The sequence below is a fragment of the Lepisma saccharinum genome, chromosome 6, assembly GCF_977018435.1.
Source record: "Lepisma saccharinum chromosome 6, izLepSacc3.1, whole genome shotgun sequence".
Taxonomy (NCBI): Eukaryota; Metazoa; Arthropoda; class Insecta; order Zygentoma; family Lepismatidae; genus Lepisma; species Lepisma saccharinum.
The window spans coordinates 40,587,968-40,660,056 of record NC_139234.1 but is presented as its reverse complement, the minus strand read 5'-3'; the positions used below and the strand labels follow the sequence as shown (position 1 = coordinate 40,660,056).

Here is a 72,089-nt window from a genome sequence, read left to right as displayed (position 1 = left end):
GTGCTTTTAACTTCCTAAAATAGGCTCTAAAAATCCGAAGATAGGTTCTAAAAACTTAAAATAGGTTCTAAAAACCTTAAATTATGTTCTAAAAACCTTTAATTTAGTACAAAATTCCCGAAAAATACTGATTAGATACAATCGTTAAAAATTTCACAAGAACTGTTATAACCAAATTTTAATTTTCTAAACAAATTTTCATTTGAAGAGGTTTTCTCGGGAAATCAATCAGGTGATTTCCGGAAAGGCTTCCGAGCTTTCGAGAGCTAACGTCACTCTCATCCTCATTTCTTTATATCATTTTCAAAATTATCTACAAATGATTATAATACTGCACTTGTGCTGTTAGAAAAAGTTACTTGTTGATATGAAAAATGAATTACGTAAGTATAATTTGTTGCACAATATCAGGGTGGTTACTAACTTGGAATTCCTTCAATTCCAGGAATTACACGTGAATTATTCGCACCGGAAATTATGCGTGAATTATTGGGTTTGGAAATATTCATGAATTAAGGTACAAGCGGATGTTTTCTCTATTCCATTTTCTTCTCCGTAGACTTGGAAAATTGCAACTCTTATTAATCCGTTTCCCATTAACTTTATACATGTTTATAAATGCCCTGAGACAAGTTTCTCTCAGTTTAGCTTTAATTTCATTCATTTTTTTGAGGATGAAAAAGAAAGCTACACAGAAAATAAAACAAAATTTTCTCAACCCGTTTACTTTGTTAGTGTATTTTACAGAACAATATATCTGACAAACGGAAGGTTATTGCAAAATAATATACCTTGAAGTTGATTAGGTAAATTTTTTGTTACATTGGAATCATACAAACCCTTTTATATTGTTATATTTTTGTGTATGGAAGGGAGGGTGAGAGTCGGTAATACGTAAGGTTGGAATAGAGAAAACATCTGCTTGTATCCTTGAATTTTCGGAAAGTTCACCTTGAAAACCAGGAATTATACTTGAATTTTATCATGGTCCTAGTGACCACCATGAATCTTTTTCCTTATCCACACTCAAACTCCACCTTTGTCTGTGAGGATCAATTTCATGAGCTGAAAATTCTCTTTCAACAGAAACATAGTCTGTAGTGCTAATTTGAATGCTGAAATATTACTTCGCAAGACGTGAATGCCAAAAAGGACCAAACCGACGTGAAAATGAGCAAGGCCACACAGATCAGAAGTTTGCACTTGGGAATGTGCAGGCAGTAGAGACGATTGGGTGCCAAAACTGAGAATTTGGAGGAGGGGGGGGGGGGCAAGGACAGTTTACTTTTATTTATTTATTTATTTATTAACCAGTCGCCTATAACAGAGCGAATGCTCCAATTACAATAGGCATTACAATTTGCTATATACAATATAATTTACATAAATATGTAATACATGATACAAACACATAGTAATTTTTACACAAACCTTAGATAAATACGAATACAAAAGTTATACAAATACAAAAAATTACATACATATACATATTACAAATTTTAAACAGAGGAGAAAACTAAAGGACGGAAGAAACAAAATATAAACAAGTAACAAACTGAAAAAGCTTGGGAATAATAAAGAAATTATATTAATACCACTATTTAAATAAGAAACAGGAATAATCATTACAAAGCAAAAGTTCAAATTTGAATTCATTTATATGTATACAAAATTTAAAACGCTATAAATTGTATTTGAGACTATAAATATATCACTCTAGAATCTAATCTGTTTTATTTGTATATTATAACTAATATGTTGTTTAAACTATATAGATAGTTTTTAATATTAAAAGCAAAATCCAAATCAATTCCATTCGAGACAATATTATTATGTTTACTTAATAATCTAATGATTGGAGAATTTTGATGGAATTTTGTGTTTGATTTATTGCAGTAAAATGGTTGTCTTACTCTTAATACCTTATAATTGACGTTAAAGTTTATCAACTGTAAAAGATTTTCACACTCAAGTATACCATTGATAAGTTTGTATAGGAATATATGGTCAGCTGTTTCGCGTCTTCGTTGAAGTGTATCATATGAGAATTCATTTAGTAATTTAACATAGGAGATGCGATCTGCATATGAAGATCTCTTGTATTTTTTGTAGTAAATATGTCGTAAAAATTTATTCTGAATTTTTTCAATTTTATTGATATGGCATGAGATATATGGGTTCCATACCGTACTCCCGTATTCTAATTTTGCTCGTACAAGATTATTAAATAAATATACTAAAGAGTTGATATTAAATAAATCTTTGGAGTTTCTTAAAACAAAGCCAAGCATTTTATAAGAGTCGTTAACTACTTTTTCAATATGAGTATCAAAGGTGAGTTTGTTGTTTAACCATATTCCTAAATCCTTGGTAATGCTTTTTCTACTTAAATAATTACTGTTAATTATATATTTGTGAGTGTATCTCATATGTCGTCTAGCAAAAGAAAGTACAAAGCATTTATTGACATTAAAAGAAAGCTTATTTGTTTGTGACCAAACGTAACAATTATTTAAATCGGACTGGAGAGCTAGACAGTCAGTCTCATGATTTACTCTCTTGTATATTTTTACATCATCGGCAAACAATAAGCACTTGGAGTATTTAATTGTTCGTGGTAAGTCATTAATATATAATAGAAAAAATAAGGGGCCCAAATTTGAACCCTGTGGTACTCCAGAGTGCACAATAAACGGAAAAGAGGTTACCTGATTATATGTTACAAATTGGGTTCGATTACTTAAATAGGAAGCTACTAGTTTTAACAAACTTATAGAAAAGCCAAAGTTTGATAATTTCTGAAGCAAAATTGAGTGGTCTAATTTGTCAAAAGCTTTGGCAAAATCAATATATATTACATCTACTGGGGATCCCTCATTAAATGAGTCAAAAACAAATTGGGTTAATGTGATCAAGTTAGTTGTAGTACTTCTGTTCGGGTAAAACCCGTGTTGCTCTGTAGTTATAAATGGTTTGACATGGTTAAATATTTTTTTATAAATAATTTGTTCAAATATCTTAGACGGAGCGGAAATGAGAGATATAGGTCGATAGTTTTTTATATCACAAGCATTACCAGATTTAAAAATGGGGACTACTTTACTAATTTTCCAAATATAGGGAAATATTTGGGTTTTTAATATCTGATTAAATATATGACAAAGTGGTATGCGTAATACGTCAGCACAAGCTTTAAATATATAACTTTATCTTAGTAGGCAAGGCTTAGCATTAAGATTCTATAGTGTAAGGGTAAAAGGTAGGGGGGAACTGTACTCTTTCGCCGCCACTGTCTGCAGGCAACACTGACGCCAGACATTTTTGTTTTTTTAAATCTTTGATCAAGATCATATACTTTGAGGGAGGGAAATCGACAGAGAATATGTTTCAAACACGCCAGTCATTGAATTATTTCTCCACCAAACCTAGTAAATACCTCTGTGAGATATAAAAATCCAGTAAAACCTAAAAAAGAAATATAAAAACCTATAAAAAAAGGTTTAATTTAGGCACATAAACCTAAAATAGGTCCTAACAAGCAAAATAGGTTATTTTAGGCATTATAAAACAGTCAGTTGTTTCGTTTTTTTATGAAACGCCGATATAACATGTTATTTCGTATTTACCTGCAAAGGAAGAAATAGGTTAAAAACCTAAAATCCGAAGTCTAATCATCACTCATACCCATATTCGCAAATTATCCAAAAGTGTCAAAAAAAGCAAAGTAAAATAAAGCAAATCAATCAATCAATCCATCCTACAGATATTGTGGACAAACAGTAGAAAACCCTACAACAAAATTTATTTTCAAGTAGATATACAGTAAGCTGCTTGTAAGTCTGCCAAAAATTAACATACATCATACATTGAAAATAACATTGCTAATGACCTTAAATTGCATTTACTATTAATTTGTTCACGAATTATATTATATTCACAAGCACTTTCATCTAAATTCTTCTATCCTTTATGATAAATTGTCATCAGTATGTTAATTGATATTGATTGGCTTTATGGGAAACAAACATTGTTTTTTTTTTTTTTTACAAAAAGATCTTCCAATAGCGTTTGGATGTATTACATGAATCATAAGATTACAAACAGAAGCAATGTAGTCAAGAGAATGAAGATGTTATGTTCGATTGCATTACCCTTACTACATGCACGTGGTATGTCCTCAATTGTATTGCACAAAGACGTGCCGCAAGTTTCAGAGTACATAACAAAGTGGGGTGATTTCTTACAGTCTGAAACATCAATTTCCTCTCGAACACATTCACGATCTATTTGCATGATTTCTGAAATACAAATAGAGTCGTATTAATGATATTTGTTAAGGATATTATAATTTATAGTGTGATATTATTGAATAAACCTGAATCTTGCATAAGATATTGAATTAAATTCAATTTCTCAGTTTATTGGCTTTTACCACGTGGACCACAAAATAATGCTAAAATTATACTTTGGATCTCTTCAAATCATACATTCACAACGCAAGATTGCAAATCTGACATTTCTGGCAAGTTCCAGATCAGCAGGTTCATTAGAAGTCGGTCATGTAGCTATGGATAAATCTATCACACTTTCTCACAAACATTGCTAATTTGCTTTATCTAAACACTATCCATTGCTTTAAAAAATATTACATGTGGAACTAAAGACATATCAGACATCCTTGTCACCTCTTTATTTTTTTGTGCGGACAGGGAGAGGATCCATATTTCACGGGGTGATATTCGTTCTCCACGGTAAGCACACTCGACATTGTTTCGCACGGAGGGACCATATTTCACGTTCTGAGAATCGTTCGTCCTGTATTATATGGTTATATGGTTATACGGTGTGATATTTTTTCCTCCCTTCTGATGTTGGCTCATATTTCACGGTATATTATTTCCCCCTTTTGCGTTTCCAAATCGCAGTTTATTGTCAATTATTTTAAAGGGGAGTCATATTTTCTGGCGACGGACCAAATTCGTTCCAGCTTGCTGTGAGATTTGATCCGAGTTCTCATATTTCCTGGTTTATCTGTCTCGGCTCGGGAAACCTTACATCCGTGACACCGGGTTAAATAAAATACCACTGCACACACATCAACGAAAACTCCAAAAACAACGAATCGTGTGATGTAACAATTACATTAAGAGCCTATCCGATGGCGCAGCGGTAGCGTCGTTGCCTTGTAATCAAGGGGTCCCGGTGGAGGCACATAGTGGGTCGGATCCTACATTAAACTGTAGGTCCAGTCCCGATTAGTGGACTTAAAACACCAACTCAATCAATCAATAATTACATTAAGAGTAATGAAAAATTATTACTCCAAATCTAAAATATATGTTTCCTTACGGTTTCGAAACAGAATAACGGACGCATTAGGAATAGATAGCTTTAACAAAGGCTGGATGATCAGGAAGATGGAAGTCGTCGGGATAACCTAGTGTTTTACGGTGTCGATGAGGACTCCCCGGGAGAAAACTGGTCACAATCCGATGACATACAGCAAGCTCATAGGATAAACACCAACAGCACGCGAGGCCCACGCCCAATCGTTTGCCGCTTTTTACGGTACAAAAAAGAGGAAGAAATGTTTAGGTGCCGCAACAAACTAAAAGTTACAGAAATATATGTTGAACATGACTTCTGCTATTCCACTCGGAAAGAGCACCAGGAACTCCTAGAACATATGCACATATGCTGGTCATAGAGCCTATATTAGTTACCGCCACCTCGTTGTTGACAATGTCGAGTATTCCTTGAGTGATCTCCAACCTGACTGAGCCACCTTATCTGAGCCCCAAATTGCTGGCGCCAACCCGTCTCGAAGTGAAGGTGCAGTTCAACATCCCCCAGTCCCTATCCACCCTGGAAGTTCAGGAATACAGTACAATCGAGGAAGCAAGTGGTCCCGCGGAAATGGCTTCCGGCATCTCTGAAGATGTTGACGTAGCCACGCCCATTGCAACCTGACAGATAAGAAGGATAATTCCCTTCAGGACCCACTGGTGTATTAGTGAAAACAGCTGACAATCTCGAACCTAGCGGAACGAGTGCAAATGTAACTAGTGCATACTCCGTTTCTGACAAGTCGCCAGAGAATGTTCATTCAGTCAACACCTTTCATGAGAATCAAACAAATCGAGTCCCCTTGAGCATTATTTATCAAAACCTAAGAGGTATACGCACGAAAACGAACCAGTTTCTTCTCAGCATTTTGGCGAATAACTATGATGTGGTCTTGTGCGCTGAAACTTGGCTTAACGTCTCAATATCCAACTCAGAAATATTTTCAGAACGCTATAGTATTTTTAGATCGGACGGCAACCCACGAGAAAATGAGAAAACCCTAGGCGGTGGTGTTCTTATTGGTGTAAAGAAAGAAGATTGCCCTGAATTGGCGGATGTACCGTTAACTGAACAAACCATAGACTGTTTAATTATAAAATTAAAACCGGAACATGCACATACCACCTATATCACTGTAGTATTCATCCAGCCGTCAGCACCCCTACTGCTATATGAAACTTTGTTCTCCCACATAATCACACATTGTCCTCTAGGGACCCCATTGCTCATCGCTGATGACTTTAACATCCTTGACATAACTCATCCTACTAACGACCTCCTCACTTTAGGTTCCCACTGTCGTGAATTGAAGTACTTTATTGATATTTATGATCTAAAAAGCTTGAATACTGTACACAATGCCAACGGTAAAATCCTAGTTTTAGTCCTAACAAATATAGAGAATGTAACGATACTCCGGCAGGATGCACTTGTGCCGGAAGACACTAACCACCCACTCCTAGGAATAAATGTACCACGCCCCAAGCCTAAGCATAAAACTTCAAAGTCGAGTATTAAGCGATACAATTTTAAGAAAGCTGATTTCGTCAGTACGTTTCACAAATTTTAAATCAGCTAACTGGGAACAATTACACAAATACAACGATATCGATCTTGCAGTGGACAAATTTTACGAAATAATTAAGTGTATATTTGATGAATGCATCCCATTCTCCCACTCAACTTATGCTGATCAGTACCCTTGTTGGTTCACGCTAGATATTATCAAAGGTATAAAGGTCAAGTCACACCATCATAAAAAATGGAAACAAAAACAAGGGAATGTAGGGTATCATGAAGCTAACTTTAAAGCCCTAAGAACGAAATTAAAAGCGGATATAAACAAAGCTTACCAAAACTACCTTAACATCTGCGAAGCTAATCTGACTCGCGATCCAAATCTATTTTTGTCTTTAGTTAAGAATCAAAGTAAGAATCCACCAGCCCAAACAACCAAACTCAGTGGTGAACCTATTAGTAACAATAATATCTTTATGCTACATATTTCGAATCTATCTTTTCCGCGAAACCATCCTCTTACGATACCACACATACGAACGCGCTTCCGAAATCCCAAATTAGTCTCTTAAGAATCCCGGAAATTTCCCTAAAAGAAATCGAATAAGCCATCAAAAAACGCAAACCGAAAAGAGCAGCTGGACCGGACCTCATCTCTCCCCCCCCCCCCCCACTACGTTATTGAAGGTTGCTCAGAGGCGCTCATGTTCCCTCTCCACACCCTCTTTATTTTAATCTTGAAAACAGAAAAATTCCCCTCAAGTTGGAAAACGACGGAGATTTGTCCAATCCCCAAAGCAGCTGATAAGACAGACATAAGTAACTACAGACCAATCGCGAAACTGTCAACTCCAGCTAAACTCTTTGAGCAAATAATTTATATTCACATTTATTCGCATGTCAAACCTATCCTTTCTCCACACCAACATGAATTTGTATAAAACCGTTCAACTGTGACTAATCTCGTCGAATTAACAAATTGCGTTTAACTATTGACTATAAAGGACAAGTCGATGTAATATACACGGACTTCTCAAATGCCTTTGACACGGTACACCACGATACTTTAATTCAGAAGCTAGTCTACATTTGCCTCTCTCCGCAATTTATAAAACTACTTGCTTCATATTTATAGAATAGACGAAAATATATCATGCACCAAGGACTAAGGTCCTCCTATTACATAGCCAGCTCCGGTGTCCCACAAGGTTCGAAACTAGGCCCCCTGCTGTACCTGATTTTCATTAACGATTTACCCGACACACTAAAAAACTCCGAAAAGTTAATCTCTGCTGAAGATGTCAACATTTTCAAACACATTATTAAAAGCGATCACGACTGCACGAAATTACAAGACGAACTTATCGAAGTACTTCATTGGCGCAAGAACAACAAGGTTAATCTCAATCTCAAGAAATGCAAAGTAGTATCATTCACACGTAACAAACATCCCATCCAATAACATTTTCGACATATAGAAATCCTAAGAGAGAATACTGTAACTGACCTTGGAGTCACATTTGACAAAGCTTTAAATTTCCACACACACACTGCGCGCATCCTCAGTCAAGCACATAGGTACCTAGGATTTGTGATGAGGAGAGCCCGGAAGTTTGGCAAAATGCCTCTTTTTATCTACTGCATATATTGATATTTTTTTCCGGATATACGTTTTTTATGTTGTTTCGAATGTTTTAGAAGCCTTTTCATTTTGCCTATTTTGCCTATTTGGGACCCCACTGCCTATTTTTAATTATAATGCCTTTTTTTGCCTTTTTCAATGAAATTTGACCATTTTTTTAAAAAAAATGTGTATATAAATTATTTTTATCCCAAAAAACGTTGTTGGCATTTATTTTTGTTCCGTTTATTATGTGAATAATTTTCGCCTTATTTAAGCAATATTGAACTCACGCATGTTTCAACATTGCTGAAGGAGAAAAGTGTGAGACAAAAGTATTTCATGCTGAGTTAAGATATTGCCTTTCGGTTAACATTTCCTTGTGCATGATTGACTGCTGAAAACCTGTTGCAGAACACCTGCACAATTACGTCATCACGTCTAGCGTCCGTGTCAGGAGGTTATTGACAAGAAACAGAACTAATGCCCAAGGACCTTTGCATGGATTCCAAAATCAAGTTCTCTATCTTTAGTTTAGTTCTGCAGTGTAGTTGTCATCATGCCGAAATTTACTGTGCCATTAAGTGGTAAGTTACATGGTTACGTGCGTGAATTTGGTGAAAGCACATTTTCGACAGACTGTACTATTCTTCTCTGCAAGATATGTGAAAAAACAATCAACTATGAGAAAAAAATACTTTACATCTCAGCATGTGTCAACAGCAAGACATAAATCTGCAGCTGCTAAAATGATCGGACAGAAGAAGATATCCCTAATTTCAACAGTGGGCACTTCATCCAACAGGCAATCTCAGTTTTCTCTTGAACTGTGCAAAGCTTTCATGGAAGCAGGAATACCTTTCTGGAAAGTGGAAAACAAGTCACTGAGGAAATTCCTGGAGAAATACACAAAAGAAACGGTGCCGTCGGAATCTAAGCTGCGGAAAACATATTTAAGCGTCTGCTACGAAGAAGCTCTGCAAAGAATTCGTGCTGAAGTTGGTGGAAAGAAGATCTGGATTTCAATATATGAAACTACTGACGCTATGGGACGCTACATAGCCAACGTCATCATAGGAACTATGGAACCAACATGTGGAGAATCCTCGTCATTTCTTCTCACGTCAGAACAACTAGAGAGAGCCAATGGTTTGTTTATAGCTCAGTTATTCTCAAACCCCCTACTTCTGCTCTGGCTAGATGGTGTACATCATGATGACGTGTTATTTTTTATCAGTGATGCAGCTCCCTATATGAAGAAGGCTGCCATAGCATTGAAAATTCTCTTCCCGAACTAGTGTTGCACCCAGAAGTGGACAGGTTGATTTCAAACACAAAGAAGATATTTCTGAAATCTCCCACTCGAACCCGAAATTTTTTAGAAGTTGCGCCTGAGCTTAGTTTACCTCCACAACCAGTCTTGACGAGATGGGGAACCTGGATATCAGCAGCTATATATTATGCTAACAACCTTGAAAGAATCAGTGAGGTGATCGATGCTCTTCCAGAAAATGAAGCGGCTGCAATTCGTGAAGTGAAAAAACTCCTTCTTCAGAACTGAAGAATGAACTGTTGTTTATTTTGGCACATTATGGTGCTTTGCCAGAGACAATCACAAAGCTAGAAAAAAGAGTGACTCTTATTGCAGCCATGAAAATCTTCGAGGAATCTATGCAGCAGATGATGGAAGTGCCAGGAGAAAAGGGGTCAGCTGTTGCAGAAAAGTGCAAACGGGTAGTGAGTGCAAATGGGGACTTGAAACAATTGAAAACAATTGTTGCTGTTACCGAAATGAGTCCAGCTACATTAGCTTGTTTTATGTATGCTCCAATAACTTCTGTCGAAGTAGAAAGATCATTTTGTATTATGAAAAACATTATCTCTGACAAACGACTATCAATGAATGTTGAGAACTTAAAAAAAAAAAAACACCTTGTAGTTATGTGCAATCAAGACGGAGAAAATTTGCTACTTTACTATACGTTTGTCAGATCAAAACTTGAATATGCCTCAGTCGTTTGGGACCAGTTATTTAAAAAGGAAATCGAGAAAATAGAGAAACTCCAAAATAAATTCTTAAGGTATTTAGTATATAAACTAGATGGCATTTATTCAAAATTCACTTCGGGTGACATCTTACGCAACATGCTGAGTGTCCCGTCTCTTGAAGAAAGAAGACAGATGCACCAGTTAACCTTTCTTTCCAAACATGTCAATGGAAAAACAGACTCATCCGCAAAAATAAACTTTTATGTTCCATACTCAAAATTAAGACCGGTATTTCATGCGGTAGAACCAGGATGGCCGAAACGGATTCCATGAGGAGGATGTGCGTGCTGTACAATATAGTCTCTAATAATGCCCCTGATATTGATCTATTTAGACCTGAAAGCAAACATATTATGTGAACCCTGTATAATACTTTGTGATATACCACCCTTGTATTATATATTGTTGTTATGTAACGATTATTCTGTCCCTTCTTATAGTTCTTCTCTTATTGTTTTTGTTTTCTATTTCCAATTCTTATTTACTTTTGTTTTGTCAACATATATGTGAACTTAACTCAGAATTTAACCTCAAAGCATTGTAACTGGGCCTGCCTGTAGTGTTTAATAAATAAATGAATAGTTAGAAAATTAAATATTTTATTTCATCTAACTGTAATTGCAAAGTAAAGTTTACCCTTGCACCTTATTGTTTCATGTGAAAAAAATCATCGTTTAAACCTGCAATACATGTTCTAAATTTATCTTTAAACGCAAATTCGTAGTTTTCCATATTCGTTCTATTCCATATTAATTTTGTTTATGTCCTATCCGATAGAGCTTTGTGAGACATTTGTAGCAAACGAACAGAAAATAAACACTTTATTAACATTCCTAACTATTATTAAGTGGAACATGCTACAAAACTAATGACAACCCTGATTCTGTTGCGAAAATAATCAATGTCCGCTTTATATATTAGGAAATGAAAGCAAGTAGTTATTCAATTCGATCAAATATACATTTTTTGTTCAAAGTTTAAGTCTACTTTACGCACAGAATTGCTAATCGAGACTGGGCTTTCAAACACTGTCAATTTGCTTCCACCCAGGACCTGTACATATTTTGTTAAAATTAAAGATTTGCAGTATGCTTATTCTTTTAAATAGAAAAGTGAGAAGAAATTTTTCATGTTGGGTCATTCCATATCAAATCAATCGATAAAAAATATTTTTGAACCTTTAGGATTCAGATTTTCTGATTTTTTGTTTATACATTGTACCTATTAATAGGACAAAAGCTGCCATATTTCAGATTTTTTCGGATCTTAGTTTTTGAATTATTGACTTTCAAGAAAGCAAATATCCCAAAATTTGACGACATTTTAAAATGTTTAAACAGCTGTACATCAAAAACTATTTGAGTCAGAGAGCTCAAAATTGGTGTTATTCTGTTATGCTTTTAATGAGCTTCAATTTGAATGTCTTCAAAACATAAACTTTTAAAAAAAATGATGTTTTTCAGATTTTCAAAAAAAAAATTTCGAGTTTCTTAAAAATTACAAAATTCAAATACCACAGTCAGATTGCATTTCAAATTAAAACGCACTAATGAATAACACTAATTTGAGCTCTCTAGGTCAAATAGTTTTTGATTTACAGCTGTTTACACATTTCAAAATGTCGTCAAATTTTGGGATATTTGCTTTTTTGAAAGTCAATAACTCAAAAACTAAGAGTCGAAAAAATCTGTAATTCAGCAGTTTTCGTCAACTTTACTGGTACTACCACTCCACGAAAAAATATATATTTCTGAGATGGAATGTTCAGACCCTGGTTGATTTGACAAGCAATGATCCTGTATTAAATTTAATAAATTATATTTACGGTTATAATTAAGTACAGAACTTATTTGAAGAAATTTGTAACACAATTAAGCATTGTTTATATATTAAGTTACGCCAAAGTTGCTGACCAAGACAGTTTATTAAAAGTTAAAAGCTATTAATTTTTAATAAACTGCCTTAGTCAGCAACTTTACTGTGTAGAAACATCATATGTTCTTGAAATACTTAAAACAATATTTATTTGCCCTTATTAATAGAAAATTTACCTTTTTTATATACTCTTACCATTATCTTGTTTACTTTTTGTGAGGGAAATCTTACAGGTTCCCAATGAGCATATGACCTTTTCAGACGTATTTGCTTTTTTACAATTGTAGTCTACTGGATATTTACAAACATAACATTCTACTAAAAGAGAGAAAAACATTAATGAGAGAAACATACTACATGCTTCTGTACTTATTCTCTTTAATATACCCCTAAATTTGTAAAGTAAGTCTAATTTCGTGAAATCTTTGTTACGTATAATACGTGTATATTGCTTCTGTCGACAAATAATCTTAGTGAAGTGAAGTTTCGTTATTTACCCTCTGTTTCACAAATATTAGTAGCTAATTATAATTTACATCACATGGTTTAAGATGGAGTGGTGTTCTATACATATATGATTGATCGTGAAGCATGATGCTCCTGCTTCAACTGATGCATTAAACTAGCGGTCGGCACAGAAATAAATATTCACTTGCATCATGAGATGCACTTTGCCATTACCTTCACAGATGATGTACAAAAATGCATCACACTGTGAAACTGATTCTTTGCAAAGGCAAAATAACACACACGCATTAAATAAATTTGATGTATATGGCTTTCTGAAAATACCTAAACTAACAATGAGATCATTTATCATGAGGTCAGTAAACGACGGTGTTCAATGCGGTGTACAGTGTCTCTCAAAAGTTTTAGGACAACGACATTTTAAACTAGGCAACCCAATTTACACAAGCCGTTGGTGGGTTGCGTGCAGAGTTAGGCTCAATTTCAGGGTTGCCACATGCACAATAGATATTTATAAAACACGCGAAAGAAATATAAACAAGTATTATTGTATAAAATTATTAAAAATATCACTATTATATCGCAAATGACAAAATTCTTTCTGAAAGAAAAAAATAGGTTTTCTAGTATTTCATCGCTGATGAGTCTACAGTAAGGAAAAGAGGTGAGAGGAAACGAAAGGTCACAAAGGAGAGGAGAAAGAGAAAGCGAAAGGAGAAGAGGAAAAGTAGAGGAGAGAAGAAAGATAGGATAGACGAGGAGAGGAGATGTAGTGAGGAGAATGGAAAAAGATTCGAGGAGAGATGAGGAAAAAAGAACAAAGAAGAGAAAAGAGGAGGAAAACGAGAGGAGAGGAGGAGACGAGAAGAGGGAAGTGGAGAGTAGAGTAAAGGAGAGAAAAAGAGAAGAACGAAAAAAGAGAGAATAGTGCAGTGGAGTCGAAAATCTTAGACAGGAAAGGAGATAAGACGAGTGGAGAAGAGTGGGATGGAGATAAGATGCGAGAAAAGTAGGTAAGGCGATATGAGATAAAAGCAGAACGGAAAGAGGGGAGAGAAGAAGGAGAAGGAACTGGAGAGAAGAGGTAGTTGCAGAAAATACCGTCTGAGCGTCAAGAATGGATGCATTGGTCAAATTATCGACATGAAACATTCAATGACATTTTGAAATGTATTGGAGAATATATTAGATCGGTGCGAAATGCCTTTTGGCTGAGTTCAGAGCAAATTAAAATCTTCCATGTAAGATCTTTGATTTTACCTGCGATTACACCACTAAAAAAATGAACGTAATTTTTAATATTTATAAGAATTATTCAATTTTTCTCCACTTCTCGGTTCGTTGAAATGGAGATTTTGTAATTCAATATTTCCCCTCCCCCCATCGTTAATTCCAAACTGAATCATTCCGTTTCACACGGCGTGGACAATGAACACAATGGGATATGTCTAAAACTTACGAAAATTTTCTGCCAGCGGAAGGGTTTGAACCTACGACCATCAGATTGACAATCCTGAACGGTAACCACTACCCTACAACCTTTAGCTCCTTAAACCAGGTAGAAGAACCACTACCCTACGCCTTTACCTTCGAATGAAACAATATTTTTTTTTAAGTATTCTGTCCCTCCAATATTGCAAATGTCGTTTGGTATACGTGTAGTTGAACTTTTACTTTAATTTTGATTTGCTTTCTTGTAGTTTAACCGATATCTTCCAGAAATAATTTTCGAAGTAATTAAAAACGAGAATATTGGTAGGTGTGAAAATGCGAGTTATTTCTTCTAACTTATTATTGTGATTAGGCATTACTAATGGAAAATATCTAGAGGCTTGAATATTACAGGACGATGTTCTTTTCCTGTGATACTCTAACAGACAAAATGCTTGTTTACTGATGCAAGTCTTGTGTCCAGAACAGTCTTATGAAATGTATTTGCTGTTGCGTAAGATAACACGAAATAATTACACCGTTTGCGAACTACCAAATCTGTGCAACGTTATACGTACACAGGCGGAAAATTTTATTCATAAAATCACTTCACATTTGACAGTGTTAGTCAAGAGAGACTCGTGGGACACTGTGTTAAGGTGCTGGACTAAATCCTTCTAATTTTTCTTCCTCGAAGAACAACAATTTCTAAGGAAGAGCAACAGTGATGATCTTTCTTATTTCTTTTAAATGCTTACACTTTCCTTTAATTGGGTTAAAAATAAATAAGAATATTGCTTGCATTTCTGTCATTGACGTAGACCAGAGAGAGAGAGAGACAGACAGACAGACAGATATTACAAAATAGTTCAAATAGTGCGAACGCCATTAAAAAGTCATGATAATTCTATGTTGCGTACTTAGAATTATTCATACAATAAAGAACATGTCTAATTGTGAGTTAACAACAACAAAAAAAAAAAAACAATAATAAAGAGACATTTTTGCATCACGATTGCAGTTCGAAAAAGTCTGGACAGGGATTGAAAGTAACGCACTATCCTGACTAAATCGGTGAATCGGACGTCTGGTAGCCTTGCATCAATGATTATAAAACTAAAACCACCCAATATTGCAGCTTGAAGACTTATGCGCAAGAAACAGATTCATTTATACAAGAGCAAAATTGAAATTTTTACACTTTTCAAAAATCGACGATGTTATTTTTGTATTTATTTATTTATAGGTTCACAGTTAAATATTTTAGGGTTCGAGGGGGAAGCATGGCCTACATGGTCCCTCCCCTGGGTACTGACCTTACGTAGACAGTGGAAGAGAAATTTTGGAGAACCTTTCTATTAAATTTAGTATTTACATTCACCTTATGCTCAGATAGGTTAAACCGTTTATTGACAATCGTGAACTTTTCGTTTAATAGATAATATTTGGTTTTAAACGACGGGAGAACATTGGTCGAATTTCCTTTCTTGCTCTTTTGAGAGAATATATACTTCTACAATAGCAATCGCGTTCGGAAACCGTGAAAAAAAAAATGACTTGGTTTTCAAAGGCAGACAAGCTTGGTAGTCTAGCTTGCTCGCGATCAAAGTGACTCACTCACGCTATTCAAGGCCGCTTCTTATAGCACCCAGCACGTTACATGTGACCAGAGTCGAATTTTAAAGAGAATCTGAAGAATGGTAGATTTCATCAGAGGCGGCTAGGTAGGCACCAGCTCAACATGCAATAGTTTAAGTGATAATTCCTGACAAAAAAAAAAAACGTATTGAATAATTATTGGGATAGTAATACGTGTATCCGCTCTTTTTTAACAGTGTAAGCTCGAAGACAATCTGTATTCCATTTATTTATATTGGCAACTTGGTCAACCGGAGGTTATTTTATCGCCTTCGATAATCGAATTGTCTGATCGATTATTTTTTTGTTTACCCAGGAACATGCCCCATAGGAGATTTCCGAGACCGGGTTACGCTACTCACTCGTAGCTCCCCAATTTCTTCACGATGGTGGGTTGCCACCGGTCCCATACACAGGCCGAGAACCTAGAGAGTGGGCATAGGTGGACTCGAATCCATGCCGTCCTGCAGTCGGAGGTCACGGAGGAGGACTTTTATTTACCAAGCTTGTCTGCCTTTGAAAACCAAGTCATTTTTTTTCACGGTTTCCGAACGCGATTGCTATTGTAGAAGTATATATTCTCTCAAAAGAGCAAGAAAGGAAATTCGACCAATGTTCTCCCGTCGTTTAAAACCAAATATTATCTATTAAACGAAAAGTTCACGATTGTCAATAAACGGTTTAACCTATCTGAGCATAAGGTGAATGTAAATACTAAATTTAATAGAAAGGTTCTCCAAAATTTCTCTTCCACTGTCTACGTAAGGTCAGTACCCAGGGGAGGGGCCATGTGGGCCATGCTTCTCCCTCGAACCCTAAAATATTTAACTGTGAACCTATAAATAAATAAATACGAAAATAACATCGTCGATTTTTGAAATGTGTAAAAATGTCAATTTTGCTCTTGTATAAATGAATCTGTTTCTTGCGCATAAGTCTTCAAGCTGCAATATTGGGTGGTTTTAGTTTTATAATCATTGATGCAAGGCTACCAGACGTCCGATTCACCGATTTAGTCAGGATAGTGCGTTACTTTCAATCCCTGTCCAGACTTTTTCGAACTGCAATCGTGATGCAAAAATGTCTCTTTATTATTGTTTTTTTTTTTTTGTTGTTAACTCACAATTAGACATGTTCTTTATTGTATGAATAATTCTAAGTACGCAACATAGAATTATCATGACTTTTTAATGGCGTTCGCACTATTTGAACTATTTTGTAATATCTGTCTGTCTGTCTGTCTCTCTCTCTCTCTGGTCTACGTCAATGACAGAAATGCAAGCAATATTCTTATTTATTTTTAACCCAATTAAAGGAAAGTGTAAGCATTTAAAAGAAATAAGAAAGATCATCACTGTTGCTCTTCCTTAGAAATTGTTGTTCTTCGAGGAAGAAAAATTAGAAGGATTTAGTCCAGCACCTTAACACAGTGTCCCACGAGTCTCTCTTGACTAACACTGTCAAATGTGAAGTGATTTTATGAATAAAATTTTCCGCCTGTGTACGTATAACGTTGCACAGATTTGGTAGTTCGCAAACGGTGTAATTATTTCGTGTTATCTTACGCAACAGCAAATACATTTCATAAGACTGTTCTGGACACAAGACTTGCATCAGTAAACAAGCATTTTGTCTGTTAGAGTATCACAGGAAAAGAACATCGTCCTGTAATATTCAAGCCTCTACATATTTACCATTAGTAATGCCTAATCACAATAATAAGTTAGAAGAAATAACTCGCATTTTCACACCTACCAATATTCTCGTTTTTAATTACTTCGAAAATTATTTCTGGAAGATATCGGTTAAACTACAAGAAAGCAAATCAAAATTAAAGTAAAAGTTCAACTACACGTATACCAAACGACATTTACAATATTGGAGGGACAGAATACTTAGAAAAAAATATTTTCATTCGAAGGTAAAGGCGTAGGGTAATGGTTCTTCTACCTGGTTTAAGGAGCTAAAGGTTGTAGGGTAGTGGTTACCGTTCAGGATTGTCAATCTAATGGTCGTAGGTTCAAACCCTTCCGCTGGCAGAAAATTTTCGTAAGTTTTAGACATATCCCATTGTATTCATTGTCCACGCCGTGTGAAACGGAATGATTCAGTTTGGAATTAACGATGGGGGGAGGGGAAATATTGAATTACAAAATCTCCATTTCAACGAACCGAGAAGTGGAGAAAAATTGAATAATTCTTATAAATATTAAAAATTACGTTCATTTTTTTAGTGGTGTAATCGCAGGTAAAATCAAAGATCTTACATGGAAGATTTTAATTTGCTCTGAACTCAGCCAAAAGGCATTTCGCACCGATCTAATATATTCTCCAATACATTTCAAAATGTCATTGAATGTTTCATGTCGATAATTTGACCAATGCATCCATTCTTGACGCTCAGACGGTATTTTCTGCAACTACCTCTTCTCTCCAGTTCCTTCTCCTTCTTCTCTCCCCTCTTTCCGTTCTGCTTTTATCTCATATCGCCTTCCCTACTTTTCTCGCATCTTATCTCCTTCCCACTCTTCTCCACTCGTCTTATCTCCTTTCCTGTCTTAGATTTTCGACTCCACTGCACTATTCTCTCTTTTTTCGTTCTTCTCTTTTTCTCTCCTTTACTCTACTCTCCACTTCCCTCTTCTCGTCTCCTCCTCTCCTCTCGTTTTCCTCCTCTTTTCTCTTCTTTGTTCTTTTTTCCTCATCTCTCCTCGAATCTTTTTCCATTCTCCTCACTACATCTCCTCTCCTCGTCTATCCTATCTTTCTTCTCTCCTCTACTTTTCCTCTTCTCCTTTCGCTTTCTCTTTCTCCTCTCCTTTGTGACCTTTCGTTTCCTCTCACCTCTTTTCCTTACTGTAGACTCATCAGCGATGAAATACTAGAAAACCTATTTTTTTCTTTCAGAAAGAATTTTGTCATTTGCGATATAATAGTGATATTTTTAATAATTTTATACAATAATACTTGTTTATATTTCTTTCGCGTGTTTTATAAATATCTATTGTGCATGTGGCAACCCTGAAATTGAGCCTAACTCTGCACGCAACCCACCAACGGCTTGTGTAAATTGGGTTGCCTAGTTTAAAATGTCGTTGTCCTAAAACTTTTGAGAGACACTGTACAATGAATCCCTCATCAGAAGTGGAGTGCATGGTATTCGTTGCGGAGCACTGTCCACACTTTACTGGCAGTTGAAGGTCAATAGCTGTTAGTTGGAGACTAACAACCAGGATCAGTTTTAATTCTTGGGTAGGTATTCGGACCGTTGTGCTAATATTCACGTTCAAGCGTAGTGTACAGAACCTAACCGGGCGCTCTTGATTCGCCAATGTCATGCCGTCCGTTTACAATAGGTATCTACTAAAGAAACAGTGTTGATCTTCATACACTTTTTATATATCATTCCTTAATACTGTTTGCTGGTCGTGGTTCTCTGTGGTAAGACATTCTGAAGTTGATTAGCCTTTTGGAAAACATTGTGTACATAACAAACAACCGCTACTACCAATAGAATCTACTGCTGCATAAGCTCGTATATTTTATACAAAATTAAATTCCTACGTAACTATTGGAATGCTGTGCACTGAAAAAAAAATATTAAGAAAATTAAGTTGATATCGTTCTCGTTTCGTTTCCTAATCCAAGGAAGCATTTCCTGTTCAATAGCTATAATATAATAAAATATAATATATATATATATAAATATTTATATATATATAAAAGGAGATGAAGTTAGCAGGTTTGGAGTTATTTTTTTCTTATTTTTTAATTAATTTTGAATGAATTCTTCCCAATTGTTTTTTAATGGTTTCTATCAGAAAATGATACGTTAATGATATCTAGGAGAGAATACGGCGAATAACATTTCACTTAGAAAACTCTCACCATGTTCAGTAAAGATTTAAGTTTGTTTTCATTATCCGGAGGAAAGGGAGAAAGTAATACCATAATTTTAAACATCAAGTGACTCTAATTTGCTCTTCGTATTAGTGATAAGTTAGGTGATAAGTTTTAGACTTCACTGAGACACAATCACTTAATTTTAGGCACCAAAGGTTCGATTTACTCTTAATTGAGATTTATTTTTAGGCTTAAATATCTCTTGGAATCACTTGGTGATCCCCCTCTTTATCCTCTACCAACACAAACAAGAAAACTAAAGAGGATATTCAGTATAATATTGGATCTACCATTAACAACACTACAGTCAGTGAATTTATTTAAATATATTTTAACACTCATACTTACATGCATTACTCTCCTTCATCAGATGAAACAGAAAGAGAATAACTAAAAACAAAATCACTCTCATTTTTTAGCAGCTTATAGATTAAACAATGCAATAATCCTATCAAAAAATGTTAAATGCACAAGAGTTCCATCCATGAGAAACATGTAGAACAGAAGTTGTTTTATACTAATTAGGCACAGGTTAATGAAATACAGATGGGAACTACTTATGTTAATAATGCTACCCAGTTTCATATTTATTATAGAATACATATTATAAATATGGAAATATATGGTTGATTTCTATTTTAGACGTACGAGATCAGGATGTAATTAATTTTGTCGCGCTGATTCCTGAAATCTGTTAATATTGTGTATGTTATGCACATATTTGAGTGTGTGTATAATATTCTTCAGATACACAGTACTTTAAAATATATTTTTTTGTTTTTCTGGTTGTAAGAGTTGTCTATTGATATGGGAGAAATTGCAAAAAACGGTAATCCCAAATAAATAAATAAATAAATAAATAAACATAAATAAGGATTGTCTGTGGGTAAGGTGTAATACAGAGATGGCCTCGTCAGTTATTTTTTTTCAGAATTTTCATGTGACGTAGGTGAGAGTCGCACAGACTTGTAATTAGGAGAAGAGACGATGGCCTTGTGATTGAAGCTTCTTTTCCTTGCTCGCGCATAGAACGGGGTGATGCAATGATGGCGGAAATGGGCATTCTGAATTGAGTCAGTCCATGGAACGATTGCATTTTTATGCAACTGCAGCCTTATCGATATTCATATTTGTATCTGGAACATTTTAGGGCTGGTTAGGATTCTCTCAAATCTCTAGAGAATATACAGTACGGCAAGATACGTGTACTATACTCAGATCTGTCAACACTTAGTAATCGAGCTAAGTACACAATGCATTCTTATTATGATATTATAAATTTCATAACTTGAGAAATGTGCATTTCATGAATGAAACTTCACAATAATGATATGATCATCTATCTATCTCTATTGAAAGTAACAGTTTCCTATTTACAGTGTACAGAACAAAATATACACAGGTGTTAGTTGTTCGTACGATTGCATACATTATTAGTATTTTTCCCTTTTCACAAAGTAGGTTTAATTTATTCGGAAACGTACAATTATACAAACTTCATTGTCCATATCCCAAGCTTCGTTAATTACCATTGAAAGTAGTAAAACTGTAAATCTTTGTGTAATATTTCTGTTCATATTTCCATTTTCTAGCATGGACAATTGTTAATATATCCAAACGCTAAAATGTTTGGTTTTGCACCTGCATTTTACAAAATAGCCCTTGTATTTTTATAGGATATTTATACATTTAAACTTCTGAAAAGTATGACACAACGCTCAGTATAATATTGAGATATTCCATTTGGATGAAATCAGCCAGACAATTAAAAACGACAAACTTATAATTTGGTATGGTTAATACATGGACGAGGTATTTATGCTTGAAAAGTCCAGAAAACTAATGTGAGAACGCAACTGTGATGAACTGTTAACAAACTGTATTGAGGCAGATTTAAAATATTGTGTTACATAGTATTTTTGGATTATTTAATGGTCTATGGCATATGAAATAAATGAGAAAAAAATGTGTTTGTAGCATAATTCATTCCAACATACGTACAACACTGCATTCGGAAAATAATTTGTTTGATAACCTGAAGTTCAGAATGGAATGGATTTGATTGAATGATTTGCTTTATTTTACTTTGTTTTTGTGCCACTTTTGGCTAATTTGCGAAGATGGGGATGAGTGATGATGTGATTAAATTCATGAACGGACAATCACAAACATCCATGCCCAGGCCGGGATTCGAACTCAGGACCCCTGCCATAGTAGCACGATGTGATAATCACTGTGCTACGGGGACCGGCGAAGTTCAGAATGAAATATTCACTAATAGTATTAACTAAAAATGTTGAATAATATGTAATTTAACGTGTAAATTTGAGTATAATTATGGAGGAAGAAGACAGCAAACCTGATTAATAAAATTAGAAGTCTGTAAAAAGTTAGTTACTGCTTTTTTTCTCTTAGAAGAAATGTTCCGGCACTATTCAAGTTAATATGTTACCGTGTTGTTTGTTAATGTGTTCATCATAACAACTACTCAAAATTGTGTTATGTTCATAAACAATGATGCATCCAAGTACACACACACATGCATATACATTTCTCAGGGAATAGAACCCTGAAAACTGATCACAAAGCAACAGCATTAACTATTACAGCATCCAGGAAGAGTTGAATCAAGCTCTTGGACAAATATTTTAGAACAGAAATATTAAATAACTATTCCCTGGAGCAAGGGTGCGCAAGACATCAGAGAAGGGAAGGAAATAGAGTGGGCAGAGCAAAGCAGTAGCGGTTTTAAGGGCTAGTAACTACAGTCACTTACCACCTCCAGGCAATCCATTTCTCTCTCCCGTGTTCATTGGTGTTCTCACGTTACTACCTGCGCAGAGACTTGTTTTCGTTCGCTTGCTCCAGAGATACTTGGGACAGGGTATAAAGCAATACAAATGGAATGTTACGATAGATTACTACTAGGGGAAAAATGTATTTCATTTTTAAAATATATATTTTTTAAATATAACCTGAAAAAAACCCAATAAAACCCAGTTTTGCCCGGGTTTTATCTGAAAAAAAAACCGAAAAAAACGGGCAAAATGCCAACCCTGGCACAGTGTATTTTATTTTTTAAGCCTAAAAAAGATAAGAATGTTGGATCTCGCGGTATTTTGCGTTGTTAAAGCACATTTTTTTTACATTCGTGAGAAATGCCAATAATTCACATTTTATGCCTAATTTGCGTTATCTCGCTATTTTGAATGGGTGAAAAATGTGTCCAGACATCACTGCACATTCATAAACACTACTTCGCAGCAATTAACATTTTTCACTGTTATCGCGTTTGAGAAAAATCAAGGTCTCTAGTAATTGGAGCTTACTTTCTGGATAAATCAGCAGATGAAATGTGAAAATTTAGCAGGTCTGGCAGAGAAATGATTGGAGTAATATTAAAATATTTATTATTTGTATTTTATTTCATAACATTGGACATTAACTTCACTCAGTGACAGATTAATAACCATCTCTCATGAGTTTAATAAAATTCCAGCAGCATATTTGCAGTGATGGAGCAGACTAATAAGGAGGCTCAGTTTATGCATGCGAAATTTGTTGGATGTTCCATCCCACAAATATAGTAAACGACAAAAAATGTCACACTGGGACAGCCAAGAAACATCTAATTGACAAAAGTCCAATGCATGCCATTTTTGTCGGATTTAGCAGAATGACAAATATCGAACTGCTACGTTTGACAAAAAAACCGCATTCACAAACAAACCCAAAAAGTTTGTTCAATGAAATGTGGTACCATACCAGACAAACTACGATATACAAGGCTCTGTTTATGCATGCGATTTTTGCGAAAACATCCAATAAAAATCAATTCCACAAGACTGTCATGCATGCGATTTTTGTTGCATGGTGTAGTGAGACATTTTGTCGAAGTTCAACATTAATCGGACTACGATATCCGACAAAAATCGTATGCATCAATGGAGACTAAAATGTTCATGCTGTACCACGACATGCTACAAATTACAGGGTTGCATAGCGCCCTTATTTGTTTCCATGTTCCTTCAGAATGTCCGACAAAATGCCGTACTACCTACGACAACCATCGGACGGTGCCTAGAGTCCCTGGATGTATGACTTGACGTCATATACGACATTCTCCTTATGGAGAGCTGAGATTTACCTACAATATGGCGTCGTCTGCAAACAGCTGATTTTTGTAGTGCAAGAAAAGAATTATTGTAAGTTTTCCTTATTTCAAAGTAAGAATAATAATTATCGTCGCAAATTTAAAAGAATTATATCCTCATAAATTAAACATAAATTTGTGCGTTTACTCAATTGCATTCTTCTTCTTCTTCTTTTCTGACCCTATCAACTGTTAGTCGATTTTAGTCATCCTTCTGAGTATTTTGCAAAATATATTTAGTTCACTTATTTTTCACAAGAAAGAAAGAAAGAAAAAAATAAAAGAAACACACACACACACACACACACACACACACACACATATATATATATATATACACTAATGAGGAAGGAGACAGTAAACACTTACCACACGAAGAGAAATTATTCAATATTTCGCGATCTATGTCGCATTTTCAAGTTGAAGAAGAAAGATCGGCGTTACGAAGAGAAGAGGCACAGAATACTGACCGTAGCGTCTCTACGATCAGTGTTGCCAGAAACAGTTGATAGATCACGAGAAGTACTTTCACCAGTGTTTACTGTAAGGTGGGTGGGTAATTTTGGGGAGGAGAGGAAAGGGTTACTGGTTGGCTAGGTTGAGTCCGGGGGGTATAGTGGCGTGCATGCCTGTTATGTAGGCCCTTTCCCAACGCCTGCGGAAAGATGTGTCAAAGCGGGGGGGGGGGGGGGGGGTAAAAGATGGATGATAGCAACACGGAAGCAGTTATTGAAGGTGGTATTATGGCTGTTGGTGTGGATGGCAACAGTGAAATCGGAGTTTTGGGCGGAGAAACGGTGATTATTAATCCTTAGGTTCAAGAGGGTGGAGGTTTCGCCTATGTAGAAATTGCCGCAGATTTGACAGATATATATATATATATATACTGTTTGCTAGATCGTCAAATTACATCTTCTTGCATATCCATAAAGAAGCCATATAGTGGGAGGAATGGGATCCGTGAGCAGGGCAATTAGAGATGTAGGGAATTTAACTCCATGGCACCGCAAACCATTATATAATTTGTCTCGTTCTCTGTCGAAATTAGGACATTGTAAAAAAAGATGTATGGTTAACTTCTCCACATGTGCAGGCTTGTTTTGTTGTAATATGTAATCGTGCTAAATGTTCAGTAGTGCGAACATGACCTGTACGTAGACGTACTATAAAAATAATAATTCATATTGGAAGATTATATGCGCAGTACCAAATTTATCGTAAGGGACAGACAGCTGAAATTTGCTAGTTCATTTCATTTGAATATTCGTACTTACGTATTCTGCATTGAGAAACATTGCTGAAGGTGGCATTTCGCTTATTTCACGAAAATAAGCTCTACTTGCGACATATCGAGTTAGTTTTCTTCGTTTCTTTTTGCCTTCGGTAACACACAAAATGGCGGTCACAGTTTGACTACCGAACTCGGCATGCAGTGTTTCCACCCCACTGCACCCAAAAATACCTACATAGCCCCACACAACATTGACGCATAACTCCACGAACCATTCATACATAGCCCCATGATCCATTTCCGGTAAGGTTAGGTTAGGTAGGGTCACATATAGGTTACAATAGTTAAAAATTGGTTTAAAAAAAATATGCGTAACCTCACACACCATTCTCGCATAGCCCCACGAACCATTGACACATAGCCCCACGAACCATTGACACATAGCCCCACAAACCATTTGCGGAAACGTACCTTCTTCAGTTACAAAAACACATGTTTGGAAACACTGACCGGGATTACGTCATCGCACACAGGCTACATCCACCTGGAAGTAAATGGATGCAAGAGCTTTCGTGCATCGATCACACATTTATATCGAAAAATAGATGATTTACCAGCAAAATTCAATGAACAATGCGAGAAAACACTTCCCCGAACTTCCACAAGTATAAAGAAACTGCATTCGGTAAGCAGTTTCTCCTGTAAATTTGATGAAATCCGTTTGTCCCTTACGAGAAATTTATCGTTCAGGCTGAGTGCAAAGGTACAAAAATATACACAATATATTTGTGAAATAGTCCGAGAATAGAACGAAGTCATAAATTCCATTCATGGATGTCATGTTTATCATCGTGCAAATAACGCTTTTAAACTGGAACATAATATATTCTTGATAACTGAATGTCTGTACGTGACTAAAAAGTAAATACGTGGCCTTTATACCTTGAACTATACAGTTTTCGACTACCTTCACACAATAATATTGACGCACAAATCACGGTCAACATTCTTTCTTGTTAAATGCAGAAATATTATTCGAGTTATAAGTTTAACATATACTGAACATTATCAATATTTCTGTCTAAACAGCAAGATCTCTATGATTATTGCTATGGAATTAAAGAACTAAATAAAAAATATGTATTCGTGTCAAATATCAGCATTTAACATGTCTGGAAATGTAATACGAAATCATAAACCAATTCCTAAAGTGAAAATTTGCTATTTAAATGTCATGAACCCTTGTACAGTCGGTGAATGTGATTGCCATATAATATATTGGCTATATATTAATCTATAACCTGCGTGGAAGTGTAGGAGAGCGGGATATTATCTAAACCTGTTCAAAATGTTACAAGTACAAAGGGAGACTTTAATTATTAACTTACATGTCAATGAATGAAAAGTTATAATATGTATATGGTCAACGACTATCGGTTTAAAAGCTTTCCAAACTCTCAAATTCGTAATGTGGCTCAAGTTTAGATTGCAAGTTTTTATATTATACACACACCGAGTTTACACGTCAGTTAACTAATACGATTTTGATACACACCCTTGTACAGTTAGAATTAAATTGTCGTATTTAGTAATTAATGTAACACACACTGATGTTTAAACTTGGAATACGTGAATTAGTAGGTTAGGTCATTTAAATTTAGAGTTCTTAGCATCTAGGTGTTTCGAGTTAGGTTAATTATGCTTGTTGCATTAGTATTTTTTTCACTTTCACTTCTTTTGCATGTACGTGAGTGCACTAAAAATAACACGAAAAATGTTTTTAAAAATTTGTAGCCTATGCTCACGGTAACTTGTGCAGCCAAATATTTAGCAGATTTCTGCAGAATTATAAATTAATAAAAATTACACACGAGAATTGTGTTTCCAAAGTTTATTGAATACGAAATTCCAGTTCTCAGATCTCTCGGTCTGCGATTTCTTTTTGTGGGGTTATCTCAAGACAAAGGTGTTCGAACATCGACCTGCATCAGTTGAGGAACTGAAGACACGAATCATCAAGGAAATCAACCAGATTCCTGGGGCATCTGTTACGTCGAGCCATGCACGATGTTCCTAGACGGCTTCAGGAATGTTTACGCAAAAACGGTAGTCATCTTGAAGACATGAGACCATCTTGTGACTGTCAGTGAATTAATTTAGTAATGTAATACCCTATATCATAACCATGAATACACTTAGTTCGGAGTTCATCTTCTTCTTTTATTTACCATTTCAAAAATGCCCGTATTTTTTTAGAAACCCTTTATTGTACAACAGTGTAACTGTCAAAACCTTGTCCTGCCAGACACCTCTTCGGCTGAACAAAAAGATGAAAGTCGGTACATGCAAAGCCCGAACTGTGGTCCAAGATCTCTCATGCAAAAGAGCACACATGTTCTCAGTTGTATGGGGTTGTGCACATTGGATTGGCCTTCCTTGAATTGTCTGCACCATCGTCTGACCATACTATCGCTCACGACGTCCGGCCTGTACATCTCACACAATTACTGGTGGCTATATGCTGGATTCTGAGCGTGCAACAATCTGATTACCACATGTACCTCGCAGTCGGTGCGAGACTGTATGAGAGTTGTCATCTTTAACCTAAAATGGTTGAGCTGCGACTCCACCAGATTGCAACCACTTTTTCCTGCCTACATATGCGTGTCGCGGTCCATCCACTAGCGTCGCGTACAGACACCATTGGATTTTTTTTTGGATGCCTCTCATGTTTAAACTTTTGGAAGCTGTTATCAATAGTATGTTCCTGTTTTAATATTTGATTAGCTAAATCAGGCACCTGTACAAGGAGGTAGATTCTCCTTCTATAAATTGCTTGCATTAAATTTTTAATATGTCCCTATATACGCTTTTCGCCAGCAATAATGATATAACTGCATGTAGTCAGTTTCACAGTATTTCACTTGGATATACTGCGAATGTTTGTACTGAAGGAGGCATCCCATTGATAATGAAGGAAATATGACACATTGTTTTGTACGAATCAATTGTTTCACTTATGTGCAAGAGTTAAGTTGTTTGCTTCACAGATAAAAGAAAAGTAGGTATATGCATCAAAAAATAAGTCTGCGCTCATGGTTCTTGCAAGCAGAGGGTTCCCAACCTCAGTGGAAATATCAACATGTACTAACGAGAAAGGCTAAGGAGATTGATAAATTACAAAACTTCTTTTTTCATCAATCACACTTCACTTTAACCTCATTTAGTCGTAACTTTAAAAATAATCAAGTATTTTATTTTAAACTTACTGCGTAAGATAAAATTCCCTAATCCTTCCCTAGCTTGTGAATTATAATAATTTTTAAAATTCGAAATTTGCAGCTTGAATGCAAATCATAGGGAAATGAAGTATATTTCTTGAAAGATAATATGGGTACTTAATGCAATACATACCTGGATCTGTATGACTTTCTTATTTCCATTTGCAAGAACATGGATTTGGTTTATAATTGTCAGATAAAAATGTAAATTTTGTCCTGGAAAATCTGGAAAAGTCAGGGAATTTTATTTCTGCTTGTTTGTAGCCACCCTGAATAATAATCATTTATTTTGTCCTTATACGAACAGAGGTCCACATCAAAAAGTATTTTGTAATATCTATCATTTAGTGTTTTCTTATCTCTGTTGGAAATGCTGTAGACATTTTTCCTTCCTTTCATATTTACTATACATAATAATAAATAAAACACCTCTCTCGCTATAGTTAAGAAAGGTATGTGTTCTTACGGCATTTGTAATTTCTTTTCAATAATTTTGTAACTACATTAACGTTTAACTTAGACAACTAAGATCACATACTTAAATAAAAATAAGTAAACTTCGTCCACACCTCTCACTTTTTGACACCCGGTCTGGTGCAGGTTTAACCCCAGTTTAAGGTTGGTGCAAAGAAACTGTAGCGGTGTTCAAGTTCATAAGATTCAACACATGCCGGTCTGCTGCTTTCAACGTCCATTTGATTGATTAGCACACACCACATGATCATACACCACACTGTACACCTCTCCAGATCGTAAAAAGGTACAGACACCAAATACATTACTCGACACCAAATACATGACTCGAAACCAAATGAACGAAGTAGACGACTCGGTGCTGCAACCAACTAGCCCCTTAGTGGGTGCAAAGAGAGTCAAAAAGTGCGGCGAACTAGATGGGTCAATTGGAACTTGAGGATTGGGCATTAAAGGGTTGATCCTAATATCTCCTCGACTGGCAGTTAGCCCTCCCTCACAAACCAATACATCATAATGAACCCGTGGATCAGTGACAGGCAAGAGGTTCAACTGCACCAAAGCACCATCCAGGTGTAAGATTTCCCGAGTGGGTTTGCAGCGTTCGTTATGGCTTCAGTTTATGAGCCATGCCTCATATCACCTCGCACGTCGAAGTCCCACTCCTCCTTGCAACTCAAACGATCGAGACAGGACCGCAACTGGCATGAGGTCACGGGCTGCTATGAACTGCCCATAAAAGCAAGGACTGCAAAACGAGGCACGATGTATGTTTATGAGCTCCAAAGACGCCATACTTTTGAAGCAGAGTCATGCATGATGAGACAAGTGAAAAAAAAAAAAAGAAAGAAAGAAAGAAAGCTAATGTGCAAAGGTGTGGTCATGTTTGTGCAATGCGTGTTCTCATTAAAACTGTACCGAAATTAATGCAGAGAGGCGTCGTTCGTTCTCCCAACTGCAAGTCGTGTGACTGTTAATGTGGCCGCTTTCCGAACGAAATAAGTGAACGTCTTGAAAAGGCTTTACTGCACAAATATGACCGCTTGCAGGAAAGGAAATGAGGTTCAAATGAACTAAAGTCGGTTTTTCCTATTGGTAGCTAAAGGATTTCCTATATATGCTGATAACTGTACGTACACTATTTGGTTTCGGTATTTACTCCAACAATATGTATTTTATGTTCACATTGCTATAACATCATTCAAATAAGGATTTCTTGTCCATACTTTCAAGAGGAGTAAAAACAAATTACACAAATTCAAAGGTTGCATTAAAAATGTGTCAGAGTTTAGGCTGGGACCTCCACGAGCCAAGTGTTGGAAGATTGATTGATTGATAGATTTTTCCTTTATTTTACATCGCTTTTTGTGCCACTTTTCGGTAATTTGCGAAGATGGGGATGAGTAATGATATGATGAAATTGATGAATGGACACTCACAAACATCCATGCCCAGGCCGCGATTCGAACCCGAAATCCCTGTCATTGTAGCGCGATGTGCTAACCACTCCGACACGAGGACCGGCGAGTGTTGGAAGAGAATGATCCGCTCATTCATATTTGAGTCATTCCATGCCAAATCAACACAGATATGTGCAATTTCCAACCTGACCATCTCAGATTTTCATGAAATTTGGGAAGTTGAAACGATGCATGGAACTTAGTAACTATGAAAATGTTTAGTCTCGTGCGTCTTGTAATTGTTAAATTATTCAAGGTCAAAGTTCGCATAAATTGCCCTTTTTGAGCCCGCTTAGCTATACTAAATGTGCTGTAACTCCGCCACTATTTTACCTAGGAAGCTCAAACAAAGCTTATTGTACAGGGAATTGAACAAGCTTTCCAGTGATATATCACAAGCAGACCTTTCGATTAAAATATAATTTTGTCACGTGACCTTGACCTTCGACCTTGAATATCTCAAAACATGTCATCACCAAAAATCGTGAAAAAAATATATTTGGTCCCTCATTCCATACTATAAAACATATCAAAAACTCATTTTGGGACTGCAATGGGATCAGAAGATACGAAATAATATGTGTAACTATGTGACTGATAAAAGCCTCATTACATGAACTATGATGAGTCAAAAGTCCTTTAACACCCCATACAAAATGTAAAGGAGTTATCCTGGTCATGAAAAAAATAGGTTAGACACAGGGAGATCCCTAGCTGTGTGTGTGTGAAGCGCAGGTCCGGCACATTGTTGACGGTCATATTGAATTCAACGCAAAAATTTCAAAGGAAAGGGGGTGAAGTGATATACAAATCAGGCTAAAACTTCACGAGAAATGAAACGGCGAAGGTTTCTTCAAAGTATTTTTAACCAGCAAAAATTTATTACTGCATGCTTGTAATCATTTTCTTCTTTTCGAGGTGTTAAAAACAAAGTATTAAGAATGCTCCTAACGTGTTAGGAACTCGTCGAGATCATGCTGACATCTTGGGAGAGAAAGAAGTATACGCACCATTGCATATGATTTTAATCAGCAACATTCACCAACCTACTTGAATAGTGGAGAATATTGGTAAAAGTATCTCAAACAATTACGTGACACTTCCTTTGGAATGAAAAGTTCTACAGTGAAGAGGCTAATTTTTATGTTCACGGTAAAGTTAATAAAAATGATAGGCAATACCTGTGATTTGATAATATACAGTAGACAGATCCCAGCCGAATGGTTGTTGCTGGTTAGCTAATGATGTGGTATAGTGTATGGAGAACGGGAATGGTTGGTCCATATTCAACAACGGAACCTTAAATGGTGAGGGCTTCTTGGATGTGTTAAGTGAACAGGTTTTTCATCCTTGCTTACGGGATATGGCACTTTTCCAGAGTTTTGAAACAGGACAGTGTGTGACCACCCTATGTGAACATTGTGGAAATTTCTTCATAGTAAATTTGTAGGTAGATTGATGAGCAGACGGGGATCTATTATAAGGTCTGCACATTCCCCAGATCTAACATCTTAGAAGGATTTTACCTTCAGAAACATTTGAAGAGAATGGTGCATGCACTAAAAGTCCCTGATATTGACCATCTGAGAGAAGGCATAGTTGTTGCTTGCGATGATGTTGCACCTGCTACATTGCCAAATGTTCTATGTGAGTGTGAGAGACGTCAGCGAATGTCCTCACAGGAACATTGACAACACTATAATGTGCATATATCGTAAGTGAAAGATATGCGTATAAAGTTTTGCTGCCTAAACATAAGTTGGGAAAACCTTCGCTGCTTCATTTCTCGTGAAATTCTAGCCTGATTTAATATATCACTTCACCCCCTGCGAACTTTGACCTTGAATAATTTAACAATTACAAGACGCACGAGACTAAAAATTTTCATTACTAAGTTCCATGCATAGTTTCAACTCCCCAAATTTCATGAAAATCGGAGATGGTCAGGTTCGTGGCTGTGTTGATTTCGCACGGAATGACTCATTTATAACTATATATGTATTTATATGTATAGTGTGTGTGTGCGGTATATAGTGAAATACAGGAAATATAAATGCATTCACTTGGACAAGTGAGTCAAGTATGAGCGGCTGCAAAATGGGACAGTTTTCATATCGTGTGTGCATATATAGGCTATATGTGTATTTATGTATGTACAGGTGCGATTAAAATGGGGTCAACCTCTGTGTCCGAGTGGTTAGCACAGCGCGCTAAAACGCCAGGGGTCCAGAGTTCGAATCTCAGCCGAATGGGTGTTCTTTGTGAGTTTCCCTTGTTCAACTTCATCATATCATCATTCATATCCAATTTTCATGTTAGCCAAAAATGGCAGGAACGAGAAGTAATTCAGTAAGTAGACAAAGTACTTTATTACCGGACTACTAGTACATTGTTATGTTCAACTACTACACTAGTGTCCAAAATTAAAGCAACAAACAGAAATCCTTTCCTCGTGTGATTTTCTTTGTTTATAAATTTGCCAAGTTTAACCTGTTGCTATCGTGATTTTTTTGTTGATAAATCCTGGCAGGGGTGCCCACAGGGGGGTTTCATGGTGCAGGTTGCGCCATCGAGATTTGTGGGGGGGATTTTTTCCCTTCAAATAATATAAAATTAATAAATATGCAGGAGATGGTAAAATACGCTGCCTTCTCTTACAACATTCCTGGACATACAACTAGTTACAAGTAAGACTTTCGGTAACGACTTGTTTATAACCATATGAAGAATGCGTATAAATATTTGAACACTCTTAAATTGCATTCTCCAATGTCAACGTTCTCTATACAGAGACCACAAACAAAAGAATCTACGTGCAAAAGCATTCGCGCATCTTCTCCTCCAGTCCATCGTCTCGGGTCATAAGGTAGTCTGCTCTACTTCAGCTCTCACTGCGTGTCCTTCACGCGCAAGGACACGCAGTTCTGCGCAGGTTCTTTTCACTGTGGTCCAACTTTACTAAGATCAACATCATACCGCGACCTTCAACATTTCATGTACCATTGTAAGACTATACTTGAATCTTACCACATGTGAGACAGGGAAAGTTCAGATACAGCCATCTAGTCATCTAAATACTTCCAACTAATGAAAAACTCAATATGCTGACCAAGGCAGAAATTAATTTTATTATAAAACATAAACTAAACGTAACGTTTCAATCTTATAGCAAGGTCTTCTTCAGACTCTGCACGAAGTACAAATGTAACAAGGTACAAAACAGGACGATATATATACACAAACATTACTCCCCCTCCAGACTATTAGAAAGTTGTTCTGGAACATTGTAGCAGGTGGCTTTCCCTTGTCAACTGTACTTTCACCTAAAAGGCTAAACATACAAGGAGGTTATTTCAGTATTTTACCGCGAGAGTGTCGGCCGCTCAGCGGCGCCTTCATGCAACAGGTCCCGGCAAATTGTGTTACAGGAAGTTCGTAACAGAAACAGCTTGTTTTGTAATGTTTCCACTTTTCACAATTACAGTTACAATTACAATTGAAATAAGCACGTACCTTGTCGCAAGGATGCTGAGCGGCCGACACTCTCCTGGTAAACTACTGAAATAACTTCCCTGTATTTTCTACCATCTAGAATGTGGTTGGACTCTTTATCTCACGCTCTTTTTACTTCATTCTTCTTCCTTCTTCTCTCCTCTTTCTCTCTTGTCCTTTCCACTCTTTCTAACATCTTCTTCCATTCTTTGTTTATCTTCAGTCCCCCATTCCAGTTCATTGTGTCTTCTTCACCTTTCTTCTCTATTTCCTTGGCCTCGTCTCATTTTCTCACTACTACTCTCTTCTCCCTTTCTATCTGCTTAGCCTCATCCCACTCTATGTCATGTCCTGTTTCTCTCGTGTGTTTAAATGTCGCATTTCTCTCTCTCTTAAGTTGTACATCATCCCTATGTTGTTTCAACCTGTCTTTCAGCCTCTTTTTCGTTTCTCCTATGTACACACTCTGGCATTCTTTACATTTCACTTCGTAGATAATCCCTTCCTCTTCGTCTTCTCTGTTTTCCTTTTTCTTGTTTGCATTCTTCGCTATTCTTAAGATGCGTCTTCCTCCCTTCCTGTAAGTTTTAATGCCCGCTTTCTTAAGCACTTTGCATATCTTTTTTGTGGTCTTCCCCATACTTCTTATTCCAAACCTCCTCTCTTTCTCTTTCTCTTCCTCTTTTCCTTTCTCTTCCAATTCTCCCCTGCCCTTTTTCTTCCTTCTTCTGTTTATGTCCAGTCTATCCTGCTTCTCATAGCCATTCTTTTCCAGCTGTTTCCATTTATTTTGCCTTCTTCTTCACATTCTTTCGTGCATATTTTCTTTATTCTGTCCTCCATATTCTTTATAAAATTTATTTTTGTCACCTCTCTTACATCAATTCTTTTGTGGCAGAATACCCCTGCTGCGCACTTCTTCTGATGCCAAGCGGTTTCAATTTCTTGTCCTCTCTTCCTTTTCATCAATATATCTAGGTAGCTTAACTTGTCTTCTTCTTCTATTTCAAGTTCCAATAATATCCCGCTTTCTTCATCTTGTATTTCTTTGTCAAAAATGTCGAGCTGCCTCTTCGTTCCCTTCCATATGCCAAAACAATCGTCCACATATCTGCAAAACAGAATTATTTTGTCTCCTCCTTTTTCTATCACTTTCTTTTCCCATTCATTCATAACCAATTCAGCCAATGCTGGGCTTAGGCTAGAACCTATATTCAGTCCTTCACTCATTAACATTATTTTATCCCCCATTATACTGTAACCGTTATTCCAAATGGTTTCCAGCGCTTTCACTATCCCATTCTCCTAAAATTTCTTGTCCCATTCTCTTTTTAACAATTTCCAAAACGTGTCCCCTCTTGATGCTCGGGAACATACTTTTCACGTCTAAGCTGAACATTGTCGTCTTCATGATAAGGGTGTTATAATTCCAACTAATGTATAAGAATGATTGTTATATCCACAAAACCCACTGAAAGATGTTTGAAAGCCACAGCTTACTGAAATGTCAATTCCGAACCACAGGAATTACCTGGATTATAAGCTTCAATCGTCCTTTAAACAGCACGTTGAAACATTTTCATCACAACAAAAGCTAATTTAATCAATGATTTATGATCAGAAATTCCTGTTGTGTGCTTCGATATTTTCAAGGACCAGTGTACAAAATACATGCATGCCTTCCCTTACTCTATACGGCGGTGGCGGAACTTTGCCATTGATAATTGATAGGCCCGGTGCAAGAATCAGACAGCTTCACTTTTTGGTCAAAATTGTTTCTTTGCCGTAATCTATCGTGAAAAAAATGCTCTATCTGCTGGTGCAAGAATCAGACAGCTCCACAGATTTGTTGCGTAGTAGGAATGGAAAAGAGTTTTCTAGCGTGTTTCTGCCGGCGCATCATCGCAGACAGCTCCTGGAGCAGTCTGGTTCTTGCAGCGGCTATAGTTCAGTGTTCGGCCACTCGGTGGCGTGCGTCAGTTGTTATCGAGACCGCACACTTCAATATGTATCTTACTGTTGCTTCTAGCTATTGAAGGTGAATACCCCTTACTTCTTCGACATTTGATTCTTTTATTCAGTTTTTCGTGTCTCCTGAAAACTTTTATAATTTGGAGCTGTCTGGTTCTTGCACCGGGGTCTTCAATTTGCAACAGGAGTTCATCCATCGCCGCGGAGTCAGCCAACTCTTGTAACAACATGCACAGAACAGTATTTAAGGATACAGGTGTCTGAATTTAATTTTGTTGCTCTTTACTAAAGCTAATTATAGACGAAATTCGGACATATTTCGCTGTTATAATTTTGGAATATCAATAACATTGGTAAACGATCGGATTTAATCTTTTAAATGCTTATAAGCATCATTTATGCCAATATTTGATTCAAGTCATAATTGCTCATTTCCAATGCGATGGCACGTTTTTATTTCCCAACAGACCTGCAAATATGATTTTTAAGAACTTTAGAATTTTAAATTTCATTTCCTTAGATATGTATCAATCAATTCATAGTGTTCTGTAAAATTATGATGTGTATTGAGGGAAAATTTTCAATATTGTTGACTGTTTCTCTATTAATTCGTGTATATATTTATTGTTGCGTAGCATCCATATTATACTTACTATATTTCTTGTATTTTGTAAAGTTTCATTATATTAGTTTATATTAATTTTTTTTAACTCTCTAGCCTTCTCGAAGGCGAAGTGGTACCGTCGTCGCCTTGTAATCAAGGAGTCCCGGGTTCTACCAAGTGGAGGCACAAGTGGTTTGGATCTCACTTTTAAACTGTAGGTCCAGTCCCGATTAGCCTTACTGTGCATAAAGTGGACTTAAAACACTAAATCAATCAATTTGACCTCTCTAGAATGATCGCAATGGGGTCTACGAATGATGAATTGAAGAAACATATAGTGGGGCAAACCTGCAATTTTTGGCTTCATGGTGGCTACATTAAACACTCCAGAATTAAGGCCAGAAATGATGCAATAAGGAACGCCCAAACAATATGGCACATACACTTATTCTATTCTGTAACCAGCTTCATGAGGCGGTCAGTGTATTATCTTTAGAAAATGCAGGTCTTAGTTTTAAATCCTGGATAAGACAATGACATTTTATTGTTTCTTCGTCAGTTTATTTAATTCACCATTTATTTTGAATGTTACTTTACCCTATAGGTTTAGAACAGTAGTAAAAAAATGAAATACTGTGCTACAGATATTTGCGCCCCCGTGGCTATCGCGCTACGACACCAGGGTCCCGGGTTTGAATCCTGGACTGGGCATGGATGTCTGTCAATGTCCATTTATCAATTTCATCATATCATCACTCATCCCAATATTCTCAAATTATCCAAAAGTGGCACAAAAGTAAAAAAAAAAAAAAAAAGCAAATCTATCATTCAAACAATCCTACAGAATTTGTGCACAAATGGTAGAAAACTTTACAACAAATTTTATTTTCAAGTAGATTTATAGTAAGCAGCTTGTAAGTCGGTCAAAAATTAACATATATCATGCATTGAAAAGAACATTGCTAATAACCTTAAATTGCATTTAGTATTACTTTGTTCACGAATTATATTATATTCACAAGCATTTTCATCTAAATTCTTCTATCCTTTATGATAAATTGTCATCAGTATGTTAATTGATATTAATTGGCTTTATGGTAAACGAACATTGCTGTTTTTTATTTACAAAAAGATCTTCCAATAGCGTTTGGATGTATTACATGAATCATAAGATTACAAACAGAAGCAATGTAGTCAAGAGAATAAAGATGTTATGTTCGATTGCATTACCCTTACTACATGCACGTGGTATATCCTCAATTTTATTGCACAAAGACGTGCCGCAGGTTTGATAGTACACATCAAGTTTGGGTGATTTTCTGCAATCTGAAACACCACTTAACTCTTGAACACATTCACGAGCTATTTGAATGATATCTGAAATACAAATAGAGTCGTATTAATGATATTTGTTAAGGATATTATAATTTATATTGTGATATTATTGAGTAAACCTGAATCTTGCCTAAGATATTAAATTAAATTCAATTTCTCAGGTTATTCAATGGTCTCCCTAATTTGGCTTTTACCACGTCGACGACAAAATAATGCTAAAATTATACTTTGGATCTCTTCAAATGATACATTCACAACGCAAGATTGCAAATCTGACATTTCTGGCAAGTTCCAGAAGAGCAGGTCCAGTAGAAGTCGTTCATGTAGCTATGGATAAATCTATCACAGTTTTTCACAAACATTGCTAATTTGCTTTATCTAAACACTGCCCATTACTTTAAAAAATATTACATGTGGAACTAAAGGCATATCAGACATCCTTGTCACCTCTTTATTTTTAGTGCGGAGAGGGAGAGGAACAGTTTTGTTTCGCAAAGGGGGGGGGGGGCATATTTCACGGGGTGATATTTCTTCCCCACGGTAAGCACTATCGACATTGTTTCGCACGGAGGGACCATATTTCGCGGGCTGAGAATCGTTCGCCCTGTATTATATGGTTTTGTTTACCAGGGGGGCTGCATTTCACGGTGTGATATTCTCTCCTCCCCTTCTGATGTTGGCTCATATTTCACGTGTATATTATTTCCCCCTTTTGCGTTCCCAAATCGCAGTTTATTGTAAATTATTTTAAAGGGGAGTCATATTTTCTGGCGACGGACCAAATATTCGTTCCAGCTTGTTGTTAGGGGGCTACAGGGGGGGCTGAGGCCTAGTTTGGGAAGGCTTGAGCATCCCTAGCCCCTATGTAGCGCCGTCCCTGGCAGTAGCGCGTACAACATGGCCGCTTCACTGTTGACTTGCACCGTAGAAGAGCAACGAAGTGTTATTCTTTTTCGTGGACAGAGGGAGTGAAACTTTCTGAAATCTACAGCAGAATGAAGATTCAGTACGGAGACAATTGTTTAAGTCAGGGGAGAGCGTATGAGCGGGTGGAAAGATTTAAAGACGGAAGACGAAATGTCAGTGATGAACATCGGAGTGGGAGGCCAATTTGCGTGGCAACTGAGTCAGTGAACAGCAGATCGATCAGCGATTCCGTTAACTTAGTACTCTTTACCCTGACTTAAACAATTCTCTCCGTACTGAACCTTAATTCTGCTGTAGATTTCAGAAGGTTTTACTCCATCTGACCACAAAAAAGAATAACACTTCGTTGCTCTTCTACGGTTTAATGAATTCCCCTGGTACATTTTTCAATTTGCTTACCTGATATTAAAAGTGATACTTTTTAGGTATTTTCGTGTTATATGTAGCCGAAGAATTATAAAATATACTAATATGAAGACTTCAACATCAACAACCCAGCATATAATTGTGGATGGAAGTAAACAAATTTAGCAAATTTCCCACACATTACAATACAAAAAAATTAAATTCCATAGGAACCCATTGCCGTCCCATTATGAAAATTTGCACACAAATAGTCAATTGATGTCTTCAAAAACATATACTTTTTTCAAAAAAATTAAAAATGATTTTTTCTGATTTAAAAAAAACATTTTTTCGAGTTTTTTTAAAAATTACACAATTCAAATACCACAGTCAGATTGCATTTCAAATTAAAGCTCATTAAAAGCAGAAGAGAATAACACTAATTTGAGCTCTCCAGGTCAAATAGTTTTTGATCTACAGCTGTTTAAACATTTTTGAAAGTCAATAACTCAAAAACTAAGAGCCAAAAAAATCTGAAATTTGGCAGTTTTCGTCAACTTTACTGGTACTACCACTGCACGAAAAATTATATATTTCTGAGATGGAAGGTTCAGACAGACCCCGGTTGATCTGACATGGAATGATCCTGTATTAAATTTAATAAATTATATTTACGGTTATAATTAAGCACAGAACTTATTTGAAGGTAACTAACAGAAACATTGTTTGTAGCACAATTAAGCCTTGTTTCCATATTAAATACACTAAAGTTGCTGACCAAGGAAGTTTATTAAAAGTTGAAAGCTTTTAATTTTTAAAAAACTGCCTTAGTCAGCAACTTTATTGTATAGAAACATTATATTTTTTTTAAATACTTAAAAGAATATTTGTTTGTCTTTATTAATAAAAAAGTTACCTTTTTTTATACTCTTACCATTTTGTTCTTTACTTTTTATGAGGATAGTCTTACAGGTTCCCAATGTGCATATGACCTTTTCAGACGTACTTGCTTTTTTGCATTTGTAGTCTACTGGATATTTACAAATATAACATTCTACTAAAAGAGAGAAAGACATTAATGAGAGGAAAATAGTACATGAATGATTTACTTATTCTCTTAATATATCCCAAAATTTGTAAAGTAAGTCTAATTTCATGAAATCTTTGTTTCGTATAATACGTGTACGAGACTTCTGTCGCCAAATAATCTTAGTGAAGTGAAGTTTCGTTATTTACATTCTGTTTCACAAATATTAATAGCTAATTATAGTTTACATCACATGTTTTAAGATAGGGTGGTGTTCTATACATATATGATTTATAGGTAGTAGTGTATCTATGAATTTCAAAAGGGGGATTTCTTCAGTTGCAGTAAAAGCTACGTGTGTACCTTTAACGACGGCCATAGATGATATTTTTATTTAGTGTAACTGTATCTTGTTTTTTTAATGGAACTGTCATTATCCTCATTGAGATTTATTTAACACTAGAATTTCATTACATTAAGACTAATGAAGAAAGCAGTAACACATCAGAATACTAAATGCACCACTTGAATCAAAAAAATGCATGAAGTAGGTATGTAGCTCAGACCAAAGTCTTAAGAGATTGTGAAGCATGATGCTCCTGCATCAACTGATGCATTAAACTAACGGTCGGCACAGAAATAAATATTCACTTGCATCATGCGATGCACTTTGCCGTTACCTTCACAGACGATATATAAAAATGCGTCAAACTGTGAACCTGATTCTTGGCAAAGGCCAATAACACACACGCATTAAATAAATTTGATGTATATGGCTTTCTGAAAATACCTAAACTAACAATGAGATCATTTATCATGAGGTCAGTAAACGACTGTGTTCAATGCGGTGTACAAGTGAGATTCCTCATCAGAAGTGGAGTTCATGGTAATCGTTGCGGAGCACTGTCCATACTTTACTGGCAGTTGAAGGTCAATAGCTGGTAGTTGAAGACTAACATCCAGGATCAATTTTAATTCTTGGGTAGGTATTCGGACCGTTGTGCTAATATTCAAGTTCAAGCTAAGTGTACAGAACCTAACCGGGCGCTCCTGATTTGCCAATCGACCGTTTACAATAGGTATCTACTATAGAAACAGTGTTGATCTCCATAAACTTTTTATATATCACTCCTTAATACTGTTTGCTGGTCGTGGTTCTCTGTGATAAGATATTCTGAAGTTGATTCGCGTTTTAGAAAATTTTGTCTACATAACAAACAACAAACAACCGCTACTACCAATAAAATCTACTGCTGCATAAGCTCGTATAGGTTACACAAAAAATAATTCTACAAACGTACGTAACTATTGGAATGCTGTGTACTGAAAAAAATATTAAGAAAAGAAAGTTTATATCGTTCGCGTTTCGTTTCCTAAACCAAGGAGCATTTCCTGTTCAATAGCTACAATATAATACATATATATATACAAGGAGATGAAGTTAGCAGATTTGGAGCTATTTTTTTCTTATTTTTTAATTAATTTTGAGTGAATCCTTTCCAATTGTTCTTTAAGGGTTTCTATCAGATAATAACACGTTAATGATATCTAGGAGAGAATGCAGCGAATAACATTTCTCTCAGCAAACTCTCACTATGTTCAGTGAAGATTTAAGTTTGTTTTCATTATCCGGAGGGAAGAGAGGAGGTAATAGCATAATTTTATACATTTATTGACTGTAATTTGCTCCTCGTATTAGTATTAAGTTAGGTGATAAATTTTAGCCTTCACTGAGACACATTCATTTAATTTTAGGCACCAAAGTTTCGATTTACTCTTAATTGAGATTCATCTTGGTACCAGTTAGATAAGCCGGAGACACATTTAACTCGTTTATTTTCAAATAAAATTCATTTCTACTTACCTCATATGCATAGCGGAACATTTTTCAACTTTGGATCACTTTTTTTCCATTAAAAAAATGTTATTTTTAACATTATAATTATTTATTGGCCGTTGCTAATTCGACGGGCAAATCTTGACTCACGTTGTCTATCGTCAACTGATATGCAATATCGACAGCTGATGTGCAGTGTTTCCAAACTTATGAACCGATAAATGCCGCACAAACTATTCACAAAAGGTTTTTAAGCGAAAATTGATCCACAAACCATTCACGGAAGGTTAGGTTAGGTTAAGTTAGGTTAGGCAAACATAGAAAATTGAATTGGAAAAAAAACCGCTTACACGTCACCTTGTAAAACTACCGCGTGGTTGTTACACTAACATTTGTTAACCGAAAATGATTGTTATTAATCCACAAACCATTCACGGAAGGTTATGTTAGGTTCAGTTAGTTTAGGCAAACATCGAAAATTAAATTGGAAAAAAAAATCCCGTTGACACGTCATCTTGTAAAACTACCGCGTGGTTGCTGCTTTGACAGGAGATTACGTAATGGAACGCACGGAACATTTGATTCACGTAGTCGACGGTAATGTTGGCACGAGCTATCGTGCAACGGAGATGCATGAATGACGAAAAATACTTTACTTACAGGCCAAATAAGTTGAACGATTCGAGAAAACAATTTCCGCGGCTTCAGAAAGTCCAGAAGAACTCAATTCCGTAAGTATTTTCTCTTCTTTTCTACTGTAAATTTCAAGAAATGTGTCTCCGGCTTATCTAATCGTTACCTTTATCTTTAGACTTAAATATCTCTTGGAATCACTTGGTGATCCCCCTCTTTATCCTCTACCAACACAAACAGGAAAACTAAAGAGGATATTCAGTATAATATTGGATATACCATTAACAACACTACAGTCAGTGATTTTCTTTAAAGGTATTTTAACACTCATACTCACATGCATTAATCTCCTTCATCAGATGAAACAGAAAGAAAATAACTAAAAACAAAAACCCTCTCATGTTTTAGAAGGCTTTAGATTAAACAATGCAATAATTAGATCAGAAAATGTTAAATGCACAAGAGTTCTATCCATGAGGAACATGTACAACAGAGGTGGTTGTTTTCTACTAATTAGGCACAGGTTAATGAAATACAGATGGGAACTACTTATGCTAATAATGCTACCCAGTTTCATATATATTATAGAATACATCAGATAAATATGGAAATATATATATATTTTAAACGTACGAGATTAAGATATCGCGCTGATTCCTGAAATCTGTTAATATTGTGTATGTAATGCGCAATATTGTGTGTGTGTATAATATTCTTCAGATACACAATATTTTCCAATATAGTTTTTCTGGTTTTAAGAATTGTCTATTGATATGAAAGAAATTTCAAAAAAAGGTAATCCCAAATAAATAAATAAATAAATAATAATTGTCTGTGGATAAGGTGTAATACAAAGGTGGCCTCGTCAGTTTCTTTTTCCAGAATTTTCATGTGACGTAGGTTAGAGTCGCACAGACTTGTAATTAGAAGAAGAGACGATGGCCTTGTGATTGAAGTTTCTTTTCCTTGCTCGCGCATAGACCGGGGTGATGCAATGATGGCGGAAATGGGCATTCTGAATTGAGTCTGTACATGAAACGATTGCATGTTTATGCAACTGCAGCCTTAGCAGTAATCATATTTGTATCTGAAACATTTTAGGGCTGGTTAGAATTCTGTCAAAGCTCTAGAGAATAAACAGTACGGCAAGATACGTGTACTATACTCGGATCTGTCAACACTTAGTAATCGAACTAAGTACACAATGCATTTTTATTATGATATTATAAATTTAATAACTTTGAGAAATGTGCATTTCAGGAATCAAACTTCATAATAATGATATGATCATCTGGCTATCTCTATTGAACGTAACAGTTTCCTATTTACAGTGTACGCAACAAAATATATACAGGTGTTAGTTGTTCGTAAGATTGCATACATTATTAGTATTTTTCCCTTTTCACAAAGTAGGTTTAATTTATTCGGAAACTTACAATTATACAAACTTCATTTTCCATATCCCAAGCTTCGTTAATTACCATTGAAAGTAGTAAAACTGTATATCTTTGTTTATTATTTCTGTTTATATTTTCATTTTCTAGCATGGACAATTGTTAATATATCCAAACGCTAAAATGTTTGGTTTTGCACTTGCATTTTACAAAATAGCCCTTGTATTTTTGCAGGATATTTATACATTTAAACTTTTGAAAAGTATGACACAACTCTCAGTATAATAATAATTATTTTATTTTGTCCTTACGAACAGAGGTCCACATCATAAAAGTATTTTCTAATATCGATCATTTGTTGTTTTGTCTTATCTCTGTTGGAAATGCAGTAGACATTTTCCCTTCCTTTTATATTTACTATACATAATGATAACTATAACACCTCTCTCGCTATAGTTAAGAAAGATATGTGTTCTTACGGCATTTGGAATTCCTTTTCAATAATTTTGTAACTACATTAACGTTTAACTTAGACAACTAAGATCACACACTTAAATAAAAATAAGTAAACTTCTTCCACACTTCTGTGAGACAGCACTGACTTTGCATGTTTCGCTGCACTCTTTGACACCCTTTGTGGTGCAGGTTTTCCCCCAGTTTAAGGTTGGTTCAAAGAAACTGTAGCGGTGTTCAAGTTCATAAGATTCATTAAATACATCATAATGAACCCGTGGATCAGTGACAGGCAAGAGGTCCAACTGCACCAAAGCACCATCGAGGTGTAAGATTTCCCGAGTGGGTTTGCAGCGTTCGTTATGGCTTCAGTTTATGAGCCACGCCTCATATTACCTCGCACGTCGAAGTCCCACTCCTCCTTGCAACTCAAACGATCGAGACAGGACCGCAAGTGGCATGGGGTCACGGGCTGCTATGAACTGCCCATAAAAGCAAGGACTGCAAAACGAGGCACGATGTATGTTTATGAGCTCCAAAGACGCCAAACTTTTGAAGGAGAGTCTTGCATGATGAAAGAATTGCAAATATATATATATATATATATACAGGGTGACAAGAAATAACCCGTACAAAGTTTGGCGTATCCTGCCAAGAATGTAGTGTACCGTAGCCAAATAATTGTTGTGTTATTGGATTCTCCATAGTCTTTTGTAACTGTACCTGTTGTTTCGGCTTCATAACGATTACAGTCTTTGTGTTTCAGACTGTCAACCAAACGCAGTGCAATTTTGGAACTGTGGCGTCAAGGAAAACGTCAATGTGAAATTGTTCGTTTGCTGGGTGTTCCAAAAATGACAGTCTCAGGCGCAGTTTCGGCGATTCAAGGAGCTCGGCCATGAAGGCGACCGTCCCGGAAGAGGAAGAAAGCGTACCGTCAACACGTCCCAGAACCGGAAGATCATCAAAAAGCGAGTTCAGCGAAATCCGAGGGTCTCCATGAGAAAAGTCGCCCGTGAGATCGGGATCAATCGCGAATCGGTGCGGCAAATGGCGAAAAAGAACCTCAACCTCAAGGCATACAAGCTCCAAAAAGTTCAGCTTCTCGCGGAGAAAAACAAGCGCCTGCGACTCAAAAGATGCCTCCCTCTGAAGCGCCGGGCCGCAGGTCAGCAATGGGAGCGCATTCTCTTCACAGACGAGAAACTGTTCACCATGGAGCAGGCGCACAACACCAAAACAACAGGACCTGGTCTGCAGAGGCTCCCGGTACCTCAACCATAGACGAACACAGTCAAAAGCCGCAGTCGGCCATGGTGTGGGGCGGAATTTGCGCAAGCGGCAAGACGGCCCCGGTTTTCGTGGATCAAGGGGTCAAAATCAACCAAGAAGTGTACCGTCGCAACATTCTCGAGAACGTCGTCCTTCCGTGGGCCCAGCAGCACTTCGGCGATACGCAATGGACATTCCAGCAAGCCTCCGCTCCGGCCCACAGGGCGAAAATGACGCAAGCGTTGTGCAGAACCCATATATATATAAAGAAAGCTAATGTGCAAAGGTATGGTTATGTGTGTGCAATGCGTGTTCTCATTAAAGCTGTACCGAAATTAATACAGAGAGTCGTCGTCCTCCCAACTGCAAGTCGCGTCAATTTGAATGTAGTCTTACTTTTCGAACGATTTAGTGAACATCGTGAAAAGCCTTTACTGCACAAATATGACCGCTTGCAGGAAAGGAAATGAGGTACAAATGAACTAAAGTCAGTTTTTCCCATTGGTGGCTCCAGGATTTCCTATATATGCTGATAACTGTACGTACACTATTTGGTTTTGGTATTTCCTCAAACAATATGTATTTGATGTTCACATCGCTATAACATCATTCAAATAAGGATTTCTTGTCCAAACTTTCAAGAGGAGTAAAAACAAATTACACAAATTCAAAGGCTGCATTAAAAATGTGTCAAAGTTTAGGCAGGGACCTCCACGAGCCAAGTGTTGGAAGAATGATTGATTGATAGATTTTCCATTATTTTACATCGCTTTTTGTGCCACTTTTGGGTAATTTGCGAAGATGGGGATGAGTGATGATATGATGAAATTGATGAATGGACACTCATAAACTTCCATGCCCAGGCCGAGATTCGAACCCGAAACCCCTGGCGTTGTGGCGCGATGTGCTAACCACTCCGCCACGGAGACCGGCGAGTGTTGGAAGAGAATGCTCCACTAATTCTTATTTATAACTATATATATGCATAGTGTATGTGTGTGTGTGTGTGTGTGTGGGTGTATGTGTGCGGTATATAGTGAAATACAGGAAATATAAATGCATTCACTTGGGCAAGTGAGTCAACCAGAAGCGGCAGCAAAATGGGACAGAGTTTTCATATCGTGTGTGCATATATAGGCTATATGTGTATGTATGTATGTACAGGTGCGATTAAAATGGTGCTAACCTTTGTGTCCGAGTGGTTAGCACAGCACGCTAAAACGCCAGGGGTCTAGAGTTCGAATCTCGGCCAAATGGGTGTTCTTTGTGAGTTTCCCTTCCTATTTCTTTAACTTCATCATATGATCATTCATTCCCAATTTTCATGTTAGCCAAAAATGGCAGAAAAGAGAAGTAATTCAGTAAGTAGACAAAATACTTTATTACCGGACTTCTAGTACATTGTTATGTTCAACTACTTTCTAAGGTGCATTTCACGTATGTTATTCTCTATCTGCTATATTTTATGTAGTGTAGTGTAGTATTAAAATTATCAATAAATAGTTTAATTTTAAATATCTTATTTTTGTGCTGAAAACAAATTTAAGATGAAAATTTCGAAAGGTTTAGTGATTTTTAAAATATACTTTTCATCATCAAGCATGCCAATTTTAATTTAATTAATTAATACTGTGGAATATTGTTATAGGTTTACGCACGTAATATTCAGAGTGCAGTTACACGTTCCTACCTTAAAATAAAGATGTAGAACGTCTCATGAATGATAAGAGAATATATTGTTCACAGCGCCGAGATTTATAATTTACACAGGAAAATATACAATTCTGGAGAGGAGGAGTGTAGGAATTCCACGATTCCCCTATTCCATTTGAAACTGCATGCAATCTGTTATTCAATAAGGATACAAGTACCTACCAATGGCGCAGTGGCAACGTTGACGCCTGATAATAATCATCTCCATCTCGGTGAGCATATATGTGCGTAAAGCGGACTTAAAACAAAAACTTCAATAAGAATACAAAATCTTACAACAAATTTTATTCGAAAGTTATGGACTTACAGTAAGTATATTACAATTACTCAGAAGCTCAACATGTCACGACCATAACCTGGACAATTTGTGTAATTATCATCGGCTTATGGGTTTATAATGCTTTATTAAAGCATGTTTTGTAAATGCTTGCGTCATCTCAAACCATAGAGTGTCTACAATAAAACTACATTGATTCGTTGGTTTGAAAATAAGTGCACTGACACATCCTTGGGAAACATCGTAGGCAAAGTCAAGTCATATATAGTAGAAGGATATTCAACAGGAAGAATACGTCCCATCGGAATATATTATAGGTATTTCTACTAGCAATAACAATTCTAGGAGCTTTAGTTGTAGGCGAATATTTTCTGGGGCAATCAGGAAGCATTTTGCTCCGTGAATTTCACAAAGTATTTGTACATGGTTTCAAGATATACGATTCCGCGAAGACTTACGTCATAATAAGAAAGATTCAATGCCTTTTCTGTACAGTTGCGTTCTATTCCAGAGATTCCTGGAATGCAAACAGATACACAATAATACGAACTCATAACTATTTAACATGCAGTACCAAAGTGTAATAACATAATCGTGAAAGTTAATCGATGGGATATTTCACCACATTACAAAAGTACATTATTACTTTAACTGCCAGACCGAAATTTGTATTTTCTTGTGAGAGGCTGGAGCTATTTCAATGGTGTGTATAATTGTTATGCTCATGATCTGTGTTATACACATTTTAGTTTCTTTCAAAGCTTGACTCCCAACTCACGCCATCTGGGAGAAAACTTAGAATTCAAGATTGGACAACCTTTCCAGGAGGACAGGGAAACTCATACACATCAAGGAGAATGTTATACGAGTACAAACTAACAAAAATAAATTTTATTCGAAATAATAATAATAAGTTTTATTATTATTAATAATATATAAATGTGGAGACTCGATCCACCAAACGAGTGAATACCAGCCCAACTTTTTTTCCATTATTTCTTTTGCATTTTATGTTTATTTATTTATTTATTTCCTTCAACAGAGAAATTATCTCCTTTCACAGAAGGTAGCCAATAAAAATACAAATAAAAATACAAATACAAAAACAAGAGAAACACATAATATAATACAGTGAGACATAACACAGGTAGAACACATACACAAATATAATGTAATATAAATTACTAAAAATTACTAATAAATAGAATCATATAACACCCAATTAGCAATTTAGAAGCGCTTCACCCAAAACAATACAGAACAAGACCAAAAAAACATGTCATTTTTATTCACGTGCTGTGATATATTGCTAAGTATAACACTAAATCTTATAATTTATGTTGTAAACACTTGTCTTAATATTTTTTGAACTCATTGATTGAGATACTAAAATCAAGATTAGATTGCAATATAGATATTTTGTTGTACGCAAAGGACATTCTAAATAATGGCTAATTTTTGAATCTTTCTGTTTTAGGAATATCATAAGACATCAATTGCAGCAGCCTTAAGCCACATTTCTTTGCATTGAAACATATCTTTTGGAGAAAAGTAGGGTTATTTATGATGCCAGTTATTGTTTTGTACAGAAATATTTGTTGTGTTATTTCCCTTCTATTAATAAGACTTTCATAATTAAACTCATTATGTAGGTCATTGTATGATAAGTTATTATAGTATGATGGTAAATTATACTTTATGTAATACAAATATCTTAAAAATCGTTTTTGAATTCTTTCAATTACCAACTCCTGGGATTTATAATATGTAAACCAAACATTAGAACCATATTCAAGCTTACTTCTAACTAATGCATTATACAAGAGAGAAATACTGTCTTCATTAGTTAGATTCCTTGTATTTGTTATAAGAAAACCTAATGATCTAAATGCATTGTTTACCATGTATGATACATGTTTGTTAAACATGATATTACGATCCATAATAATGCCTAGGTCCTTAATAAAATTTATTCTTTCAAGCTCTTCTCCACACATAAAATAGGAGATTTTAGAGGTATTTATTTTACTTGATAACTCCATAAAAGAACACTTCTTGATATTAAAATTAAGGTCATTGTTTATACTCCACTCATACACCATATCTAAATCTCTTTGAAGTTTCCTAATGTCTCCATCATTATTAATTTGTTTATAAATCTTTATATCATCAGCATACATGAGACATTTAGAATATTCAATTTGTAATGGTAGATCATTTATAAACAATACAAAAAGTAGTGGTCCAAGATTCGATCCTTGTGGTACACCTGACTTCACAATATATTCAAACGACTTCGATTGTCTATAGGTTACGTATTGTTTTCGACCATTAAGATATGAGGCCATGAGAGCAAGAAAATCACTAGTCAATCCGAAACTTGAAAGTTTGCGTAATAAAATATTGTGATTAATTGAATCAAAAGCCTTAGCAAAATCAAGATAGATCGTATATATAGGTAATCGATTTTGAAATGCTGCATGAACATCTTGAACAAAATTAATTAAATTTGTTGTTGTTGACCTTCCAGGAATGAAACCATGTTGATTTTCATTTATGTAACATTTACTGTGATTCCAGATTCTTGTGTACAATACTTGCTCTAATATTTTGGCGGGCGCAAAGAGAATTACTACAGGTCCTTAATTTTCTATTTTACAGTGGTCTCCTGACTTAAAAATTGGGCAAACTCGAGTTGTTATCAAGATATTCGGAAAAGTTTGATATTTAAGAACTAACTGTTGTTAGTATCTGAAATGCATTTTGATATTAACTTTTGCAAGTCTCGTTCAAGCAAAGGCTTAGGGAGAATTTTTTTCATAACGTTTGTTGTGCGACCTATCACCTAAAACTGTAATTACTGGAATTTTGAAAACTGTGGAACCATTTGTTCTTTGGATGAAATTGTAGAATATAAACTTTGTTCTTGTATTTTTTACTCAATGTTTTCGATTCTATGCATTTTTACTTAGATTATTCTGTTGAACTACTAACTAAATTAACTTTATTTATATTCTCAACAATAAGAGTAACAATATTTCGGGTTTCTTGTATATTCAAATGAAGGATGTCGATTTCCAGGGGCGGTCCACCGACCCGTTTGACAAACCCCCTTCCGACGGCCATGCTCTATACTGAAGGCACACAACAAATGTAGAAAATGATTCATCATACTGAAAGGACTTAAAACTCTATTGTAATTGCATTGAAGGCAGTATTGACAATTTTTGGTTTCAACGAAGACAGTAAACGTATTGGAAAATCTTTGTCCATTTTGAGTAAAATTTATCCATATTAAAATTAAAGATCTTTGTTAACTAGTAATTATCTCATGTGATTGTGATATAAATGAAGTCATGCCCGAAATGATTATCTTAAAGTCAATATTTAATTTGTTATTACATTATAGTATCACGACTTGCGCTCTTTATAGAATATATTATTTAAAATATTCTTTATATACAGGGTGACTGGTAATTAGATGTATTCCCTGAAAGGGGTTAAAGTAGAGACAATTTGCAATAATTTTGACCATATGATACCTCGTCCGAAAATTAGTAGTTTTCGAGATAATCGATTTTCTATTGTTTCTTTAAAAATTTACAATTTTCCACATAAAAGGCTGAATTGAGAAAAAACTGCTCATTGTATGAAACTTATTTCAGTTTATGAGAGCAACTTAAGGAAATCTTACCTTCAACCTCCTTATGAAGCTAAAATCTCGCAGATCAGGCAAGTAGTAGCTGACCATCCAGTCTATTTCATACTAGATGAAACCACAGATAGGCAAAACAGGTACGTTTTGAACATTTTAGTAGCACCTCTCAATGGACATCAAGTGAAACCCATGGTTTTAAAAACTTATTTTCTTGGAAAAACAGATAATGCAAGTGTAATGCAAAGTTTCAATGATGCATGTTTTGTATTGTGGCCGGAGGGTGTAAAATATGATAGAGTGTGGTTAGTTCTTACAGACCAAGCATCTTACATGTTAGCTGCAATTTCTAATCTGAAGAAATCTGAAGAATATGTATCCTAACTTAAAACATGTGACCTGCATTGTTCATGCTTTGCATCGAGTTTGTGAATCTCTTAAAGATGAATATACATATGTGAACGAATTTGTTTCTAGCATTAAGAAAGTACTGTAAAAGGCTCCTTCTAGAATACAGAAGTACGTGGAAATTACGAAACTTCCACTACCACCCTCTCCCATCCTCACTAGATGGGGTACATGGTTAAAAGCTGTAGTGTTTATTTGCAATCATTTCCATACAATATCGAAATTTTTAGATGCTTTGCCTAGTGATTCCTCAGCTGTAGAAGACGCCAAAAAACTTGCACTTAAACATTAATTGCAAGATGAACTCTATATTGTACATAGCTTCTCTTTCCTTACTACTGCAATCACAAAACTGGAGGACAGTGTCCTGAAAAGGAAGCACAGTGGGCTGTTTTGATGGATGTGCAACGAGAGCTGCAAGGGCTCGGGAAAGAGAAGTTAGAACAAAGTTTAGCCAAAACCCTTGATGTTCAAGAAGTCGCAACCAACAAGGATGTGGATTACCGGTTGAAAACAAAATACGCACCACTTGGGTCTGTTGATTTTGAACGTTCTTTTTCAACTTACAAGTATCTGCTTAGTGACCGCAGATGTAGCCTCACTGAGAAGAACATAGAAATTTTGAATGTAATCTATTTTAACAGTTTTCTAGGTGACTAATTCTAAGCAAGTAAGAAGAAGCATGTTCTCCTTTATGTCGCTTTCTAATGTATCAGAGAATTTTCTTTGCTTAGTTATATTAAACGATTTAAAACCAGAGAATACTCTATGTGTTTATCCAGACAAGTTGAATCATATATGTATGCACTGCTCACAATAAATTTTACATCTGAAAATTAGCACCTATTTTAGCACCTTTTTGTACAAAAATTGGCACCTTTTTTGCACCTTTATTTGCAAATTTTTGCACCTAAAATTCCTAGCTCTAGTTATATGTTTATTAATTAATTTAATTAGACCGGCTGGTTTTCAGTTTCATGTGTTTTGGTGAAGTTAGTGTGCAACTTTTGTGTATGTCTATGTATTCTTGTACGTTTGAATTCTTGGCCCTTGGGGTAGGCAGGTGTGCCGCTGGATAGCAGACCAGCGCAAGTTTCCAGAAACGGGTTAGGTCGTTAGCAGGACCTATAAATAGGACGGGAACGAAGCAGTGGTCCTCAGATGTTTGGCGGAGTGCAGCGATGTAAGAGGGAGGTATCATTTTATCAAAGGGGAGCGGCAGGGAGAGCTTTCATTTACTATATGAACCGACGTGGATTTAAACTTTCTGTCTTTCTTGTAATACACACACTTGCTGTCTTCACATTATTTCAATAGTTCATTTCATGTGGGAAACGGGTAAACACGCACACATCGGCCACCTTTTTTTAGTACTGAAGGTTTTTTTTCTACTCGTGAAGCCAGTGGCTACACGAGTCTACATACTCTCTTCGGGAAGAGGGGACAGGGCACACTGAAATGGGAATTTTCGTGAATAACGGCAAAGTTTTAACTTGTTCTGTAAATAAGATAATATGAATATACCTGCATATATTAAAGGGAAATGAGCGTTATGTTATGATTTGAAGAAATACATGTCTATTGCCAATAGTTACTGCTATATTTCCACATAACCTCGGATACTATATATTTGTTGAACCTAGGGACAAGGTTTTAAAATGTATGGGTGTGAATGTTCAAGGTACGAGGTGAAATCGCTAGAAAGACAATCTAAACCTATACAATATTGTTGACTGTTTTTCTAGTAATTCGTCTGTATATTTATTGTTACGTAGCATCCATATTTTACTTATTATATTTCTTGTCTTTTGGCCTCTCTAGAACGATCGCAATGGCATCTAGGAATGATGAATTGAAGAAACAGAGAATAAATTTGATATCGGCTACACTAGACACTCCAGAATTAAGGCCAGCTGCAGAAATGATGCAATAAGGGACGCCCGAACAAGATGGCACATACACTTATTCTATTCTGTAACCAGCTTCATGAGGTGGTTAGTGTATTCTATTTAGAAAAGGCAGGTCTTAGTTTTAAATCCTGGGTAAGACAATGACATTTTATTGTGTCTTCGTCAGTTTCTTTAATTCACCATTTATTTTGACTGTTACTTTACCCTATAGATTTAGAACAGTAATAAAAGATCAATTACTGTCCTACAGATACCAGCCGGTCCCCGTGGCTAAGTGGTCAGCACATCGCGCTACGACGCTACGGGTCCCGGGTTTGAATCCTGGCCTGGGCATGGATGTTTGTGAGTGTACATTCATCAATTTCATCATATCATCACTCATCCCCATATTCTCAAATTATCCAAACTGGCACAAAAAACGAAGTAAAAAAAAAGCAAATCAATCAATCAACCCTTCCTACAGATATTGTCGACAAACAGTAGAAAACTCTACAACAAAATTTATTTTCAGGTAGGTTTACAGTAAGCTGCTTGTAAGTCTGCCAAAATTTAACATATATCATACATTGAAAATAACATTGCTAATGACCTTACATTGCATTCACTATTAATTTATTCACGAATTATATTATATTCACAAACACTTTCATCTAAATTCTTCTATCCTTTATGATAAATTGTCATCAGCATGTTAATTGATATTAATTGGCTTTATGGGAACTAACATTGCTGTTGTTTTTTTTTTTTTTTTACAAAAATATCTTCCAATAGCGTTTGGATGTATTACATGAATCATAAGATTACAAACAGAAGCAATGTAATCAAGAGAATAAAGATGTTATGTTCGATTGTATTACCCTTACTACATGAACGTGGTACATTGTCAATTTTATTGCACTTGGTCGTATCGCAGGTTTCATTGTACATAAGAAGGTTGGGTAATCTCCTACATTCTGAAACATCATTTTCCTCTTGAACACATTCACGAGCTATTTGAATGATATCTGAAATACAAATAGGGTCGTATTAATGATATTTCTTAAGGATATTATAATATATTTTGTTATATTATTGAGTAAACCTTGCCTAAGATATTGAATTAAATTCAATGGTCTCCCTAATTTTGCTTTTACCACGTGGACGACAAAATAATGCTAAAATTATACTTTGGATCTCTTCAAATCATACATTGACAACGCAGGATTGCAAATATGACATTTCTGGCAAGTTCCAGAACAGCAGGTCTAGTAGAAGTCGGTCATGTAGCTATGGATAAATCTATCACAGTTTTTCACAAACATTGCCAATTTTCTTCATCTAAACACTATCCATTGCTTTAAAAAATATTACATGTGGAACTAAAGGCATATCAGACATCCTTGTCACCTATTTATTTTTTTCTGCGGAGAGGGAGAGGAACAGTTTTGTTTCGGAGGGAGGGCATATTTCACGGGGTGATATTCGTTCGATATGGTTGTTTACCACGGGGGCTACATTTCATGGTATGATATTTTTTCCTCCCCTTCTGATGTTGGCTCATATTTCACGGATATATTATTTCCCCCTTTTGCGTTTCCAAATCGCAGTTTATTGTCAATTATTTTAAAGGGGAGTCATATTTTCTGGCGACGGACCAAATATTCGTTCCAGCTTGCTGTGAGATTTGGTCCTAGTTCCCATATTTCCTGGTTTATCTGTCTCGGCTCGGGAAACCATACATTCGTGACACCGGGTTAAAGAAAATACCAGAACAAAATACTCTGTCAGCCACTGCACACATAATCAACGAAAACTCCAAAAACAACGAATCAAGTGATGTAACAATTACATTAAGAGCCTATCCGATGGCTCAGTGGTAGCGTCGTAGCGTCGTTGCCTTGTAATCAAGGGGCCGGTGGAGGCACATAGTTGGTCGGATCCCACTTTTAAATTGTAGGTCCTGTCCCGATTAGTGGACTTAAAACACCAACTCAATCAATAATTACATTAATAGTAATGAAAAATTATTACTCCAAATTTAAAATATATATTTGCTTACGATTTCGAAACAGAATAACGGACGCATTAGGAATAGATGACTTGAACAAAGGCTGGATGATCAGGAAGATGGAAGTCGTCGGGATAACCTAGTGTTTTACGGTGTCGATGAGGACTCCCCGGGAGAAGACTGGGCACAATACGAGTCCAAAGTGCGTCGAATTATACCAGACAAGCTGAGCATAAATCTGCAAGAGGATGACATAAAGCAAGCTCATAGGATAAACACCAACAGCACGCGAGGCCCACGTCCAGTCGTTTCCCGCTTTTTACGGTACAAAAAAGTTGAAGAAATTTTTAGGTGCCGCAACAAAATAAAAGTTACACAAATATATGTTGAACACGACTTCTGCTATTCCACTCGGAAAGAACGCCAGGAACTCATGGAACATATGCACAGTGCCCGGAATGCTGGTCATAGAGCCAGCATAGACAGTTTAATTATAAAATTAAAACATGCACATACCATCTATATCTCTGTAGTATACATCCAGCCGTCAGCACCCCTACCGCTATATGAAACTTTGTTTTCCCACATAACCGCACATTGCCCTCTAGGGACCCCATTGCTCATCGCTGGTGACTTTAACATCCCTGACATAACTCATCCTACTAACGACCTCCTCACTTTAGGTTCCCACTGTCGTGAATTGAAGTACGTTATTATTTTTAATGATATAAAAAGCTTGAATACTATACAAAATGCCAACGGTTGTCACGTGCCAGTTTCGCACGACACAATGAAGGTTGCAAGGAGGAATGGTTTCTCGGAATCGACGATAGATGGCAGCATGCCATATAAAGAAGAGCAGAGCTCATTGTACAAACTAGGAGCGGAGAAGAGGGATTATATATATTATAGTAAATTACGAAATATATAAAAGAAGAGTTCAAATACTATAATAGAAGTAAATAGAATGATGTATATAGTAATTTAAAAGAATTAAGAATATAGCCGCATATGAAACGTTTAGTAAATTTATTAAGCGAGCAAATGAATTCAGAAATGTATCTCAATTTCTTTTTGATTCTCTGACGAGGAGAACATCGTCAGCTTTTGCATTTGTCCGTTCCCCGGTGGCGCTGTGGTCAATTAGACGCCCCGAAGCACTTTACGGTTGCGCTTCTTTTTTAGTCGCACTGGGCCATTGGCAGCGCTTGTTATTAGCGATCCTGGTTATTCCCCTTTGGTCGTTACATAGGAGGTGGCGCTAGTGTCAGTTTAGTCGACCCTACTCCTTTATATAAGTATAGCTTGTATCGTTTGCCAAAGAAACCGGGAAAGGGAAAGAAAACATATATAGGGCATAAAGAAAAGGAAGCGAGACGACGCAACTAGATTTCTTATATATATAAGAAATAATAAAAGAAGTCTTTTCCATAATCAAAAGAAGAAGAAGCCTATTCGATAATCAAAAGGAAAAGAAGAAGAAGCTTTTTCCATAATCAAAGAAGAAGAAGCCTTTTCCATAATCAAAGAAGAAAAGAAGAAGAAACCTTTTCCATAATTAAAGAAGAAGAAGCTTATTTCCATAATCAAAAGAAGAAAAGAAGAAGAAGCCTATTCTACAATCAAGAGAGAGAAGAAGAAGAAGCCTTTCGATAATTACGAAGAGAAAGAAGAAGTTTTCCTTTCAAGAAGAATGTAACCGATGTAAATTTTCGATATATTTCAATGTCGCTATATATTTTTCTCTGTATTTTGTATAGTTCTCAGAATATAGATCCGCATTTAACTATATCCTCTTGGCTATAAAACGCTTTCTTATTTGGAATTCTCAAACAAAGAACCTATCCCCTGAGATTAAGATATCTGTAGCCGTGGTAAATAACATGTAAGTACGTACCCGCAAGGGGCGTAGCATTAGTGGCGACCAACGTTGCGGCCAGCAGAATTGTGATTAAGAAAGCGAAAAAGGAAGAAGGCCAAAATGGAGGAAGAAAAGAAAACTAAGGACGAAAACAGAGAACCTACTGTGAAGGAAAAACAAAATAAGACGGAAGAGGTGACCGTGATGGAAATGCTCCAGAAGTTATCGCTGCAGATAGAAGAAAGTAATAGAAGGATGGAAGAGAAGTTGGATGAGAATACCAGAAGATTAGAAAGAAAGTTAGACGAGATGTTTGACAAAAGGGAATGAAAAATAGAGGAAAGAATGCTGTCGATCAAGAGTACGAGTTTAGATATGAATAGAAGAAGCGAAGATGAGGTTTCAGAGATTAGAGAAGAAAATGAACGAAGAAATGAAAGTCCGGAAAGGAAAATTGGGGAAAGCGATCCTCAGATAGAAGTAGCTGTTTCAAGAACAGATGAAAATGACAGCAAGACAGTAGAAGATGTTTACAGAATAGAAGAAAACGAAGACAAGATAGAAGAAGCAAAGGTCCTTATAGAAGATAGAAGTTGGAAGATGAAAGAAGAAAGTTCAAGTGACGAGTCTCTGACGGAGGAAGAAAAGAACTATATGCCTAACCGAAGATGTAAACCAAGAAGAAAGAAAAGTAAAATCAAATTTAGATATATTCACGTAAAGACATGGAAGAAGAAGAAGAAGAAGAAGAGAAAGAAATTAAAAATAGAAAAGAACCTGAAGAAAGTTATTATTCTAAAAAGGGTCGACATAGCTCAAATGGATTTTGATACTACTTCGCCAAAGAGAAGGAAGAATAAGAAGAAGAGACGGAAAAGACAAGGAGAGCATGTATTTGATGAAGGTGTAGAACGTTAGAAGAAATCTTGGCAGAAACCAGATTGGATGAAGAGAGAAATGAAAGTAATTTCTTTACTGGAAGAAAGTTGGAAGAGGAGGAAGAAGGATCTGGAGAAGAATAGAAAAGAAAATAGAAGGAAGAGAAGAAAAAGAGAAAGAGAAAAAGGAAACAAGATAGTGAAAAGCAACGAGTATTTGAAAGAATTGGAAGAAACAAATAAAACTGACTAGTGCAAAGGAAGGAGATGTTACGATTTACAGACTGGCAAGCGAACGTTTCTAGAATTATTAAAGTTGTATGAAAAAGTTCCAGTTCACCAAAAGAAAAATTCGTGGAATTATTGGTTTGGGCAAATATTAATGATCTATTTGAAAGAAGAAAACTTTAGTTCTTTAATGTTAGTTCCTGTAAGAAGATATATAGATATGATAGTCATCGTTGGAGGAAAATCTATTCTGCAAGTTATATCTAAAGAAAGAATAATGAATGCTAATTTATGTCAACACTCCATTGAACAATGAGACGGATAGTGAAAGATCAAACCTGTAAAAGAAGAGATGCCAAAGAAAGTAATATGGAAAATTGATGGAAATTTTCAATTGCAGGAACAGAAGAACGAAGAAGATAGAACAGTTAGGCACAGAAGGAAGTTAATTATGAAGAAAACTCTCAGGAAAAAAGGAGAAGATAATATAGAACATCGAACAGTATCAGTAAAATGAATTCTTTGTAAGCTTAGACGACGAAAAGTCATCGTGTATTTAGAAAATTGCAAAAGAAATGGGTTGTAATCCCAGAAGTTAAAGAAAAATCGGATGTATTCCGAGAATGGGTTGTAATCCCAGAAGTTAAAGAAGAATCGGTTGTATTCCGAGAATGGGTTGTAATCCCAGAAAATAAATATATCTAGATACATGCTGATATGAAATTAAGGCTGATGTGAAGAATTATTGTAGCTGATAAAAACAAGTAGAGGGTCAACTTAGAGAAGAGAGAGAGTTCTTTAAAACGGAAAAATCTGAGCTAACTGATAATCTATAGAGAGATTGCTGGAAGAAGAAAAGAGTGAAAGGAAAATTACTTTTTTGGCAGGACATCGTCAGGTAAAGACTATCTTGGAGAGAACAGACGAGCAGACTTGAAGGAGATGAACTATTGAAGAATTATATTTTTGTATCTAAAAATAACTTAAGAGGTCACGAATATTTCCGGAACGTGGTGATAAGTTATCTAGAAACGAAAATAGAAAGAAGAGAGTAATAGAGAGATGAGAAAAAATGCTGCATGCCAGGACATATAATTGCACAGTGAAAGTGAAAAGGAATATAAGCAGTAGAAATGAGAGCCAATGAGAAGAGTCAAATGAGATGTAAAGTGGAAAAATTTATAAATTTACAAATGAATTTTCCAATATATAAATTTTATATCCTCAAGGAGGGGGATATTGTGTCACGTGCCAGTTTCGAACGACACAATGAAGGTTGCAAGGAGGAATGGTTTCTCGGAATCGACGATAGATGGCAGCATGCCATATAAAGAAGAGCAGAGCTCATTGTACAAACTAGGAGCGGAGAAGAGGGATTATATATATTATAGTAAATTGAGAAATATATAAAAGAAGAGTTCAAATACTATAATAGAAGTAAATAGAATGATGTATATAGTAATTTAAAAGAATTAAGAATATAGCCGCATATGAAACGTTTAGTAAATTTATTAAGCGAGCAAATGAATTCAGAAATGTATCTCAATTTCTTTTTGATTCTCTGACGAGGAGAACATCGTCAGCTTTTGCATTTGTCCGTTCCCCGGTGGCGCTGTGGTCAATTAGACGCCCCGAAGCACTTTACGGTTGCGCTTCTTTTTTAGTCGCACTGGGCCATTGGCAGCGCTTGTTATTAGCGATCCTGGTTATTCCCCTTTGGTCGTTACATAGGAGGTGGCGCTAGTGTCGGTTTAGTCGACCCTACTCCTTTATATAAGTATAGCTTGTATCGTTTGCCAAAGAAACCGGGAAAGGGAAAGAAAACATATATAGGGCATAAAGAAAAGGAAGCGAGACGACGCAACTAGATTTCTTATATATATAAGAAATAATAAAAGAAGTCTTTTCCATAATCAAAAGAAGAAGAAGCCTATTCGATAATCAAAAGGAAAAGAAGAAGAAGCTTTTTCCATAATCAAAGAAGAAGAAGCCTTTTCCATAATCAAAGAAGAAAAGAAGAAGAAACCTTTTCCATAATTAAAGAAGAAGAAGCTTATTTCCATAATCAAAAGAAGAAAAGAAGAAGAAGCCTTTTCCATAATCAAAGAAGAAGAAGCCTATTTTATAATCAAGAGAGAGAAGAAGAAGAAGCCTTTCCATAATTACGAAGAGAAAGAAGAAGATTTCCTTTCAAGAAGAATGTAACCGATGTAAATTTTCGATATATTTCAATGTCGCTATATATTTTTCTCTGTATTTTGTATAGTTCTCAGAATATAGATCCGCATTTAACTATATCCTCTTGGCTATAAAACGCTTTCTTATTTGGAATTCTCAAACAAAGAACTTATCCCCTGAGATTAAGATATCTGTAGTCGTGGTAAATAACATGTAAGTACGTACCCACAAGGGGCGTAGCACGGTAAAACCCTAGTTCTAGTCCTAAAAAATATGGAGAATGTAACGATTCTCCGGCAGAATGCACTTGTGCCGGAAGACACTCACCACCCACCCCTAGGAATAAATATACCACGCCCCCAGCCTAAGAGTAAAACCTCAAAGTCGAGTATTAAGCGATACAACTTTAAGAAAGCTGATTTCGTCAGTATGTTTCACACATTTTAAAGCAGCTAACTAGAAACAATTACACAAATATAACGATATCGATCTTGCAGTGGATAAATTTTACGAAATAATTAAGTGTATATTTGATGAATGCGTCCCATACTCCCGCTCAACTTATTCTAATAAGTTCCCTTGTTGGTTCACGCAAGATATTATCACAGGTATAAAGGTCAAGTCACACCATCATAAAAAATGGAAACAAAAACAAGGGAATGTAGGGTATCATGAAGCTAACTTTAAAGCCCTAAGAACGAAATTAAAAGCGGAAATAAACACAGCTTACCAAAACTACCTTAACATCTGCGAAGCTAATCTGACTCGCGACCCAAATCTATTTTGGTCTATATTTAAGAATCAAAGTAAGAATCCACCAGCCCAAACAACCAAACTCAATGGTGAACCTATTAATAACAATAATATTTTTATGCTACATATTTCGAATCTATCTTTTCCGGGAAACCATGCTCTTACGACACCACACATACGAACGCGCTCCCGAAATCCCAACTTAGTCTCTTAACCATCCCGGAAATCTCCGTAAAAGAAATCGAACAAGCCATCAAAAAACTCAAACCGAAAAGAGCAGCTGGACCGGACCTCATCCCCCCACCCCCTCTTCGTTATCAAAGGTTGCTCAGAGGCGCTCAAGTTCCCTCTCCGCACCCTTTCTAATTTAATCTTGAAAAAAGAAAAATTCCCAGCAAGTTGGAAAGCGACGGACATTTGTCCAGTCACCAAAGCAGCTGATAAGACAGACATAAGTAACTACAGACCAATCGCGAAACTGTCAACTCCAGCTAAACTATTTGAGCAAATAATTTACATTCACATTTACTTGCATATTAAACCTATCCTTTCTCCACACCAGCATGGAAATGTACAAAACCGTTCAACTGTGTTTAATCTCGTAGAATGAACAAATTACGTTGCGTCAACTATTGACGATAAAGGACAAGTCGATGTAATATACACGGACTTCTCAAAGGCCTTTGACACGGTACACCACGATACTGTAATTCAGAAGCTAGTCTACATTTGCCTCTCCCAGCAATTTATAAAACTACTTGCTTCATATTTACAGAATAGACGACAATATATCATGCACCAGGGACTAAGGTCCTCCTATTACATAGCCAGCTCCGGTGTCCCACAAGGTTCGAACCTATGCCCCCTGCTGTACTTGATTTTCATTAACGATTTACCCGACGCACTAAAAAACTACGAAAAGTTAACCTTTGCTGACGATGTCAAAATTTTCAAACACATTATTAAAAGCTATCATGACTGCACGAAATTACAAGACGAACTTATCGAAGTACTTGATTGGTGCAAGAACAACAAGCTTAATCTCAATCTCAAGAAATGCAAATTAGTATCATTCACACGTAACAAACATCCCATCCAATACTCGTATAACATTTCCGACGTAGACATCCTAAGAGAGAATACTGTAACTGACCTTGGAGTCACATTTGACAAAGCTTTAAAGTTCCACACTCACACACTCCGCGCATCCTTAGTGAAGCACATACTAACCTAGGATTTGTGATGAGAATGGGTAGCCATGGTAGTATGGTAAGACATGTCGATTACAATGGTGCCATATCTTGTCTCAATTGTAAAATATTTTAAAGCATCTTTTGGTGAAAGCACGAGCATACAACTTGTACTGACAATGCCTTATTCTCAGCCAGGAGAAAGTATATTGCTTTTAACTTGTATGTGAAGGGTAAGACTCACTAATTTTGGATGGTGAAGTACTAGCTTTTATTGACTGAGCTTATTCCGGAGTTCAGTGAGAATAAATTTTTCATGTTGGGTCATTCCATGTAAAATCAATCGATAAAAAATATTTTTGAACCTTTAGGTTTCAGACTTTTTAGATTTTTTGCTTATACATTGTACCTATCAAGAGGACAAAAACTGCCAAATTTCAGATTTTTTCGGCTCTTAGTTTTTCAGTTATTGACTTTGATAAAAGCAAATATCCCGTAATTTGACGACATTTTGAAATGTTTAAACAGCTGTAGATCAAAAACTATTTCACTTAGAAAGCTCAAAATTGGTGTTATTTTCTTATGCTTTTAATGGGCTTTAATTTCAAATACAACATGACTGTGGCATTTGAATTTTGTAATTTTTAAGAAACTCAAAAATGTTGGTTTTTTTTAGATTTGAAAAACAACATTTTTAATTTTCTTGAAAAGAGTAAATGTTTTTAAGACATAAAGTAACTATTTGTGTGCAAAATTTCATAATGGGACGACAATGGGTCGCTATGGTAATTATTTTTTTTATATTGTAATGTGACTTCCATATTAAAACCACAATTATATGCTGGGTTGTTGATGTTGAAGTCTTCATATTAGTCTATTTTATAATTCTCGGACTACATAAAACATGAAAATACCTAAAATTTATCACTTTCAATATCAGGTAAGCAAATTGAAAAATGTACGAGGGGAAGTCATTAAATAACAGGATTTTTTTAAAACTTCATTGATAATAATGCACAACAAAAATTTGTGTTTCGGCACTCAAGAAGGTTCCTTAGCAACACGCCATAAAGATATCGTTATGATCGAGCGGTATGCGCCTCCGCAGTAGCTCGTAGAACATGGCCGCTACACTGTTGACTTGCACCGTAGAAGAGCAACGAAGTGTTATTCTTTTTTGTGGACAGAGGGTGTAAAACTTCTGAAATCTACAGCAGAATGAAGGTTCAGTACGGAGACAATCGATTAAGTCAGGTTAGAGCGTATAAGTGGGTGGAAAGATTTATAGACGGAAGACGAAATGTCAGTGATGAACATCAGAGTGGGAGACCAGTTTGCGTGGCAACTGAGGCAGTGAAACAGCAGATTGATCAGGGATTCCGTTAACTTAGTACTCTTTCCCCCGACTTAATCAATTGTCTCCGTACTGAACCTTCATTCTGCTGTAGATTTCAGAAGGTTTTACACCCTCTGACCACGAAATAGAATAACACTTCGATTAAAAAGAAACACTTTTTGAGTTTCTTTTAAATTACAAAATTAAAATTCGACAGTCATGTTGCATTTCAAACTAAAACGCATTAAAAGCAGAAGAGAATAACACTAATTTGAGCTCTCTAAGTCAAATAGTTTTTGATCTAAAGCTGTTTAAAAATTTCAAAATGTCGTAAAATTTTAGGTTCTTTTAAGTCAATAACTCAAAAACTAAGAGCCGAAAAAATCTGAAATTTGAAATTTCGTCAACTTTACTGGTACTACCACTGCACGAAAAAATATCTATTTCTCAGATGGAATGTTCAGACCTCGGTTGATATGACTTGAAATGATCCTGTATTAAATTTAATAAATTATATTTACGGTTATAATTATGCACAGAACTTATTTGAAGGTAACTAACAGCAACTTTATTGTATAGAAACATTATATATTTTTTGAAATACTTAAAACAATATTTCTTTGGCTTTATTAATACAAAATTTACCTTTTTTATATACTCTTACCCTTTCCTCCTTTAATTCCTGTGAGGGAAATCTTACAGGTTCCCAATGTGCATATGTCCGTATTGGACGTCCTTGCTTTTTTACATTTGTAGTCTACTGGATATTTACAAACATAACATTCTACTAAAAGAGAGAAAAACATTAATGAGAGAAAAATACTACATGCTTTCTTTACTTATTCTCTTTACATCCCTAAATTTGTAAAGTAAGTCTAATTTCGTGAAATCTTTGTTACTTATAATACGTGTATATTACTTCTGTCGCCAAATAATTTTAGTGAATGTAAGGTTTCGTAATTTACCCTTTCTTTCACAAATATTAATAGCTAATTATAGTTTACAACACATGGTTTAAGATGGAGTGGTGTTCTATACATATGTGATTTATAGGTAGTAGTGTACAGTCACGGACACTTCTGGGTTATAATAATTCCATTAACTTTCAATGGAATCGATACAACCCAGAAGTGTCCATGATTGTACCTATGAATTTCAAAAGGGGGATTTTTCAGTTGCAGTGAAAGCTACGTGTGACCACAGATGATCTTTTCATTTAGTGTAACTGTATCTCGTTTTTTTAATGGAGCTCTCACGATCCTCATTGAGGTTTACTTAACACTGGAATTTCATTACATAAAGACTAATGAATATAGAGGTAACACATAAGAATACTAAATGCACTACTTGTATCAAAAAATGCATTAAATAGGTATATAGCTCAGACCAAAGTCTTAAGTGATTGTGAAGCATGATGCTCCTGCATCAACTGATGCATTAAACTAACATTCGGCACAGAAATAAATATTCACTTGCATCATGCGATGCACTTTGCCCCATTACCTTCACAGACGATATACAAAAATGTGTCACACTGTGAACTTGATTCTTGGGAATGGCCAAATAACACACACGCATTAAGTAAATTTGATGTATTTGACTTTCTAAAATACCTAAACTAACAATGAGATCATTTATCATGAGGTCAGTAAACGACTGTGTTCAATGCGGTGTACAAGTGAGGCCTCTCATCAGTAGTGGAGTTCATGGTAATCGTTACGGAGCACTGTCCATACTTTTCTGGCAGTTGAAGGTTAATAGCTGGTAGTTGGACACTAACATCCAGGATCAATTTTAATTCTTGGGTAGGTATTCGGACCGTTGTGCTAATTTTCAAGTTCAAGCGAAGTGTACAGAACCTAACCGAGCGCCCCTGATTCCCCAATGGCGGACCGTGTCATTCCGACCGTTTATGTATCTACTAAAGAAACAGTGTTGATCTGCATAAACGTTTTTTATATATCACTCCTTAATACTGTTTGTTGATTGTGGTTCTCTGTGGTAAAATATTCTGAAGTTGATTCGCGTTTTGGAAAACATTTTCTACATAACAAATAACCGCTACTACCAATAGAATCTACTGCTGCATAAGCTTGTATAGGTTATACAAAATTAAATTCCTACGAACGTACGTAACTATTCGAATGGTGTGTACTGAAAAAAAAGTGTTAACAAAAGAAAGTTGATATCGTTATCGTTTCCTAAACCAAGGAAGGACTTCCTGTTCAATAGCTATAATATAATATATATATAAGGAGATCTGTTAGGTGGTAGATCAGCATATGCTGAACCTCGCCCAAGAATAAAGACCATTGAACTGAATTGAATTGAATTGAAGTTAGCAGATTTTGAGTTATTTTTTTTTCATTTTGAATGAATGCTTCACAATTGCTCTTTAAGGGTTTCTATAAGATAATAATAGTTTAATGATTTCTATGAAATCATACGGCGAATAACATTTCTCTTAGCACACTCTCGCCATGTTCAGTGAAGATTTAAGTTTGTTTTCATTATCCGGAGGGAAGGGAGGAGGTAATAGCATAATTTTAAACATCAAGTGACTGTAATTTGCTCTTCGTATTAGTGACAAGTTAGGTAATAAGATTTAATCTTCACTGAGAAACAATCACTTAATTTTAGGAACCAAAGGTTCGATTTACTCTTAATTGAGATATATTTTTAGGCTTAAATATCTCTTGGAATCACTTGGTTATCCCCCTCTTTATCTTCTACCAACACAAACAAGGAAACTAAAGAGGATATTCAGTATAATATTGGATCTAAAATTAACAACACTACAGTCAGTGAATTTCTTTAAAGGTATTTTAACACTCATACTTACATGCATTACTCTCCTTCAACAGATGAAACGGAAAGAAAATAACTAAAAACAAAAACTCTCTCATATTTAGCAGGTTTTAGATTAAACAATGCAATAATCCGATCTAAAAATGTTAAATGCCCAAGAGTTTCATCCATGAGGAACATGTACAACAGGTACCTTGGGTTGTTGTTTTCTACTAATTAGCAGCCCTGGCCCAAAACCATGGTAACGGTTGAAGTTTTTGATTTCGATGACGTGTGACCGGCCAAGTGAATGCATCACTTCAATGTGAAGTCACGTGAAATGACAAAACGACAGTGTTGCAGTATGCAGATATTAAACACCAGAACAAGAACAATGTCTAGATGAGGATGTGTACTACAGGCTGTGGAAAAGGAGTTGCGATAACCACTAACGCCATCAAACGGTTGGGCGGGAACTTTACGTCACATACCATGAAGAAGTAATAGGGTCTGAGCTGATTATGTCTTTTGCGATTAGTCCACTCAGAATTAGTTCACTTCATCAAATGATTTACTAAATCTCATCAATTTACATTGTCGAATTCATTATTTGAGTTGTTTTTTTTGTTTAGGTACAACATCTTCGCCGAAGAGAAAATTATGCTCATTTCTTTGTTATCCTTGACCCTGTACATCCAGGGTCAAGGAAGTCAGTAATAAGGTGTGTTATATACAGTGTACGTACAACTATAGATTGAATTGTATCTTCTCCAAATATGATGTATAAAGAAACAAACTGCCGGAGAACTAAGTGAGGTGAGTGTACAATTTTATATTACTATTATAGTGGAACCACAAGCAAAGAAACCTGCGCAGATTTTCCTGTGCACCGTACTCCAGTGTGGAGGGGAGGGGGAGAGTGGAGCATGCTCTCTTATAGTCCGAGTTGAACGGAAGAGGAGGAAGGTTCTTTTTCTTGTGGTCGCTCTTGTAAGTAAGGGGAACTGTGATTGGCCATTCATCTATTTTATCACTTCTTCATCATCTCAATTGACTTAAATGGCCGGAAGAGCAAAGTAAAATTATCAAATATAAATACAAACACGTACCGTTTAATAAATAACCAAAATGGAATGAAAAGTTAGCAGTTTGTATTTGTATTGCTTTATGTGAATATGTAGGGGAAAAGCGAGAGAATTGTACACCAATGGCAAAGAAATGGTAGGCGAAGTATTTACTAGGATTATACTCCCTACATTCCTGCTCATAATAAGGAGTCGACGGTATCTTGCTTAAGGATCTTTCTTCGATGTAAACCTAAAAGTTGACTTTTCAGATTACGTACATAATCTTCTGGGCAGAAATGCGCACTGCAGATTCTAGCATTAGCATGATTCACATTAGCGTTTCCACACGAATCCAAAGCTCGGTGACCGGAGAATCCTTTTGAAAAAGTATATAACGTATATATTATGTTCAACGTACTTGGAAGATGTATCTTGTGCTGAACTAAAATAAATAATAATAACAAGTGGTGTGCGGTATCTCGGAAAGTCGGGACCGGGAAAGGAAAGAAAAATTCCGTCCCTATCACGACTTCAGCAAATGACTTCCCTAAATTTCTGGATCTCGAGCAGTCGGGAAATACCGAATGGTCATTTAAAAACGGTATTAATTCTTGACGTTTCCTACATTGCAAGTGTGTGGAACTTATCGGAAATTGTTAGTTTTCATTCCAGAAATGCAAAGAAAATCACTTAAGGTGAAAATGAGAATTTGAGATTTCCCGACTAGTCGAGAAATTGCGAATATTTCCCGTCCCGATGTCGGGATTTAAAAAAAATTCCCGTTCCGATCAAAAATATTCTGTCCCGCATAACAATAAGTACCTATCTATATTTATTTTCAATTTGTCTGAAGCCACAAAATGTAAATGGGTGGAAATGCTCATTTATGTACTCGATTGCGTGTGTTCAGTTTCTGGCATGGTTTCCTATCTGCATAGTGCAACACTAGTGCATAGATTTGGAATTCATTTCATGGATAAATTCACCTCTTACCGTCGTTTCGTCATTACGAGTAAACAACGGATTGGCCCAACCTATACTTCTAATAACCTTGCTAATTAGGCACAGGTTAATGAAATACAGATGGGAATTACTTATGCTAATAATGCTACCCAGTTTCATATTTATTATAGAATACACCAGATAAATATGGAAATATATGTTTAATTTATTTCTTAATCGTACGACATCAGGATGTAATTAATTTTATCGCGCTGATTCCTGATATCTGTTAAGATTGTGTAGGTATGTTATGCACATTTTTGAGTGTGTGTATAATATTCTTCAGATACACAATACTTTCCAATATAGTTTTTCTGGTTTTAAGAATTGTCTATTGATATGGGAGAAATTGCAAAAAGTGGTAATCTTATATAAATAAATAAAAATAAATAACAATTGTCTGTTGATAAGGTGTAATACAGAGGTGGCCTCGTCAGTTTTTTTTCCGGAATTTTGATGTGACGTAGGTTAGAGTCGCACAGACTTGTAATTAGAAGAAGAGACGACGACCTTGTGATTGAAGTTTCTTTTCATTGCTCGCGCATAGACCGGGGTGATGCAATGATGGCGCAAATAGGCATCCTGAAATGAGTCTGTACGTACAGTGCTATCCATGAGTATTACCGTGCAAATTGTCCATCAGCATGTTCGTGCACTTTATTTGACCCAATAAGATCTTCCAGAATTAAAAGAAAACTCAAAACAAGCTGTTGACAACTTATGCACCAGCATGCATAAAATCCATCGCTTAAAAACACATAGGATGCAAGAGAAGAAAATAATGAAAATAGTCATGGACAATTTGCCAAGCAATGTAGTGGATCCCACTGTAAAGGAACGATTGCAAGTTTATGCAACTGCAGCCTTATCGATATTCATATTTGTATCTGGGACATTTTAGGGCTTGTTAGAATTCTGTCAAAGCTCTAGAGAATATACAGTACGACAAGATACGTGTACTATACTCGGATCTGTCAACACTTAGTAATCGAACTATGTACACAATGCATTTTTATTATGATATTATAAATTTAATAACTTTGAGAAATGTGCATTTCATGAATCAAACTTTACAATAATGATATGATCATCTGGCTATCTCTATTGAACGTAACAGTTTCCTATTTACAGTGTACACAACAAAATATACACAGGTGTTAGTTGTTCGTACGATTGCATACATTATTAGTATTTTTCCCTTTTCACAAAGTAGCTTAAATTTATCCGGAAAACTACATTTATACAAACTTCATTTTCCATATGCCAAGCTCCGTTAATTACCATTGAAAGTAGTAAAACTGTATATAATGTTTGGTTTTGTACCTGCATTTTACAAAATAGCCCTTGTATTTTTGCAGGATATTTATACCTTTAAACTTCTGAAAAGTATGATAATCCTTTTATTTTGTCCTTATACGAACAGAGGTCCACATCAAAAAAGTATTTTCTAATATCCATCATTTAGTGTTATGTCTTATCTCTGTTGGAAATGCTGTAGACATTTTCCCTTCCTTTTATATTTACTATACATAATGATAAATAAAACACCTCTCTCGCTATAGTTAAGAAAGATATGTGTTCTTACGGCATTTGCAATTTCCTTTCAATAATTTTGTAACTTCAAGTACATTAAGGTTTAACTTAGACAACTAGGATCACGCACTTCAGGTAATGTGGTCTCTGCTAACGTCGTGATTTATGCTATTTAGGATTACATTTATTAGGAGAAAATAAATTGCACTCCTATGTGGAGTGGCGTGTTTTCACTAGTAGCACACAATCTCCAAAATATATTTGTAACAAGTAAAGATATACACTTAGTAACACTCGCCTTGCAAACATTTGGCCTATGTTAACAGGTATCCGTTTACTGTCTGACAAATCGATATCTGTGACTGTGCAGACTTCCACTGTAAGAATACTACAATTAGAAATCGAGTATCTTTCTGCTCTGAATAAATCAGGTTATAAAGTCTCCTTAACAAGTAGCACGTAAAGTTTAATAATTAGAAAGCGAGGAGATTCTTAAAACAAATCGTAAGAATACCCATTTTCAGGGTTGTAAACAATTTCGAAATATTGGCTACTCTCTCAAGCACAAAAAATTACGAACTTAGTGTTTTGATTTTCTGAAAAAAAATAATTTAAATCTCCTAGTATATAGCAAAACCATGTATGTTTTCTTAAATTATATATCTCGAAAACTAATGATGATATAGTTACGAATACATACATTGTTTAATTCAGTTTAAAATTACACTATAAGATCATGGTCATAAAGAGCACATATGCTTGAGTACTTAGAAGAAGATGAAGAAGAAGAGAGTTTTTCACGCTAGATATGGGAGGGGGATAGCCTGTGGTTGATGGAAACTGAGCTGTTTGTGTAATATTGTGGTAATATTAATAGTTGTTAATTCAGTGAGTACTGTTTTTAAAGAGAGACTTTCGTGACTGGAATTGAGTTAAACCCATATACTTATTTAAGTTGAAGTTTAAACTACGGAAAAAGGAAATATACACATTAATGTGATTTGCGTAAGGCAGTTCTTGTTAACGTCATGGCGGATGCCATGTGTTATATGGAACTTAATAATCAAGTAGAAATTATAACGAATTTTGTAGAAGACAATGAAATTGTTATAGAAGGAAATATTATAGAAGAAACATTTAGGAAACAACCTAAAAGAGTCAGATCTCCTGAAGATGATCAAGTTCCAGCGAAAGCGGTAAGGATGGACAGGTTAGATAATAGAGATAAAGTAAACAAGTTTGGAGAAGGTCGAAGAGAAAATAATGTAGACAAGTGTAAAATGTATTATGATACACATAATGGGCCATATTTAGTAATAATGACTAGTACAAAAGGTGCAGAAAAGAAATTTAACTCTATGAAAATAGGCAATGAATTGCGAAAGAAAGATATAATGGTCAGATATATCCAACCAAGTGGTTTATACAGAGCAGAGCAAAGATTTATTTTTACACTAGGAATGAAGCTAATAATTTCATGAAAAATATGCATTTTCATAAAGAAAATAATATTGATGTGTTCATCCCAGAATACTTATTGATAAAGGAAGGATTGATATATGGTGTGCCCACTGAATTTGAAGAGGAG

General features: G+C 35.8%; 2 protein-coding genes across 3 annotated transcripts; both read right to left on the bottom strand.

The window, feature by feature from the left end:
• Positions 1-4,039: 4,039 nt before the first annotated feature.
• On the bottom strand, positions 4,040-20,220 carry LOC145989342 (uncharacterized). The gene is made up of 3 exons (XM_083124675.1): positions 20,198-20,220; positions 12,605-12,727; positions 4,040-4,298 (listed from the first exon to the last, which is right to left on the bottom strand). Exons 1-3 carry the CDS (start codon positions 20,214-20,216, stop codon positions 4,087-4,089), a joined length of 354 nt encoding a protein of 117 aa, XP_082980801.1. The 5' UTR covers positions 20,217-20,220; the 3' UTR covers positions 4,040-4,086.
• Positions 20,221-37,631: 17,411 nt separating this feature from the next.
• On the bottom strand, positions 37,632-67,102 carry LOC145989341 (uncharacterized). 2 transcript variants are annotated; one of them, XM_083124674.1, is made up of 3 exons: positions 66,955-67,102; positions 40,057-40,179; positions 37,632-37,892 (listed from the first exon to the last, which is right to left on the bottom strand). In XM_083124674.1, exons 1-3 carry the CDS (start codon positions 67,016-67,018, stop codon positions 37,681-37,683), a joined length of 399 nt encoding a protein of 132 aa, XP_082980800.1. In that variant the 5' UTR covers positions 67,019-67,102; the 3' UTR covers positions 37,632-37,680. The 2 variants fall into 2 exon arrangements, with proteins under 2 accessions (XP_082980800.1, XP_082980799.1); XM_083124673.1 differs by lacking the exons at positions 37,632-37,892; positions 40,057-40,179 and adding exons at positions 54,251-54,705; positions 64,777-64,899.
• Positions 67,103-72,089: the final 4,987 nt, after the last annotated feature.

Excerpts from the sequence above, each read along its gene's own strand:
- LOC145989342 (XM_083124675.1), bottom strand. Across the intron at positions 4,299-12,604 it reads AAAAAGTAAACAAGATAATG|AAATCATGCAAATAGATCGT; the intron begins GTAAGAGTATAT and ends TTTGTATTTCAG.
- LOC145989341 (XM_083124674.1), bottom strand. The coding sequence starts at position 67,018 with ATGAGAGAGTTTTTGTTTTTAGTTATTTTCTTTCCGTTTCATCTGTTG. Across the intron at positions 40,180-66,954 it reads GTTGAAGGAGAGTAATGCAT|TAGAATGTTATATTTGTAAA; the intron begins GTAAGTATGAGT and ends TCTCTCTTTTAG. Across the intron at positions 37,893-40,056 it reads AAAAAGTAAAGAACAAAATG|ATATCATTCAAATAGCTCGT; the intron begins GTAAGAGTATAA and ends TTTGTATTTCAG.